Source organism: Sturnus vulgaris, unplaced genomic scaffold, assembly GCF_052056855.1.
Source record: "Sturnus vulgaris isolate bStuVul1 unplaced genomic scaffold, bStuVul1.hap1 Scaffold_84, whole genome shotgun sequence".
In the NCBI taxonomy this organism is placed as follows: Eukaryota; Metazoa; Chordata; class Aves; order Passeriformes; family Sturnidae; genus Sturnus; species Sturnus vulgaris.
In genome coordinates this window covers 1,016,239-1,087,677 of record NW_028276728.1, presented here as the reverse complement: position 1 = coordinate 1,087,677, position 71,439 = coordinate 1,016,239, and the positions used below count along the sequence as shown (strand labels likewise).

Genomic DNA, 71,439 nt, shown 5'->3' with positions numbered 1-71,439 from the left:
GCTGGGCCTTGATGAGGCAAAGACACTGAAAGCCCTGGGGGCTCTGGAGGGCAGCAGGGCTCCTTCAAGCCTCAGCAAAGCCCAGCGAGGGCCCCAGGAAGGTCCAGGGAGCAGCGTCCTTTTCCCATTCCATGGTCTCTGGCAGAACTGCTCACAGCACTGGAGGGGTCTCAGCAGAGCCCAGCCCAGGGAGAGTTGACTGCTGTGAAATCTTGTGAGCAGGGGCTGTCACTGCTGTGAATTGCCAACAGTGATTCCACTGGCCTTGCCCAGAGGGGCGACTGCAGGTGCAGATTGCTCTGCTGCAGATATTTCTGTTTGGGCACAGTCACGCTTTTGTTGCTGGTTTTGTGGTTGCAGACACTGATATTTTTAGGGAAATCCCACCAGCACTTGAAGGACAGCTGGGGGATTCCCACCCCAGCGCCCACCAGTGCAGCGGTTCCTGCCTGGCACAGCCCCCCTGTCGCTGGGCAGGTGTGGTGTAAATGTGCTGGGCACAGGAGTCAAACCCTTCCCCTGGCCGTGCTCCTGCCCACACAGCCCAGGGTGCTGTTGGCTTGCTTTGCTGCTGCCTCATGTGCTCACCTCCCATGTGCTGCCTTTTCACCCTGGAGCTCGGTCAGCTCAGCCAAGAGCCTCATGAGATGGGTGCTTTACTCGTGGCTTCTTGGAAACACCATTCCTGCCCTTGGAAGAGGCTGCCCTGCAGGGCCTATCAGATTTCCTGGGCTCCTTCACCCTTCAGAGCTGCTGCCCCTGCTGCCACCTGGTTCAGCACCCCGAGCTCATCAAAGTCTTCTCCTCTGGAGCCCCAGCTCTGTGCTTTGCTGCTGGCCTCAGTCCCTGCCCCTCGGTGCCTGGACCCCACAATTTCCTGGCTGTGGCAGCCCAGGCTGGCACTGATGAGCACATTCCTGACCAGCTCTTCCTTGCGGGCCAGGCCCAGATCCCCGTGAGCATCCCCCTATTCCCCTACCAGGCAGCTCTGCTGAGCCATCATTCCAAGATCCCCACGCTGTTGGACCCCTTTGCTTTGCCTGGCCATGAATGCCAGGGCAGTTGCCATTCCCCATGGGAACCTGCTCACTGGCCTGGACACCCCTCCAGGTTGCCCCCAGAGCTCTTCTGCCAACTCCCCCTGATGATCAAGGAGTTTCTAAACTGCCAAGACAGTGTCCTCGCTTTCTGACCCCTCCACTGCTCACTCACACAAGTCAACCTTTGCCCATCTTGTTGAGGATCTCCAAATATCCCAGGTGCTCTTCACACCTCCCATCCTCATCCTCCATGGCATTCCCCCTGGCAGAGCTTCTCCCCTCCCACTGCATTCCACCAGCACTCAGGCACAGCCTTCCAAATAATTTAGGGATGTTTCTGGCTCAGAAAAAAAATGATGTAGGCATTTTCTGATCTCAAAACAAGCAATTTTGAGTTGTTAGGGGCTCAGAAGCTCCTATTCAGGAGCATTTGGGCTAAGAAACTGCAAGTTTGGGAGCTTTGGGACTCAGAAACAGTGATTTAGGGAAAACACTGATTTAGAGATATTTGGGGGCTCTGAACAAGCCCAAACTTTAGGCAGCACTGGGGGTGAAAAACTCTAATCTAGAGAGCATTTGGCTCAAAACCACTAATTTGGGGAACTTTTGGCCTCAGAAAGTCCCATCTCGGCAGCTTTTCAGCTCAAAATTCCAATTTAGGGAGCTCTTGGCCCCAGAAACACATGTTTAAGGAACTGCAGCACTCGAAAAGGGATGTCAGGAAGCTTTGGGGGTCAGGAAAAGCAACTTGGGCAGCTTCAGGGCTCAGAAACACCAATTTAATGAGCTTTGGGGCTCAGGAAAACCAATGTCCAGGGACTCTGGGCTCAAAAGCAGCAATTTAGGATACTTGGGGGCTCAGCAATACCACTTCAAAGTGCTTTTAGCCTCAAAAACACCATTTGGGGAACTTCACAGCTGAGAATGCAGAAGTTTCAGGAGCACTGGGGCTCTTAAACACCGATTTAGGGACACACAAGCCTAAGAAACCCTGATTTGGGGAGATCAAGCCTGAGAAAAAATCATGTCAGGAACTTTGACAATCAGGGAGTGATTAGGGGATATTTTCAGATCAGAAAGAGCGATTTAGAGATATTTCGGGCTCCAAAAAAAAACCAATTTAAGCAGATTTCGGGCTCTGTAGTCCCCATTTAGAGAGCTTTGGAGCTCCAAGCCAGCGATTCAGGGAGATTTGGGGTTCAGAAAGGTCAGTTTCTGGAGCAGAAGGAGCCACCCGTGGGGAAACACAGGAGCCAGGGGCTGGAGCTTACCTGGACAAGGCTGGGAAGAAGCAGCTCCGCGCTGGGCTGTGAGCACCGGGGGGGCTCGTCCCGGTTATATCTCACCTGCCTGTTCCCATTCCCACCCCCACGGGCTCCTCCCGCCTCCCCCCAGCACCTCCTTTCTTGGTTTTACACTGATTTCCCGTAAATGCCTGTGAAATTGAAAGTGAAAATGCTCTGACCAGGGAGCAGCTCCTCGGGCTGGGTGGGGAATGGGCACAGCCAGCGGCCACTCCCTGCTCCTGGAGACATCCCAGGGGCACCGGGAATGCCCTGGGAGGGACTGGGAGCACTGGGAGCGAATTCCACGCTCTGATGGCAAACCTGGCACATGGCTTGAGTTAGGGGCATCAGTGCTCTGAAACACTGATTTCAAGAACTTCATGGCTTAGAAGCCCCAATTTCAGCCACTTTGGGGCCATAACGTTGATTTCAGGAGCTTTGGAACCAAGAAAGAGCAATGTTATGGGCTTTGGGGTTCCAGAGTGCTGATTTTGGGAGGTTTTTGGCTCAGAGGAAAGAAAGAAAGAAAGAGAGAAAGAGAGAAAGAAAGAAAGAAAGAAAGAAAGAAAGAAAGAAAGAAAGAAAGAAAGAAAGAAAGAGAGAGAAAGAGAGCTCAGAGTCTCAAAGAAAGCAATTTAGACATATTTTGAACTCAGAAACACCAATTTGTAGAGATTTCTTCTTCAGAATCACCCATTTTAGGATATTTTGATTTCTGAAACACCAATTTAGGGAGCTGAGAAACTCTCATATAGGGAGGATAAGGCATCCTTGAGCACCTGGTTCCTTGAGCTGTAAATGAGAGGGTTGAGGACTGGAGGCACCACTGAGTACAGAACTGACACCACCAGATCCTCAGCACAGCCGTGAAGATCTGCACATAGGAAAAAACAATGAACACAAAACAACTGAAATGTAAAAGAGCACTTATCACAATGAGCCCAAGTTCCCTGAGGTAGGATTTGGAGCAGGAGAGCTTGAGGATGTGTGGGATTTCACAGAAGAACTGGCCCAGGGCATTGCCATGGCACAGGGGCAGGGAAAATGTATTGGCCGTGTGCAGCAGAGCAGTGAGAAAGCCACTGGCCCAGGCAGCTGCTGCCATGTGGGCACAAGCTCTGCTGCCCAGGAGGGTCCCGTAGTGCAGGGGTTTGCAGATGGACACGTAGCGGTCGTAGCTCATGATGGTCAGGAGGAAATACTCTGCTCCAAAAAAGAAGAAAAACAGAAACACCTGAGCAGCACATCCTGCAAAGGTGATGATTCTGGTGTCCCAGAGGGAATTGTGCATGGCTTTGGGGACAGTGGTGCAGATGGAGCCCAGGTCAGTGAGGGCCAGGTTGAGCAGGAAGAAGAACATGGGGGTGTGCAGGTGGTGGCCGCAGGCTACGGCGCTGATGATGAGGCCGTTGGCCAGGAGGGCAGCCAGGGAGATGGCCAGGAAGAGGCAGAAGTGCAGGAGCTGCAGCTGCCGCGTGTCTGCCAATGGCAGCAGGAGGAAGTGGCTGATGGAGCTGCTGTTGGACATTTGCTGTGTCTTGGTATTGGATTTCATCGTGGAGAAGGAGACAGTGAAGTGTTAGAGGAGATACCTGCAACCAAAATCAAAGGCATTTCCCATACATCCTCCCCTGTAACACACACACACTCACACACACAGAGCCTTTTGTGATTCAGAATTCTGTGCTTTTCTGTTTAAGTTCCCCCCCATATGTCTCATGGTAGTTTTGGATATCAGAAACCTTCAGCATTTCTGCTACCCCTAAGGCCAAGGGAGCCAGTCCTGTGAGACAAAGTGTTGAGTGGAGAGGAAAGGAAGATGGTCTGTCAATCTGACCTGTTCAGAGTTTCTCTGGGCTTTAAGTTTTCTCAGGTAAGGGATGATCACCCTCCCACCTTTCCCTTAAAAAACACCAGGTAGTGCTGAGAGCAGATGGACCCACCACAGTCCACCACCACAACACAGAACTCATGTGGCTCATTTCACCACCCCAACAGAATTTTCACTGTCAGAACACCTCTTCATTTCCTCGTGGGTCTTTTAGATCACACAAAGACGTTCTTGAACAGGTTGACATCCTGGATAAGAGCTCCCAGCTTGGGAGGAAATCTCAGGGAGACTTCCAAGTGTCCCAGTGATGGCATTGGAGTAAGGCAGATCCAGCTCCTTCCCTGGCTGCACTGACAGCACTGCCCACAGCCGGGCACTGGGGACAGCGTCACCCTGAGCCAACTGTGCCCCCTCCCACTGCTGGGTAGCTGCTCCCAGCTCTGTGCTCTGAAAAGGGAACTGGGGCGTCAGAGCTTGCCTTGGGCCCTCCAGAACTGCTCCTGCTCCAGGCCCAGGGCCAATCCCAAAGATGGGGCAGCCAAAAAGCTGTGCCCATTTCTGTTCATTGCTGCTCTGATGAGGATGGATCTTCAGCCACTTGAAGGTTAGTGATGAGTTTTACTACTCCAGAGTCTTCAATTTTTCTATGGCTAATTAGACAGATATCAGAAGTGCATGCAAAGTGAATATACTATATTGAAAACAATGCAGCGAGAATTGTTTTATCAAGTTTGGGGTTTTTTTCCTGTTCATAGAAAGCTATCAGCAATCTCCAGTTGATATTGATCCCCAGCACCTCCTAATGCAGTCTGAATAGAGATGAAAATCAAGACCCTTTATGGCTGACAATCAATAACACTCTGTCCCTACCCCCACCCCACCATTTCCTCCATCCAACCCCTGGCACTCAGAGCAGCCTTGTGCAAATCTGAGCTTCCTGCACCCCAGGCTGTGCCTGCAGCTTTCAGCTCCTTGGCACCAACTTCCACCTGCTTTCCTTGCAGAAGGAGCTGCCCCAGACTCAGAGGGATGTTCATTTATTGTCAGCAAACAAACCAAGGGAAGGCACAGCTCCATAACAAACAAAAGTCATTCCTGTGCTGGATATTTCATCCACTTTCCACAGCAGACAGTCTCAGAGCAATGGAAAACAAGTTCTGTGCCCAGCACAGATCCCAAGATGTCCCAAACCCTCCCTGCCCCGATTCTGCCCAGATTTGCTCTTTGCACACTCGAGTCACACGCTGAAGTCCCGAGCTCCCTGCATGGCCAGAGGGAGGAAAAGAGAGAAAGTGGCTGAAGAGCTCTCTTGTGCACAGCTACAGCTGCACTAATGCCAATCTTCTGGGCTCACAGGAACTTGATCCCACAGCCTGTGCAGCATCTGTTCCCTGGGCAGAAATCTGGCTGGATGGGCAGGCCCAAGGAGTGCTGGGCAATGGAGCCACATCCAGGGCTGTGCCCAGGGCTCAGGGTTGGGGCCAGGGCAGTGAAATCTCTTTGTTGCTGATGTGGACGAGGCCATGGAGGGCACCCTCAGTCAGTGTCCAGGTGAGGCCAAGCTGGGTGGGAGTGTGGCTGTGCTGCAGGGCAGGAAGCTCTGCAGAGGGATCTGGACAGGCTGGAGCCATGGGCCCAGGACAATTGGATGAGGTTCAGCAAGGCCAAGGGCTGGGACCTGCCCTGGGCTCACAACCACCCCAAATCCCTGGCTGTGCCCTGCCCCTGATCCCCACTGCCTCATCAGGTTTGTGTCCTTTGGGGTCAGGAACTGGTAAGACTTAAGAGGAAAGCAAAAGATTCTCTTCTTTGCTAAAATAAAAATGTAAAATCACAGAATTAATAAACATTGCAACTTCTCCCTCAACAATGTGAGACACCCCAGCAGCATCTGACACATCCACCAACCAGAAGAGATTTCTGGACAAAATCAATTTTAGGCAAAGATGATGCTATAATAGATATAAACACAATCAAGGTGTTGTACCAGCCTGCTCTGCCTGGAGTGCAGTTAAAACAGCTTGAAGAATGCTCTATTTGAAAAGCTTTCAGTGATGGCTGGGGAAAGGGAGTTCATGCTGCTTTTGGTGTTGAGGAAATGCTGAAAGCAGCCTGACTCATTTTAACTCCTCCTGTCCTTGCTGGCATGAGGAGCCCCTCAGCCTTCCCTGCTCCAGGCTGGACAAGCCCAGCTCCCTCAGCCTCTCCTCACAGCCAAAGGGCTCCAGCCCCACCTTGGAGGCCCTTCCCTCACCCTGCTCCAGCTGCCAGACATCTTTCCTGCCCTGGGCAACCCAAACCAGGCCCCAGTGACCTGGATAATCCACGGCCTTGATGTCCTGGTCACACAGCCCTGGCCCCTTGTCCCCGTGTCAGGCTCTGGGGTTGATTTGTGGAACATCCTTGGGGGAGGCTGTGGCTCCAGGTGGAGCAGGGGGATCCCGGGGGACAGGGGACCCTGCTGGGCATGAACAGCATTGGACTTGTCTGGGGAAACTGTGAGGGGGGGCTGGGGCAGAGTGACCAACGCAGTGACCTCACACAGCCCTGCTGGGATGTCACACAGCCCCTCCTGTGATGTCACAGCCTGCTCTGTGATGTCAGACCTCTGCCCTGTGGTGTCACAGGCAGCTCTGTGATGTCACACAGAGACAGTGTAATGTCTCAGCCTGCTCCATGATGTCACAGCCTGTTCTCTTATGTCACACAGCTGGCCTGTGATGTCAAAACCCACCCTACGATGTCACAGCCTGCTCTGTGATATCACAGAGACAGCCTATGATGTTGTAGCTGTTTGATGACCTCACATAACTCACTCTGTGATGTCATAGCCCACTCTGTGATTTCATAGCCCACTCTGTGATGTCATAGCCCACTCTGTGACCTCATGTTCCCAGATGATAAATTGCCCACCCCAGCTGAGCTAACACAATCCTTGTTCTCCAAAACCCCTGGCCTCTGGGAACTGCACAATGCTCGTTGTGGAAGAAGCAGAACTGGAAGTTCCCCAGCCTCAGTGTCCTGCCAGCTCAGCCAGGCTGAACTGGAACATTGGGGTCCACGACCACCAGGGACCACCAGAGAAACCCCCAGGACAGAAGAATCCATGGGTAAAGGAGAGGGGAAATACGTTAATGATTTTGGGGAAATGATTATCATATGTGTGTTTAGTCCAGGACAGTCAATGAATATGTATGAAAAATACAAAATATAAACAGAAACTTTCCTGTACTCAGCATGCACGGCTTTGGGAGGAGCTGTCACCCCGAGCATCCAGCCAAATAAAGAATGCTGCTTCTTAATGCTACAGTGGTGTTAAGGTGTTTTTTTGTTACTGAATTTTTGATAACGTTCCTACTCCTGCTGTTCACAGAGAAGGGCTGGTGGGAGATGTGGTGGTCAGTGGCTCCTTGGGGTACAGTGATTATAAAATAATTCTGTGAAAGAAAGAGGGGCATCAATAAAAACTTCTACCCTGGAATTAGGGAGAGCAGACTTGGGCCTATTGAGGATGCAGATTTGGAGAATACCAAATCAGGTATTGAATTTCTTAAGGGGAACCATCCTTAATAACAAAGGGGTCCAGGAAGTATGGACACACTTGAAGAAAGAAATCTTGAAGGAGCAGGAACAGCCTGTCCCAAAAGTGAGTTAGTGAGGAAAATGCCTGGCTTGGCTGGGCATGGGGCTTGTTGCAGGAACTCAGGGGAAAAACAAGGGTGAATCAACTTCGGAAAGAAGGGCAGAAAAGTCAGGAAATGTTTAAGGATGTCGCTCAATCATGCAGAAAGAAAATTAGAGAGGCAAAAAGTCAATTAGGACTTAAACTTGCTGCTTCTGTGAAGGATAAAAAAATTATTTTGCCAATAGATTTATGGCAATAGGAGGGGTAAGGACAATCTCCATTCCTTATTACTAACTCCTTAACATATTTTCAACAATAAGCCAGGTTGTCCTCAGGACAAGTGTTCTCCTGAGCTGGTAGATGGGGACAGGGAGCAGAACAGACCCCTGGAATCCAGGGGGAAGCAGCTGGGGACCTGCTGAGCCACTCAGATGCTCACAGGTGTCTCTGGAACCAGATGGGATCCATCCCAGGGGGATGAGGAGCTGCTGGATGAGCTGCCCAAGGTGCTCTCCATCATTTCTCATCAGTGCTGGCTCAGCAGGGAGGTGCCAGAGGACTGGAGGTGCCAATGTGAGCCCATCCCCAAGAAGGGCTGGAAGGAGGATGTGGGGAACTGCAGGCCTGTCAGCCTGACCTGGGTGCCTGGTGAGGTGATGGAACAGATCACCTTGAGTGCCATCACAGGGCACCTACAGGATGGCTGAGGGATCAGAGCCAGCCAGCGTGGATTTCAATATCTGCATTGATGATCTGGATGAGGGCATGGAGTGCAGCTTCATGAAATGTGCAGATGACACCAAGCTGGGTGTGAGTGAGGATGTGCTGGAGGGCAGGAGGGCTCTGCAGAGGGACCTGGACAGGCTGGATCCGGGGCTCAAATCCAACAAGGTGAGGTTTAACAAGACCAAGTGCTGGATCCTGCACTTTGGCCACAACAACCCCTGCAGTGCTCCAGGCTGGGCACAGAGTGGCTGGACAGCAGCCAGGCAGAAAGGGACCTGGGGGCACTGATGGACAGCAGGCTGGACATGAGCCAGCAGTGTGCCCAGGTGGCCAAGAAGGCCAATGGCAGCTGGCCTGGATCAGGAATGGTGTGGCCAGCAGGAGCAGGGCAGTGATTCTTCCCCTGTGCTCAGCACTGGTTTGGCTGCACCTCGAGTGCTGTGTCCAGTTCTGGGCCCCCAATTTAGGAAGGACATGGGGGGGTCTGGAGTGAGTCGAGAGAAGGGCAACAAGGCTGGTGAGGGGTGTGGAACACAAGTCCTGTGAGGAGTGGCTGAGGGACCTGGAGTTGTTTATCCTGGAGAAGAGGAGGCTCAGGGAGACAAGGAGGTGTCAGGGCACAGGTTGGACTTGATGACCTCCAAGGTCTTTTCCAGCCTGGCTGATTCTGTGATTCCCTGAAACCACCCCTGCAGAAATATCAGGATTAGCCCAGGGGCTCCTCTTCAGCAGGTCCAGCAGCCCAGGTCCCTCAGCTTCTCCACACAGCCCCAAAGCCCATCCTGTCAGTCCTGCAGAGCCTCTCCAGCCCCTCCTCATTGCCCACAACAGGGAGCCCCACACCCAGACACAGCAGCCCAGATGTGCCCCCCTGGCCTGTGGTGCCTCTGGCAAGGGAACAGCACGAGGCACTGCAGGACCCTGCAGACAATTCCTGCAGCACTTGGAGGATGATCCTGCTCCCCAAGGGATGTTCCCATGGTGCCAGCTCAGGAACTGAAATGGGGAGTGGGGCCAGAGAGGAAAGGGCAAACAAGGATGGACTTTTTGCAGGGGAGAGGACAGGGGTGGGAAGCAGGAAAAAAATTGTACCAGGAAGAGGAGAGAAACCGAAAATGGTCAAAGGAAGTGGTCAGGGTTATTTTGGGGTGGCTGCCAGGTAGCCCTGTCTCTGAACAACATCTGCAGTGGGACAGGAAACTCACAGCTCATGGGAACAAACTTTCTGGCTGACTTCAGAGGCCACAACAAACCTGAGTGGTTTCCCTGCCATCCCCCAGGCCTTGCTGGCCCCAGGGGCTGATGGCATTTGTGCTCATTCAGCTCCATGTCCCCACAGCAGCACCATGGGGGTGCTGAGCCTGCTGTGTGCAATGCAAACAGGGGCTCCTGAGCCAGTGCTGCCGTGTGTGTGCCTGCAAGGATGGGGCTCCTGTGTGAGCTGGGGGAGAGGCCAGGGCTGCAGAGGGGGGATGTTGTTGGCAGGTGCATGAGGACGCTCTGGGACGCTGCCCTGGGGTGTCCAGCACAGTGGGGATGGATCAGCCCCTGCTCTGCTGCTCCTTGCCAGGGTGTCCCCCTTGCAGGGAGCTTGCAGAGCACCAGCCATGCTGTTTGCCCCCAGCCTGCTCACGGCCAGCCTGGGGCTGCTCCCGGGGCTTTTCTGTGCTCAGCATTGGCCTGGCCAAGGGTTCTGGAGAGAGCCTGGCCAAGGAGCCTGGAGCCCCCAGGCCCTGCCCTGAGGTGTCAGCGCTGCCCCAGCAGTGCCCATGGCCTGTCCCTGCTACAGCCCCAGCACTGCCACCCCCAGGGCTGTGCCCGGCCCCCAGAGCACTCAGGCCCTGCAGCAACACGAGGGCCAGGAGGGCAGTGGGGCAGTGGCACGGGAGCAGCATTGGCAACACCAAGTGCTGCTGCTGCTGGGCACAGCTGCTGTGCCAGCACTGATCTGCCCCAGCAGCAACACACAGACATTGCTGCTGCAGCTCCAGAGAACAGAACAAAAGGGGAATTTCTGGTAAAAACTCTGTGGTGAGATCCTTTATTTTGTTTAAAGCTATTGAGGGCACAGCTCCTCATTGACACAGTCTGTGTGTCACAGAAAAGGTGAACAGAAACAAAAATAGAAAACCATACAAAATGACATTTCTTAATGGGCAATATTAAAAAAACTAAAACAAAGGAAATAAAAGAACAAACCAACATCCAAAGCAACTACAATCAAAGACGACTTTTATTACAAATGATTTGCAGCAATTGGCCAGCAGTTTACTTTTTCTGAAATCGTCCAGTGATCAGTGTCCACACTGCAGCCTTGAGCTCGTGGTTCCTCAGGCTGTAGATGAGAGGGTTCAGGGCTGGAGGCACCACTGAGTACAGAACTGACAGAGTCAGCTCCAGGGATGTGGAGGAGATGGAGGGGGGCTTCAGGTAGGCAAATGTAGTAGTGCTGAGGAACAGGGAGACCACAGCCAGGTGAGGGAGGCAGGTGGAAAAGGCTTTGTGCTGTCCCTGCTCAGAGGGGATCCTCAGCACAGCCCTGAAGATCTGCACATAGGAGAAAACAATGAACACAAAACAGCCAAGTGCTAAGCAGGCACTAACAGCAAGGAGGCCAAGTTCCCTGAGATAGGATTTGGAGCAGGAGAGCTTGAGGATGTGTGGGATTTCACAGAAGAACTGGCCCAGGGCATTGCCATGGCACAGGGGCAGGGAAAATGTATTGGCCGTGTGCAGCAGGGAATAGAGAAAGCCACTGGCCCAGGCAGCTGCTGCCATGTGGGCACAAGCTCTGCTGCCCAGGAGGGTCCCGTAGTGCAGGGGTTTGCAGATGGACACGTAGCGGTCGTAGCACATGATGGTCAGGAGGAAATACTCAGTTCCAAAAAAGAAGAAAAACAGAAATACCTGAGCAGCACATCCTGCAAAGGTGATGATTCTGGTGTCCCAGAGGGAATTGTGCATGGCTTTGGGGACAGTGGTGCAGATGGAGCCCAGGTCAGTGAGGGCCAGGTTGAGCAGGAAGAAGAACATGGGGGTGTGCAGGTGGTGGCCGCAGGCTACGGCGCTGATGATGAGGCCGTTGGCCAGGAGGGCAGCCAGGGAGATGGCCAGGAAGAGGCAGAAGTGCAGGAGCTGCAGCTGCCGCGTGTCTGCCAATGGCAGCAGGAGGAAGTGGCTGATGGAGCTGCTGTTGGACATTTCTTCACTCTGGGCATGGTGGACTGTTGAAAGAAAACATGGACAAGCTTGGACAGGTTTCCATTTGTGAATCCCATGGTATTTTCTTAAATATTGACTGAAAATTCTCTTGGATGCAATTTCACTTTCCTTTTTCTTTTTTGTTTTGACTTCAGCTTTTTGCTGCTGAGTTAATGCCTCATCTTCAGCATTTTCTCAGACTGAACACTGGGAAGCCCAGAGAGAAAACAGGGCTCCCTGTGCCCCACTGCATTCAGACCTGCTGGTCACACACAGGTGCCCGTTGCCCATTACACCTGCCACTATTTCAGGGTGATCTCAGTTAAAACATTTTTGAAAATAAAGTGGACTTTTTGGTGACTCATGTTTAAAAATGGTTTTCTTCAAACCCTTCTCTCTTTCATTGTGCAGATGGACAGGAAGGTATACAAATGTTTGCTCTGGCTCTCTGCTGCCTGCAGTTGTGCCTACTGGGAGCTCTTTCTCTCTATCCAAGCCTTGTCCCTGCCAGTGCTCCCAGATCCCAGCCCAGCCCTGGGGGCTCAGCTCTGCCCTGAACACCCCTCCCAGCACAGGCCACTGCCCAGGGCCATCTCCCTGCCAGCAGGGCCTTAAGGGCAGCTCACACAAACTGAGATGCTGCAAGCCAAGGTGCTGCTGCTGCTGTCTGTAGGCACAGGAGGGTGAGGAGGCACTTTGTGAGGGAGATGGGAGGCAGATGTGCTGATGGCCAGTGGGACAGTGCAGGAGTGTCAGTGACACAGACACACCTGACAGCCCCTTTGCCTTGCCTTGAGGAGAAAGCTGAGAGCAGCCCTGGCCATGCAGCACCATCTCCACAGCAGGAGGAATCTGCCCTGATGGGGGTGGCTCCTTGCACCTCCACCTTCTCCCCACAGTCCATGGGGAGCTGCCAGGCAGGCTGAGAGCTGTCCCTGGCAGGTGGCACATGGCCTGGGCTGGCCAAGAGCCCTGAGGGCTGCAGGAGCTGCTGTGCAGGACAGCCCTGGGCAGCCCTGGCTGCAGCCCCAGCTTCAGCCCCTGCAGCCGTCCCTGGCAGCAGGAGCCGTCCTGCCCTGTCCCTCTGCCGGTGCCCAGGGCAGCCCCGCTCTGCAGCACATCCTCATCTTCCTCCTCCTCCTCCTCTTCCTCCTCCTCCTCCTCCTCCTCTGTCTCAGAGAAACTGGGAGAGTCCTCCTGACACATCCCCCAGGCTGTGGGCTGTGCTGGCTCCAGGAGATCCCTCCAGGAGCACAGGGGACATTGCCCTGCACTCACACACTCACCATGTCCAGGGCTGTGAAGATGTTTCCCCGAGTGCAGTCTCAGCTCAATGTCTTCCCAGTCCCGATTGCCTTTGGCCTGTCTGTGCCTGGCTCCTGTCCCCTCAGTGTCTGCAGGCAGTGCCCTCAGCCCTGCTGGGCTGGGAGAGGAGCTGCTCCTCAGCAGAAATGTCTTTTTGAAACTTGTCTTGGTTTACCTCAGGAGCTGCCTCTGTGCCAAGAGCCCAGCCCAGCTCAGCAGCACAGACACAGCACAAGGACTTTAATTAATCTCTTGGGGCTTTGGTTCTGTTTACTTCATAATCATTCCCTGAGAGAGTGTTCCAAAAACTTCTCAAGAACTCAAACATGAATTAAAATGCTGAAGTTTCTTCAAGTTTTAATGGGTCCCACTGAGGGACACCATTGAGAAAGTGTCCCCAGGTTCCAGTTAGAGCAGGAAATTGGAGGCAGAGATGACAGGTGGGGACAAAGAGAAGACAAGTCTTGTTGCCCTGGGGCACAGCAGGGTCTGTGCCACCAAGGGCTGGGAGGTGACACCTTGTCCTGAGCCACTGGGGCCTCCTGGCACAGCCCCAGCAAGGCTGGCCACTGTCACCCCTTGTCCTGCCCTCAGCACCCCCCCACATCCCAGTGGCCTCAGGGATCTGCTGGGACAAGTCCCTGGAGAGCCTTGGTCAGGAATGGCCCTGGGGGGCTCCTTCATGCTCCCAGGGACTGCAGGTTTTTCAGAGCACTTTGGGTTTTCCTTTTGCCTTGGAGTCTCTGAGTGCTTTGTGCAATCATGGCCTCCAATTATCTGCTTTAATTAGTCCCTTGAGAGACTTTGTCAGTTATGATACTCAATGGGGCTCATTAATGCTTCAAGGTACTCAGTTTTTTTAAGGTACTTGGAGTTTCCCTTTTTACAGGAACTCCTTTAGTAGTTTATGCAATCATGGTCCCAATTATCTGCTTTAACAAGTCCCTTGAGAGCTTTGTACTGACACTCAGTGGGGCTCATTAATGCTTCAAGGAACTTCAATTTCTTGAGGTACTTTCCTTTTTCCTTTCTTTTCTCAGTCTCTGAGAGGTTTTTGGGCAATCCTGGCCTGCAGTTCTTTCCTCCAAGCAATCCATGAGGAGCCTGTGGTGTGGATGGACATCAGTGGGACCCATTAATGCTTCGAGACACTTTGGCTTTTTCTTCTGACTTGGACTCCTGGAAAGGTTTGTGCAATCTCCTTTCAGGTCCGGAGGTTCAAGGGCTCAGCACCAAATGCACCACGGGGCTGACTGGGATCAAGCAAGTCCTGACAAACCATGGCTCTGCCTTGATTTCCCTCTGGTCAAGAACATATCCAGCAATTGCTTAGATTATTTTGACTACTTTGATCTTTCCATTTTCATCACAATTTTGATGACTAATCCTTGGTAAAACTAGAGGTGTTTCTGGCAAACAAAGATTCTGGCTGCCTATCAAGATACAATTTACAGACATCAGTAGTACTTGAATGACATGGTTCTTCATTCTTTTTTCTCAGTCTCATTTGGGTTAGGAACAATAATTCTGTTGTCCATGGAGCTGATGCCTTTTTAATTCCACACTAACGTCCCCAAGGTCCTTTGCTGTTCAGCTCTACTGCACTGTCTGTGGCTGACAAGGCTTGGTGGGGTCCTTTCCCCTCGGGCTGGAGAGGTGCCAGGTCCCAGTCCCTGAGGGCCCCCAGGCTCCTGGATGGAATTCATGTGCAAGTCCCTCAGTGCCACATCAGCCTCCACATGGAGCCCCATGGATCATTTTCCAGAGAGCTGTTGGGGCAAAGAGGGAGATTTGGTCTGGCAGGATCTGTAAAACAATATCCCATAACATCCACTTGTTCTAGCACAGAGCACTTGGCTGCAGGGACACATTCCCATTGCTTCTGCCCAGGTTTCAGGAGTCAAACAGTGTTGTCTTTCCCCAGAGCTGTTCCTTCAGCTGGCCTGGGAGGGCCATTGGGCCTCTGCACCCACACTCTGGCTCCATTATTAGGACTGCTGCATCCAAACCCTCTGTCTCTACAAACAGAGGTGGATTTGAGGTGGAGCTCCTTCTTTCACAATTGTTAAAACTGCAATATCAGTAACTGTGCCACCCCGCCATGGGGCTGAATAATCCAATCTTGTTCACTATTACTTCACCGAATTACTTAAATTTCTCCTAGATAATCTGCATCAGTTCTTCCTTCCATGACATGAACGCTTTGGAAGGCCAAGCTCCAGCGAGCACTTATCAAACCAAAGTGTCCTGGAGGAATCTGAATTCCTGTTCCTGTATTCTTAAGTCTCATTTGCTTCTGATTTATCCTAATTAATTCCAATGCATGAAGGCCCAGCCCTGCAGCCTCTGGGGGGGCCCTGCCAGGGGCCATCACACCCAGAACCATTTCCCAGGCAGTCACAGGCTCACTGTCCATGGCTGTATTTGCAAATTGGGTGCAGCCATGCACAGCGAGAGGGTTTCCATTGTTAAGGGCATGGAGCACATCTGTGAGATGGGTTCTCCACTGGGACAGCTTCCCAATCTCCTCATATCTTCAACTACTCTTTTAACAATCCCTTCATCTCTTCAACCAATCCTGCAGCTTGTGGATGATCTGGTATATGAAAAACCCTTATGTCTTATTCACTGCATTTTTCACAGGAACACACAAAGCATTCCACATCACAGTATCAGCAAACCCCATAAAAATAGCCAATTTCATCCCTTCCTCCTTCATTCCTTGTATACAATTCACAAAGTTTACCACTGATGTTTGGGTCTTGGCTAGTCCTTTTCTGTAGGGTATTTAGTGTCACAGTGAGCAGCCAAAGCTGACATATTAACATTGTCAGCATTATTTTACATTATCAATTTTTAATGATATCTAAAAAAGAAAAAAGATTATGTTATATTTTTATATAAGCATTACTATGAATAATAATATTATATTTCACTTGAACAAATGAACCTGAGCTCAAGATTTAAACCCTCCTCTGTCACTCCATGTGGGAAAAAAAACCAAAACCAATTCTTCCTTCTGTTGGTGCTATTTCCAACGTGCTGTCAACAAAATCCATCCCTGTCTTCCCAAACGCAAAAAAGTTCTTTTCCTTTTCTGAGATGCAATTTTTGGATGCTTTGATAGTGCTGAATAAACCAACTGAGAGCACTTCTAGTGTGGGAACGTCTGGTTTCATTCTCCTCTTGGGCTCCTCCCAAAGCCTGGCCAGGGCTCAAGGAGGACCCAAGGGAGCTGACTTTGACCATACAGCCCCAAACAAGGCCAGATGTCAGATTTCATGGCCTTGTCCCCTTTCTAAATGCAAAAAGGTCAATCCATGTTTGCTAAGGAGTGGATACATCTATCACAATGCTACTGATCCTGCATATTTCAGGAATGAGTGGATACAAAGATAACCTTTGCTTGGAAGGTTCATTGAGACGTCACCTTTGGCTCAGGGCCTGTTGTTCAGGCCTCACTCGGGCCTTGGCACTTCAGGACTGGGTTTAGTGCTGAACTTGACACTGCTGGGTGAATGGCTGGACTGGATGAGCTCAGAGGTCTTTCCCTACAGAAAGGATTCTATCTGCTGCATTCAGCTAGGTCCATGTTAGCAGCATTACTTAGGTCCAAAAGTCCCCTCTTGGTCAGCTCTTGTGGCCTAAGGCTTCAGCTCCTTTAGCTCCTGGTGCTGAGCTGCTCATGCTGAACGAGATGGCTCAGGGAGAAGAACACAGTTCATCCAATTCCTTCTGGGACACTGAGAGGGGAGGCTGTGGAAACAGGAGCATTGTTTGCTGTGCTCTCCTCCCTGCCCTTCACACCTTTCAGCACTTTGAAGCAGCCAAGAGCTTTCTCCAAGGGTGCAGTGAAGCAGCTGTTCCTGCTCCCAGCTCTGGCTCTTCCCACTCTCTGACCTTGACTGGTTTTGTCCCTCTTGCTGTGCCCTCTGTTCCCCCTGTGCTCGGTGGCTGCTGCCCAGGACTGTGGCACTGGCACAGATCAGGGGCTCCAGCCCCTCCTTTCTGTGCCCTTGGAGCTGCCTGCTCACAGCAGCCTTTTCCATCTGGAAGCTCCACATGGACAGGGAGTCCCCACCTCTGTTCCCTGCACAACCTCCAGGAGCCCAGGGCTGCCATCTCCAGTCCCTGCTGGCCCTGGGGGCTCCCAGGTGGCCCAGGCTGCTGTGACACCACTGCACTCGGGAGGGAAGAGTGGCAGGGGCTGTGCTGAAAGTCAGGTCCATGTGCTGCTGCTGCTGCTGCTGCGGTTGCTGCTGTGGGGGTCATTTGTCCAGCCCTGCCCCAGAGTCAGGGATCAGATCCAGGCCCTGCTGCTGCTCCCTCGGGATCAGCCACAATTTGGGTGTTGCTGTCAGTGCCAGCAGAGGCCGTGGCTGGAGCAGCTGGTGCTGACACTGCCCCAAGCCCCGGGGCCAGAGGGGCTGGGAGGGAGCTGCCCCTTGTTCTCCCTCTGCCCCACACAGAGCTGGGCCGGGCACAAGTGGGGCAGCACAGCAAACAGGGAGCCTGTCAGTCCCTTCCAGCCATGCCTGCTCAGAGTTTGGGCCTTGGAGCTCCAGGTGGACAAAGGCAGCTGCTCCTGGTCCCTCTGTGTGTCCCCGTGCTCTGCAGTGCTGCTCCACCAGTCTGTGCCCAGCAATGGGGAAAAGCCTCAGCCCTGCAGGGCCAGGAGCTGCCGGGCTCTGCCTGAGCAGCTCAGCCAGCGGGAAGGAGATGCTCCACATGGGAACCAGGAGCAAAGGACACTCCTTTTTATGGCATATTTTCTGTTTTATTGAAAAGAAAAAGGAAAAAGAAAAAACCTCTATAAAATGTGAAAGATAAAAGCAAAATCCAAGTGTGCTGTGAAAAATCTTCTGTACCTTTAAGAGGTAACTGATCTTTTGCAACAGAAAACTCAGTTATTCACTTTGCAAATGAGTCAATGGCATTGATGCATCTTACTGGCCTCTGTAACCTTTTTTGAAAAAGATTTTGGGATTTGTTTCCAATATTGATATTTTAAATCGCAGTGAAATTGGTGTGAAGCAAGAAGAAATTGCTTTGTGCCCTGCCAGCTCCTGGCAGGACTGGCAATCTCAACTCTGTCACCGCCCAAAACTTTTAGAAGATGCCCTTCCTTCTCACCCTGTGAATGAGCTGCACATTCCCAATGAAACTGTCAGAGGCTTCTTAAAGACGCAAAGTCCCACTTACGGCTTTTGGCTTGGTTTGGAAGTGCAGAAGGGCAATTCTCCATCCATCAGCTCCAGACTGCACTGCCTTAGGAGCACGGCCCCCTCGCCAGGTTTTGCCCACTCGTGGCACTTCTAGAGGAGGAAGAAAGTGCAATTGCACAAATCTAACGAAAAAGGAATGGCAAGTGGGACAGACTAAACATCTTGTGGAGATCCAGGCGTTCAGCTGGGACTATGGAGAGTTTGGCTTCTTGCCAACTGGATGTGTGTCTCTAACTGCAATCTCTTGGCCTGCAGGAGAGTCTCACTCACCTGCAAAAGCACAAAGCTCAGGTGGAGTGCTCAGAACGGGCTCGTCTGAGACAAAGCTGTCACAGCCATGTGAGGGCAGGGCTGGCCCAGCCATCCCCAGGGCTGAGCCCAGCAGAGCCCTGGCAGAGCCCAGAGCAGCCTCAGCATCTGCAGAGCCCGGCTGCAAGGAGAGAAACCAGAAACCACCCGTCAGCTGAAGGCTCCTGTCCCCCTTGTCCCAACAGCCCGCAGTGCCCAGGCCATGCTGGCCCTGCCCAGAGCTGGGCACAAACCTCCCAGTCACTGCTGCCTCTGGGAGCAGAGCAGGAGGGCAGGACTGTGCCCAGCCTGCAGCCAGCCATGGCACATCCAGCCCCTCAGCAGCTGCCCAGAGCCAAAAAGCAGCTTGGCAGCCGCTGAAGAATTCATTGCATCTGCCCCAGCAATTGGGGAAACCTTTGGTGCCCGGCCAGGCTGTGCCATGCCCACATCTGGCAGCATCCCCCTGGCTGTGGGCTCACCTGCAAATTGGGTGTGGAGTGTGTCTGTGAAGAAGGTGCCAGAATCAAAGTCGATCATCTTCAGCTGGCCACGTCGAGGAAGAGATTCTTGTCATTGAGGGTGTCCTTGGTGTCTCTGGCAGCAGCCCCATCTGGAACAGCTTCTCTAGGGGCTCCTTCTCCTTCCCTGGGGGCCAGACCAGGCTGTCAGTGTTCTTCCCAGGGCCCCAGCCATCAATGAACCAGACAAGCAAACCTAGGGGGGATGGTGGCCACCAGTGCTTGCCACACCAGCTCTCCAGCTCAGCTCCAAGAGCTGTGTGTTCCCTTCTGATGATCCCTGCTCAGAGCTACAGGCACTCTGGTTTGCTTTGCCACTGATTGCCAAGAGATGTGTGCAGCTGTTACCTGCCAGGCCTCTGGATCCAGCTGTGCACGTGGATCTCTCCCATCTTCTAGGGCAGATGAACACCCTGAATCCAAGGGTCGTGGAAAAGGTCTTCTAAGGATGGCCTGTCCAACGGTTGCATGGACAAACACCTCTTAATAACATCTTGGCACTCTGAAGACAGAAACCAGAAATCACCAGTACGTTGCAGAAGTTGCCTCCCCCCCACCCCGTTCCCGTGCCCAGGCCATGATGGGTGTACACAGGGTTGTGCCTAAACTTCCCCATGGATTCTCTGTTTGGCGGAGAGCAGGAGAGCAGGACTTGTGCCACCTCCTCAGCAGCTGCCAGAGCAGGATGCTCACACCCTGCTGCTGTCTCCCAGCACTGCTATTCCCCCCTGCCCAGGGATGAGGATCCACCTTGAGAGAGCCGTCGTGGGAACAAGATCCGTCCCCAGATGATCTCCTGGCCCCTCCTGAACGGCTGCTTCCCCACGACCAGGTGGTACAGCAGGAGGCCCAGGGACCAGATCGTTGCTGCCTCGCCGTGGTAGTGCTGGTGCTGGATCCACTCTGGTGGGCTGTAGGACAGGGTTCCTATGGAATACAGATGGAGTTCAGAAGGAGGATGCTGCTGCTCCCAGAGCCTCGCCCCAGCATCCCTAGGCATGTGGGGGATGCCCCAGTGGCACACGGGGTGACTCGCTGCCCTCTCACCAGCACTTGGGACTTGCGTACAGACTCGGGGCTGGAAAAGAAGCCACTGGTGCTGGAAGAGGGCAGCAGAAGCCTTGAGAAGGCCCAACCATGACACGCAAAAGAAAAATCCACCCAGAGGTGGAGAAAACCCACTCTCCTCCCCGCCTGCACGGCCCTCAGAAAATGTTAGTAAGCCAAGGCAAACAAGGGGAGAGGTGCAGTTCGAGCCCTTCCTCGCCTGCACACCAAACCAGCCAGGGCACGCAGTCAGACCCCCCCCTCTCTGCTACCCCCATGGGGGTTTCTGTCGGCCTGGCTGCCCCAGCTCCAACCCCAGACCAGGGCACAGTGGGTGCTGAAGGCTGTCAGCAGGGCTGGGAGCTGGCCCCCCTCACACCCCCACCCAAATCAACTTGGCTCAAGCATTAATCCCATCCCGGCTCCAATAGGCAGAAACCTCGGTGCTGCAGCCCGGCTGGGCCATAAGGTGCCCAGGAGCATCCCCTGGGAGGGCTCACCTGCAAACTGCGTGTAGGCTGTGTCCTGGAGGAAGGCGCCACAGCCAAAGTCGATCAGTTTCAGCTGTCCGGTGGCCAGGTCGAGCACGATGTTCTCGGGCTTGATGTCCCTGTGCAGGACCCCGCAGCTGCTGCAGTGCCGCACGGCCTCCAGCACCCGGCGGAACAGCCCCCGCGCCTCCTCCTCCGGCAGGAACCTCCGCTCCGCCAGCAAACACGAGAGCTCCTGGCACCGCTCCGGACGCTCCAGCACCAACAAGAAGCTGCTGGGCAGCTCAACCCACTCCAGGAGCTGAATGACAGCAGCACACCCAGAGGACACCTTGTCCAGCAGCGCGATCTCCAGGGGCGCACGGGCGCCGTGGGGCTGCGCCAGGACCACGATGCCGTCAGTGGGGCTGAGGCCGTGCCAGGGCTCTGGGACCCCTCAGCCAGCCCGGGATGCTCCGCATGCCCCGCTCACCCCACGCCCGCTCTCCCTGCAGGGCTCCCGGCGGCTCCCACCCTGCCGGGCCCCAGCTCCTCGCCGCCCGGCACGCCCCGCCTTCGGCCGCCGGCCTCGCTCACTCACCAGCTCTCCCCAGTGCCGGATGCCATCCCGTGGCACGCATTTGATTGCCACCTGTGAGCAAGGGGCAGCAGCGGGCTGAGCTTACCGCCCGCTCCGCTCCGCCGCGCCCCGGCCTCCTCCTCTTCCTCCTCTGCCTCTCTTCCTCCTCCCCCGCCCTCCTCCTCCTCGTCCTCTGCCCGCCGCCGGCCCCGCCACTCACCGGGGCGCCGTCCGCGAGGCGCGTCCCCGAGTAGACGCTGCCGAAGCCGCCGCTGCCCAGCAGCGAACCCAGCCGGTACCGCTCCTGCAAGGCCTCCTGCGCCTTCCCTGCGGGCGACACGCGGCCGTCAGCGCTCGGCCCGGGGCCAGACACGGCCCCCGAGCGCCCCCCGACCGTCCCGGGCCGGGCATCCCCACCCGCCCCGGGCCCCGGCGGCTCAGGGCCGGCGGCCGCGCTGCCGAGCGGCGGAGCTCGGGCCGGGGAAGCCACAGCGGAGGCGGCGGGAGCGGCCGCGCCGCGTGTGTCCTCCGCGGGCCCCGGCAGGAGCCGAGGCCGGGACTGGACCCCGCGTCGGGGCCGGCTCCGGGCTCGGGACAGGCGGAGCCAAAGAGCGGCGATGCCGCCCCCGGCCCAGGCACTGATGCCCGCCCAGCAGCGCCAGCGCCAATACCGCCAGAGCCGGGCGGAGGCGAGAGCGCGGCGGGACGGCCGGGGCCGGGGACGGGGCAGCCCCGCCCGGGGCCGGGAGTGGGGCGGGGGCATGGCCCGGCCTGGCGCGGGGAGAGGGAGGGGCCGGGACAGGGACAGCGAGAGGGGAGGGGGAGACCGGCAAGGGGATACTGGGAGAGGCTGCGGGACACCGCGACAGAGTGTGGGACAGCGGGAGAGTGAGACGAGGAACAAGAGAAGGGACGCAGAGGGTCTGTGGGATCGCTTCTTTCCTGCTGCTGCCGCTGCCGAAGCGCCGCGAGCGTTTGTCCGTGTGTCCGTTCCCCGCGTGTCCGTTCCCCGCGTGTCCGTTCCGCCCCGTGCGCCCCGGGGCAGCACGGGCCGCTCCACACCGGGGCCGAGCCGGAGTCACGGAGCATCTCTTCCTCCTGCACCCACTGAAAACCACCGTCTTGTTTAGCTGCTTCTTCATTAGTGTCTCGGTTTGAAAGACAGGTATGGTCTAAGGAAAGGCAGGAGCCCCTTTTTCTGCGATGCAGAGTGCAATCCCCCTCCCTTTTAATTATTTTAGGTCCAATTCAGACACCTTCAGGCAGGAGATATGGGGATGAGAATAACAGTTCTTTACTGGTATTTAACAAAGCAGAAAAAACAACAACAGCTATAAAAATTGGCAACAGAAACAGTCTAGCTCCGCTCCAGTCCCTTCTGGCCGCAGGCCGTCTCCCTGTGCTGTTACCGGTGCTGTGGGGGCAGGGCAGGTCCCGCGCAGTTGAAGAGGGCTGGGTGATGGCGGCCGCGGCCCAGGGGAGAGAGGGGATGGGGAAAGTTACTCCCCCCTCACGGTGTCGGTCGTGGTGCTCAGCAGAGTGTCCGGAGGTAGTAGGGTGAGCTGGGAGAGCCGCGGAGCGATGTCCAAAGGCAGGGAGCGTGGATCTCAGCGCTGGGATGACAGGGGAAGATGCCAGAGCAGAGCCCAGGTGGTCTTCCCACTCCACGAGCCAAGCGAGAGATCGTCCCCCGCTCCAGACCCCCCTATCCCACCTTTCCTTTTCCGGTTCCCCCCCCCCTCCCCCTCCAGCCACCCCCCTACGAGAGAACATTATCTGTCGTTTTAAGGTGTAGCCACAATTAATTAGCATAACAATGGGAGAAATTCCACAGAAAGAAAAGCGAAGCATTCAACCCCCAACATTATCCACCCCTGAATTTCTCCCATACTAATATGCTATATCAAATTAAACTGTTACATTATATATACATACATGCAGTTAGAGACATAGGCACAGTACTATAGGTATTTCACCCTAAAACAAGGTCTCCTTGGGGTATGCATCTGGTCTCTCCATTCTTTTGCATCACCCACCAGGTGCAACCTGGTCCTTGAGCGAATACAACTCCATGGATGGGATTGTCTTTGCTGGAGGCAGGATTCACCCAAACAGTTTTTCCTAGCATACCTCTCATGTGTACCACTGGAACCTTATCTCCATTCGATATTCCCAAGGGCTCAGATTGGGCAGGGCCTGCTCGGTTAGTGGAACCTCGGGTGTTCACTAACCAGGTGGCCTTTGGTAGATTAATCTCCCAGTTCTTGAAAGTTCCCCCACCCAGTGCCTTCAAGGTGGTTTTAAGCAGGCCATTGCACCGTTCAACTTTCCCTGCAGCTGGTGCATGGTAGGGGATATGGTACACCCACTCAATGCCGTGTTCTCTAGCCCAGGTGTTTATAAGGCTGTTCTTGAAATGAGTCCCATTGTCTGACTCAATTCTCTCAGGGGTACCATGCCTCCAAAGAACTTGTTTTTCCAGGCCCAGGATGGTGTTCCGAGCAGTGGCATGAGGCACAGGGTAGGTCTCCAACCATCCAGTGGTGGCTTCCACCATGGTCAGTACATAGCGCTTGCCCTGGCGGGTTTGAGGCAGTGTGATGTAGTCAATCTGCCAGGCCTCTCCATACTTATATTTGGACCATCGCCCCCCATACCAGAGGGGCTTCACCCGCTTGGCTTGCTTGATGGCAGCGCATGTCTCACAGTCATGGATAACTTGAGAAATACTGTCCATGGTTAGATCCACCCCTCGGTCTCGTGCCCACTTATATGTGGCATCTCTGCCCTGATGACCTGAGGCATCATGGGCCCATCGAGCCAGGAACAACTCTCCCTTGTGCTGCCAGTCTAAATCTATCTGCGACACCTCTATCTGTGCAGCCTGATCTACCTGCTCATTGTGTCGGTGTTCCTCATTAGCCCGACTCTTGGGGACATGGGCATCTACGTGACGGACTTTCACAGGCAACTTCTCTACCCGGGTGGCAATGTCTTTCCATTCATTGGCAGCCCAGATTGGTTTTCCCCTACGTTGCCAGTTAGCCTTTTTCCACCTTTCCAGCCATCCCCACAGAGCATTGGCTACCATCCATGAATCAGTGTAAAGGTAGAGTTTTGGCCACTTCTCTCTTTCAGCAATGTCCAGGGCCAGCTGAACAGCTTTGAGTTCAGCAAGTTGACTCGATCCACCTTCTCCTTCGGTAGCTTGTGCAACCTGTTGTGTGGGGCTCCATACGGCTGCTTTCCACTTCCGGTTCATCCCCACGATGCGGCAGGAACCATCAGTGAAAAGAGCATAGCATGTTTCATCTGCTGGCAGTTGGTTATATGGTGGGGCTTCTTCGGCCCGGGTCACCTGTTCCTGTTCCTCTTCGTCGGCAAGGCCAAAGTCTTCCCCTTCTGGCCAGTTGGTAATAATCTCCAAAATCCCAGGGCGATTCGGGTTTCCAATACGGGCACGTTGTGTGATGAGGGCAATCCATTTACTCCATGTGGCGTCAGTGGCATGGTGGGTTGAGGGAACCTTTCCTTTAAACATCCAGCTCAGCACTGGCAGTCGGGGTGCCAGGAGGAGTTGTGTTTCTGTGCCAACCACCTCTGAGGCTGCTTGGACCCCTTCATAGGCGGCCAAGATCTCCCTCTCTGTCGGAGTGTAGTTGGCCTCGGACCCTCTGTAGCTTCGGCTCCAGAACCCCAGTGGTCGGCCTCGCGTCTCACCAGGCACCTTCTGCCAAAGGCTCCAGGACAGACCATGGTTCCCGGCTGCAGAGTAGAGCACGTTCTTCACATCTGGTCCCGTCCTGACTGGGCCAAGGGCTACAGCATGAGCAATCTCCTGCTTGATCTGGGCAAAGGCTTGCTGCTGCTCAGGGCCCCAGTGGAAATCGTTCTTCTTGCGGGTGACCAGGTAAAGAGGGCTCACAATCTGGCTGTACTCAGGAATGTGCATTCTCCAAAAGCCTATGGCACCTAGGAAGGCTTGTGTTTCCTTCTTGCTGGTTGGTGGAGACATTGCAGTGATCTTATTGATGACCTCACTGGGGATCTGGCGCCGTCCATCTTGCCACTTTACTCCCAGGAACTGGATCTCTTGGGCAGGCCCTTTGACTTTGCTCTTTTTAATGGCGAAGCCGGCTCCCAGCAGAATCTCAATGATCTTTTCTCCTTTCTGAAATACTTCCATTGCCGTATCCCCCCACACAATGATGTCATCAATGTACTGCAGATGTTCTGGAGCTCCACCCTTCTCCAGTGTAGCCTGGATCAGCCCATGACAGATGGTGGGGCTGTGTTTCCACCCCTGGGGCAGTCGGTTCCACATGTATTGCACACCCCTCCAGGTGAAAGCGAACTGAGGCCTGCACTCTGCTGCCAGAGGAATGGAGAAGAATGCATTGGCGATGTCAATGGTGGCGTACCACTTTGCTGCCTTGGACTCCAGCTCGTACTGCAGTTCCAGCATGTCCGGCACGGCAGCGCTCAGCGGTGGAGTCACCTCATTCAGTGCACGATAGTCCACTGTCAATCTCCATTCTCCTTCCGATTTACGCACAGGCCAGATGGGGCTGTTGAAGGGTGAGTGGGTTTTGCTGACCACCCCTTGGCTCTCCAGCTCACGGATCATCTTGTGGATGGGGATCACGGCATCTCGATTCGTCCGGTACTGCCGGCGGTGCACTGTTGAGGTAGCAATTGGCACCTGTTGCTCTTTCACCCTGAGGAGTCCCACTGCAGATGGGTTTTCTGATAGCCCAGGCAGGGTGTTCAACTGCTTAATGCCCTCTGCTGCCACAGCAGCTATTCCAAAAGCCCACCTGAGTCCCTTTGGGTCTTTGTAATAGCCATTCCTGAGGAAGTCTATGCCTAGGATACATGGTGCCTCTGGGCCAATCACAATTGGATGTTTCTGCCACTCTTTCCCAGTCAGGCTCACCTCAGCCTCCAGCAGAGTCAATTCCTGAGATCCCCCTGTAACCCCAGCAATTGAAACAGGTTCCTTTCCGACATGTCCCGATGGTATTAATGTACATTGTGAACCAGTGTCAACCAATGCTCTGTGTTCCTGTGGCTCTGATGTGCCAGGCCATCGGATCCACACCGTCCAAAAGATCCGGTTTTCCCGTGCCTCTCCCTGGCTAGAGGCAGGGCCCCTCTAGCCCTGGTTATTATTTCTCTCCTGGGCATACATACTGGAGGTTCCTTCAAGGGGATCTGACAGATCATCCTCCCTTCTGTAATACCCTGCACCTCCATGGGAGGCTGAGGCTACCCTCACTTTAGTGGAGTTCCCTCTGTTGGTGTTCCCCTCCCTGATTTGGCGCACCCGTGCTGCCAGGACGGAAGTGGGTTTCCCATCCCACCTTCTCATGTCTTCCCCGTGGTCACGTAGAAAAAACCACAGGTCAGCACGTGGGGTGTACCCTCTCTCCCTAGCTGGGGGGCGTTGGGCTCTACTTTTGGGGTCCATGACTCTCACTGGTGCTGCACTGATCTTCCTCACCTCTTCCCTTATCTCCTTCATCTCCTCCTTAAACTCCTCTCTGAGGTCCTTAGCCACAGCAGAGACATGAGCCTGCACTGGGCCAGCCATCATACTCTGATAATTCCTGAGCCTGTTGGCAACAGAACCCACTGTCACTTGGTTGGTATCAGCATCAATCATTGCAATAAAGGGGGTATATTGAGATGGGCCCAGGTTTGCCAGATTCCACAACATCTGCCCTGTGCACCTGACCTTGTCAGGGTCATTGTCATGCTGTCCATCCCTCCCAAAGAGCACCTCCAGTACTGCCACTTCTCTCAGCTTTTGGATCCCTTCCTCAAGGGTATTCCAACGTGTTCTCTGGTGGTACTCCTGCATTCTTTCCCTGTGGACAAATCTCTCTCTCACACTCATTAAAAGTCGCTCCCAGAGGGAAAGGAGACCTGTCTCCCTTACAAATACCTGGTCCACACCTGAGTCCTGGGTCAAGGCTCCCAAATTCCTTGCCTCAGTACCATCCAGTTGCACACCTGTACCCATAAGGTCCCAGACCCGCAGTAACCAGGTTGTAAAAGCCTCACGGCCCCGCCGTACAATGTCTTTTCGCAGGTTACAGAGACTCTCGTATGACAGGGACTCGGTGATGATCTCAACTTCTGGCTCCCCTGCTGGTTGTGAGGGGCCCCCTTCCTGACCCTTATTATCTAGGTGCCTTGTTTTCATCTTAGACTTCCTAGTTTCCACAGGGGCAACTGCTGCTGGCTGTGAGTGCCCTTGCAGTTCAGCTGGAACCTGGACAGATGTAACATCTGTGGGTCCCACTGCTGCACCATCAGAGTCTCCCTCTTTAAGGCAGGGGGAGGGTTTCTCACCAGCTGGGGAGAGGTACTCCTTCAGCATCTGGCCCATCTCACGTATCTCCTTTGCTAGCACCCCCACCCATTCTGGGTGGTTCCTTTCCGAGGTGGGCTGTGGAGCAGGGTCAAACTCTGGGGTAATATCCCTAGTCTCTGGGACAAGATCAGGCTCTGGGGTAACCTCCCTAGTCTCTGGGACAGGATCAGGCTCTGGGGTAACATCACTATTTCCTCGGGTAGGTATCAGGGTTGTTATCCAAGTCAATCTCCCCTTATCTCTGAATGTTAGATAGAACAGGTTTAACAGGGATATAAGCAACACTAGCCACAATATAATGTCATTAGCATTTAAAGTGGATTGGAACCCCTTGAAGACTGGTGGGGTGAACTTCAAAAACCCTGTGATGGGTTGAGAGAAAATTTCACCTGCTGCCACTTCCTCACAGTAAGTACCATTATTGAAGTAGCCCCAGAAACACACACTTAGAGTGTGATAGCTCTGAATCCATGTGGCCATCTTCCAGAGAAAATTAAAAATCCATGAATTTCTCAACTGATCAACCCACATAATAAACTGGATAATAGCCACAGTAACTTTGGTTATGAAACTCATGTTTAAAAAAGGGCTTGCAAATGGGAGAGATATAGCAGTGACCACATGGAGGCCAATCCAGGGTAAGCTGGACAGCATGGTGAAACCTACCACAAGCTTGGGTAATTTAAGAACTGTTATCCCCTTTTCTACCCCTCTCTCAATGCCCTCAGGCAATGCCCCACGTTCCGGGCGCCAAAATCTGTCTCGGTTTGAAAGACAGGTATGGTCTAAGGAAAGGCAGGAGCCCCTTTTTCTGCGATGCAGAGTGCAATCCCCCTCCCTTTTAATTATTTTAGGTCCAATTCAGACACCTTCAGGCAGGAGATATGGGGATGAGAATAACAGTTCTTTACTGGTATTTAACAAAGCAGAAAAAACAACAACAGCTATAAAAATTGGCAACAGAACAGAACAGTCTAGCTCCGCTCCAGTCCCTTCTGGCCGCAGGCCGTCTCCCTGTGCTGTTACCGGTGCTGTGGGGGCAGGGCAGGTCCCGCGCAGTTGAAGAGGGCTGGGTGATGGCGGCCGCGGCCCAGGGGAGAGAGAGGATGGGGAAAGTTACTCCCCCCTCACGGTGTCGGTCGTGGTGCTCAGCAGAGTGTCCGGAGGTAGTAGGGTGAGCTGGGAGAGCCGCGGAGCGATGTCCAAAGGCAGGGAGCGTGGATCTCAGCGCTGGGATGACAGGGGAAGATGCCAGAGCAGAGCCCAGGTGGTCTTCCCACTCCACGAGCCAAGCGAGAGATCGTCCCCCGCTCCAGACCCCCCTATCCCACCTTTCCTTTTCCGGTTCCCCCCCCCCCTCCCCCTCCAGCCACCCCCCTACGAGAGAACATTATCTGTCGTTTTAAGGTGTAGCCACAATTAATTAGCATAACAATGGGAGAAATTCCACAGAAAGAAAAGCGAAGCATTCAACCCCCAACAATTAGCTTGGAACTGTGATAAATGTGATTCGTGCTAATTAAATTGTCACTGTATTAGCAAAGTTGTAATTAGATCAATAGAAGACTATTGTTACAGAGTGAGGGGGGAGATGGGTGAGACAGGGCAAAGGACATCTTCCAGATGCTGGCAGTCGAAGAAAGATGTTGGAAGGGAATAGTAGAAGGACGTAGTTCTGACAAGCAGCATCTAGAAACAGAAAGTTTTGACCTTGAAATGGGACAAAATGGGCCAAAATGGGATGATTCCAGGCATGGCACTCAAAGTCTTGCTATGGAAAACATCTGCTCAGTCACATAGTGGCCATGCGCTCCCCGCAGGTTACACAGCGGACACTGAGGAAGACGATGAGCCTTCACTGGAAATAAGACCCTCAAAAGGATGAGAGAACCCCTAACCCATTAGTAGAGCATGCACCATACAACATAGTGACATAGATTTTAGGAATAGAAACTAGGAGGAGTTTTCTAGAAACTTCTGTAGCATCTAGTATATAAGTGGGATTGTCAGCCTTGATGCTTTGGTAGGTGAGGAAGGGCGAGTCCCTCCTCGTACCCCTGGTAGGGGGAGGGCCCCCTCCCCTGTCAGTTATGCTTATGCTTTATACAAACCTCAATTATACTAAATTACTTACTCTCAAATTTTACTCGTCATGAAATATATGTATTCAATATTCATTTTAATACTTTGATTGTATTCATTTCCAATTGTTGCCTGACACCCCAAACCAAAACACAAACTAACAGACTGTCAGTTTATGCGGTGCTTTATTCAGGGCCCGGGGACCTGCTGACTCACGTCCAAAGTCAGAATCCCACTGGTTCCCTTTTTTAGAGGGTTTTTATACCCTTTTTTACAAATGGTTTATGTGCAGAAGTACACATTCTTCTAAATAATATAGATACATTCACCTTGTAGATAACATTTTACATCATAGCTCCTTCATGGTTGCTTACCCTAGGACTATAGTGTCCTCCCCCTTAATCTCCCTCTTACGCCACTACCCACCACCAGTACTTTATTTATGATTATACTCTAACCTTATCACTAACAGTTCTGCATGCTCTGCTAACTCTTTTGAACATTGTTTCCTCAGCACAGCACATTCCTAAGTTAGTTTCCCAGGGCCTACTCTGGGAACTGCAGTCTCCAAGCCTTAGCATTACTACTGCTATTATGGTTTATACACTTTATATTCCAATATTCAGGATTTCTAGTCCATACGGTAACACAATCCTTTGATATTTTTTGTATTCATCTCTAATATTTTAATTGTATCCATTTGTAATTGTTACTATTAAAAATTTGCTGCTACATTTAATCTCGTTGCTTGATATATTGGAAAAATAGAATATCATTCCCAACAGAACTTTAATTACCGCAGGCTTGCAACTTTGTCCCTCGAGCTCGCATGCCCCGGGCGCTATCCCGCCCGCTCGCCCCGCGCTGCAGTCTGTTCCTCACAAGCAAGCAAAGCGCTGTCCGCACTTTCCCCTGGAGCAGAGCAAAGTGCCGAAGGAGGAGCCTGCCAGCGCCAGGCAGAGCCAGCCCCGTGGGAGGGCAGAGCAGCACATGAGGAGCGAGACATGCAGCCCTTGCGGGGCAGCGCTGCTCTCCGGCCGCTCGGGGTGGGCAGCGGCTGTTCCTATTTTCTTGTTCAGTTCCGAGTGAAAATTGGAGACTGCCGACAGGAGGATTAAAATAAAAGGATCAAACTGCTATTTTTGCCCAGTTAGGATGCCAGTCTGATATAGCAGCTCAGCTTTCAGCTGCCTGCCTCCTCCCTGCCAAACCAGCCCTTTCAACCTGGAACAAAGGCCCTCTCTGCAAATAAACTGCTGGCTGCTTTATTTGTCCTGCTGTTCATCGACACAGCTAGAAAAGCAAACTAGTTTGGATCCTGAACCTGTCAAAACAGGCGAACTTTGCCATATTAAGTCAAGACACAGAGCCTTGACCCCTGCGCAATATCCTAGGAATCACCTTTGTTGCTGCTGTGTATTGTCACTGCTGAGGGTGAAATACTGTGAGAGCACATGCCCTGTCTCTAGATCCCATAGCCGACCAAAGCACTATGCTCTAAAATCTTGCATTTGCAGGTTTCTGATGTCTCCAGCGTTGCTTTCAAAGCAAAACAGGGAGAAGACAAACTGTGTGTAGCTAATGATAGTGCAGAGTGCATCAAACTTGCGAAATCCTAGGTCTTCGAGGTAAGATCAGTTGATGTAGAACCAGTGCAACACAGAAAAGGGGAGCGTATAAGGAAAGGAATTAATAGTATATGTGAACATCTGGGGCTGTTTCGTTCCATTTTCATTTCACTTCTGGAAAGCTGCTCTGCTTTTCCAAGCATTTTCTCTGCAGCGATGTTTGCTCTTTTAACAAAGTTTTCCTGGAGGACGCGCTCCTGTCACAAGATGTGCCACCAACTGCAGAGTCTCTTAGCTTTCCACACTGTGCGTGCTGCACTGTCCTGCAGCAAAGCAGGACAAAGGTTTTGAGAACTTGAAAACTTGTCCTTTCTTTTGCTGGTGGGCTGGGGAGTTGTGCCGTGGGTAAGGTTTTCACTGTTACTGTTCTGATCGAAGAAAACAGGAGGTGGTACCAGGAATTGTTAGGGAATGCAACCCTGACTGAATGCAGGGAAAGAATCTCCAGAGCCTGCAGGCAGAAGTGGAGAGTTGTGTGATAATCATTCCAACCTCCCAGTGGACATCTTGAAAATGATCTGGAATGTGAAAATGGTCTGACAGAGAGAGTTTGTTTCTGAGTTCGGTGTAGACAATTCCACATCTGGTGCATTGGTGCATAAATCAAGAGTACAATCTGCTCATGATAAGCACCAGAACAAGCTGGACCTCTCAAAGTAGCCACCTAAAAGAATCAGAACAGGAGAAATGTAGGGAATTACTTGGTTAACCTTGCCTATGTTATAGATAATAAAAAGATTTAGCCGAATTGAGTATAATCAGAAATAAGTGATAATTTATTTTGTGGCTGGGATACGGTCCACGACAGCCACAATCACAAAGAGCAACGCCGAGCCTGGGATTGGCACCGGGTAAACCCACTATGATCCAAACTCCACTGCTCCGGATTGCCCAATGTTCACAAAACCACTTTGGTCAGCCCAGTTTATATACAGTTTTTCATAGCCTGGAGCAGAGGTCTTTGTCTCCTTTCCTCGCTTCGCATATTCATGTGGTTTCCTTTCTCTGCCTTTGGCTGGACAAAACCATATTCTGGGAGACCATGAATTCTGATGAAGGCAGCCCTTGGTTTAGGGAAGCTGCTATTGAGATGTATTTTTCCCGATTAATCCTGGGTGCTTGGCGCTCAATGCCTGGGTGTTCTCTGGACTGTCTTTGAAGAGAGCCATCTCCTTGTGCCCACGTCCATTCACTTGTTAATTTGGGCTGTCCTGCTTTTGTTGGCTGTTACAATGTTGTGGTGAAGCAATCTGTGTTTTTTGGGTTTTTTTTCCACTTGTGGTTTTCTTTTTGGTTTCTGAGTTTATTTTATCCATACAAACACTGTTCATTAACTTACAACTTTACACGAATTACATCATATATTGCCCCTGGAAGAAGGGCAATTTTTTCTAATAATTACTAATCCATTCCCTTGGCTTTTGGCTTTCTTAGCAAGGCCATTTCCATCCCAGATTCACCATGAAGTGAGAAGCCTGAACTTGTGGAAGTGCCTGAAAGATGCCGTGTTCCTCTGCAGGGACACTCAGGCTGAAACAGGAGCCTGAGGCCTGTGTGGGGAAGCCTCCTGGGAGCTGGAATTTGTGCCGTGCTGGGAGAGGAGGAGCAGGGGGAGAAGGCTGGGCGCTGTGTGGCAGGAGCAGGAGGTTTGGGCTCAGGACATTCCGCCTGCGCCGCTGCCCCGCAATGGGCGGCCGTGCCCGGGGCTCTGGGCCTGGCCCCGCGTGCGCTGAGCTCCCGACACTGCGGGAGCTGCCCGGGCTGGGCTCAGGATCCCGCTGGGGCTGGGCAGCAGCCTGGGCTCCCACTGGCATCAGCAGCAGCTGGAAATACCTCGGGGCATCTCCATTTCCTGCTGCTGGGAAGAAGGAACAGTGAAGCGAGTCAAGAAGTTCTGGTTTTTCTTTGTCCTGGTGGATTTTTTCATTTTATTTGACGCTCTAGAGGCAATTTGTGTAATGGCCTCTGTCAGCTGATGCTATTTCAGCAGCACCAGCAAAAGAGCTGTGTTTCAGTGCTGCAAATGTGGCCTGTGTGTCTTTAATTCTCCTTGACTTTGTGCTCAGGGACTTGTGAGATCGGCTGCTCATGATGCCTGCAATAAATAGCCTGAGTTCCCTGTGACAAAGCACTCTGGGTAGCACTTTTCGAAAAAGGCATTTGCAATATTAAGGATAAAATTTAAGTGGTAAACAGAAGAGGGGCAAGAGCAGGCATGATCTACAATTCTCAAGGCAAAGGCAACGACAGCCTCCTGCTGTCAGCTCAGGGTGAGTAAAACAGGGCTGAAAGCAGCGCTGGGACCCGACCCTTTCTTTCTCTGCAGGCTGGGTCAGGGCAGCACAGGCGGGCCCTGAGGAATCAGGGCTGGGTGTGGGTGATTGTTGCTGTACTCCAGAATTGCCCTGGACAAAGGCCTTGGAAGCCGAGGCAGGAGCAGGTGGGAAGGGGCCGGCGCTGCTGCTGCTCCTGCCCGGGAGCCCCGGCTGGGCCGGGCCGGCGCCCACTGCGCTGCGGCTGCTGCTGCTGCCAGAGCCGGGCGGGACTCGGGGACAGGGAATGGACACGGGGGGACAGCAAAGGCCTTGGGGGCTGCAGGGATGTTGGTGCTGGGGCAGCGCCAGCACAGAGCTTCAGCCTGCAATGAACCCTGAGGGAAACGCTGGGGAAAGGCTCCATTTCAGCCTTTCTTTACTCATGGCTGTGAAAGGACCGAAAGAAAAGGGGAACAAGCAGGGCCCGACCCCTTCTCCTTTGGGAGGAGCCATGAGGGGCTGTGAGGGGCCATGAGGGGCCATGAGGGGCTGTGAGGAACCATGAGGGGCCATGGGAAGCCAGGCACCTCATGGAACAAAGGGTCCATTGTGACACTGTGGAAGCAAGGAGATTGTTGTTGGCAGTACAGAAGGTCACAGAACCAAAAGTCCATTGTGACATTGTGAGGCCTCAGGGAACCATGGAGACCATTATGACACCTCAGGACCCGTTGGAACCAAGGGGCCATTGTGACACTGCAGGGCCTTGTATAACCAAGGGGTCATTGTAGCACGTCAGGGCCTCATGGAATCAAGGGGATCGTAGTGACACTGTGGGGCTCCAGGAGACCATGGGGACACTCTCAGTCTGTGAAACCAAGGATACCATTGTTACACATTATGACACCAAAGGGCCATTGTGGACTGCAGAACCTTGTGGAACCCATGAGACCATTGTGACATGGCAGGGCCTCACGGAACCAAGTGGCCATTGTGACACTCTGGGGCCTTGTAGAACCAAGGAGACCATTGTGACACTGTGTGGCACCATGGAACCAAGGGGACATTGTGACAGTACAGGGTTCCATGGAACTAAGAATTCATGTAACAAGAGAGAGGCCCAATGGAATCAAGGCACCATTCTGTACTTCAGGGCTTCATGGAACCAAGGTGCCATTTTGACATTGTGGAACCAAAAGAGTACATTGTGACACTGTGAGGCCTCATGGAATCCTGGAGACCATTCTGACACTATGGGTCTCCATGGAAGCAAGGGGACAGTGACACAGCCAGGCCTTGTGGAACCAAGGGGCCATTCTGGCATGTGCAGTCCCATGGAACCAAGGAAACCATTTTGACACTGCAAGGCCTCATGGAAGCAAGGGACCATTGTTCCACAGCACAGCCAAGGAGACCATTGTGATACTGCTGGGCCTCATGGACACAAAGATCTGTTGTGATGCTATGGGGCCTCATGGAACCAAGGGGCAATTGTGATGCTGCAGGGCCCCAAGGATACAAAAACATGGAACAGGTCTGGCTGGCTTGCTCTCCTGGGGACAGCCTAACTGTTCCAGTTGACCTTGCCATGTTGAGGGTTGCTTCTCATTTGCCCCTGAAGCCTCTGAGTTGCATGCTTTTCTTCCTGTGGGAAAGAACTTTCCTTCTCCTCCAGGTGCCCAATGGCCAAAATTGGGATACCTCCTCCAAATTTGATTATATTCTTGGATGGCTCCCATATGAAACCTGTCAGGACAGGCAACTCCGGCTGGCCATGGTATCTTAGGAGCCACCTTGCATCTGCCTTTAAAACAGTGAGAGGCCATGCTTTTGTTCCCATGGAATAAAACATCTTTCATGTCCAGGCGTCCATGGCCTAAATTGGGAATCTGCCTCCAAAACTCCTTATATCTAAGGATAGCTCCAAGACAAAAGCTGCAAGAAATGTCTAAGTTCCTTTGGCTTCCTGAGGCCTAGCTCTCATCTGCCTTTGAAACACTTCCCATGAAGAAGAACTGTAATTCCAATCCAAGGACCCACAGCTGAAATGGAATTCCACCTCCAAAACTTCACAAATATCCAAAAGTTGCTTTCAGAAAAAAGCTGCAAGGACAGACAGGTCTGACTTGCCTTGGCCTCTGGTGAGTGTTTCTCATCTGCCCTCAAAACCCTGGAGTTCTCTGGTTTGATTCCTATGGAAAAGAACCATCCTTCTTGTCCAGGCGCCCATGGCCTCAGCACATGAGCACTGTATAGGGACAAAGAAGCTCTGTGCTCAGGGGAGTGGAGATGAAGGACAGTGGAGGAGACCCCTGGGAGAGATTGAAGGGTGGTTTCAGAGATGGTAGACCCTTTTGACATAATGGAAAACAGCCAGAGAACGAAAGAATTAATGCCAAGAGCAGATGGGGTTGTCCAGAGGGAACCCCAGGAGAAGGAATTTCTCTCCCAGGGCAGGGCTGTGGTGCAACATGTCCCCCAGAAGGAGTCTGGAGCAGCCCAAGGCTTTGTGTGTGCAGGCAGAGGCAGGCAGGAGGCAGAGCTGTCAGCAAAGGAAGGGGCCAGCGAGGTGGGGCAGCCGGGGGATGACGACAGCCTGCAGGGACAGAGGCGCAGGGCATGGACACCGTAGGACAGCCTGGGCTGCAGAGGGCACAGGGATGGGCAGCAGCTGAAAGGCCCTGACACAGCCAACTCCTGCAGCACTTGGGCCATGCAGGCTGGCCCTGGGCCTGAGGCCAGCAGGGGACAAGTGAGCCTTGCTGTGCTGGGGCCTCATTGCCTCCTTGTCCCTGCTCAGCAGCCTGGCAGGGGCCGCCCCATGGTGCTGCCCTTGGCATTGCACATGGCCAGAGCCCAGTGGGCCGGGAAGAGCCCTGAGCAATGAGGGAGGGACAGGATCTGCCTTGCCAGGGGCTGGGGCTCAGTCCTTGGCCCTTTGCATTCCTGAAACACATCCAGGTGTTTCAGGAATCAGCATCAGAGACACCTTTCCCTTGTTTGTCCCCACCTGTCATCACTGCCTCCACTGTTCTGCTCTAACTGGAACCTGGACACACTTTCAGAGTTGTGTCCCTCAATGGGATCCATTAAAACTTCAAGGAACTTGGGAGTTTCAATATAACTTTGAGTTCTTGAGAAGTTTTCCTTCAGCTCCCTCTCAGGGATTGATATCCAGGGACTCAGAACTGTTGGAAAATCCCAGCTCTACAGAGACAGGGAGACTGAGAGGTTTTTTTTTTTAAGATCATCTTCCATTATCAGTCTCATTGAAGCGTGAAGTATAAGAGATGTAGAACTCCATGCCATTCTATTAGAAGCCAAGTTATTTCCTGGTTGCAATACCTTATAAACATTTTTCAGCCTATTAAGCTTTTGCCACACAATGGTGCTAATACTTCTAACACCAATCACCTATTATTTTACCCTACATGGTCTTGCCACAATGCATCTTTCACAGTTCTAATTCTCCAAAATTTTTGGTCCTTCTTCAAGACCATAGTTTGAAACTTGTTTCTATTTCAATCTCTCTCTCAGCAATGTTTTTTTTGTTCCAAGGCCTTTCTGAGTCAGCAAATCTTATCTCAGAGTTTACATACAGATATACAAGACTGCGTCAGCTTTCTGTCAGGCTTTGAGAATCCTTTACAAATCCATTGCTTGCAAATATCAGTCAAAAAACACTGGAATTGCCTCTGCTCTAAGGAGAACTTTAATAAAAGACACCCTTCAAAATAGGAATGGATATTTCTAAGAAGCTCTTTAACATATTTCTCCATAATTGGAGTTGAAAAACTTCCAAATGAACTGCACCAGACCAGAGGGATATCAAGGCAGAGCCATGGCTTGCTAGGAAACCTCTCAAGAATTCAGTCAGAATCAAACTCCAAAGTTTCTGATCCCGTTCATGGGTCCCACTGAGGGACACAACAGAGAAATTGTCCCCAGGTTGCAGTTAGAGCAGGAAATTGGAGGCAGAGGTGACGGGTGGTGTGAGAAATGCAGGCACAGAGAGCTCTCAGGCCATTGTGTGTACAGGCTCAGAGATAGAGATGGATCCAGTGTTTGACCTAGTACATTGGATAAAGCTTGGAGAATTAGAGCATTAAAAGTAAAATAGATAGGAAACAAGAATATAAGTTTGTAGTTTGAGTAGAAATATGTTTTAAGCAAACAGAAATATGTATCATGTAAGCAAAGCAGTATGCTAAGATAGTAAATGATTTTAAAGTTTAGCAATAGAACTCATTATAAAGTTAGAAGCTTAAGATGTATTAATGTGGGTTTGTGAAGTGTTATATGATTGGTTGAAAAATGATGCATTGTGGAAGAGCCATGGGGAGCAAAGCAATTAATGATTGATGTAAAAAGACATTAACAAACCTCATAGAAGTATGTGATTGGCTAAACAACTAACAAATGGCATTGTAACTAATAATTAGGTGATTTCTGATATTATGACATTGGAGCTAACACCTTTAATGTCTCACTTTTCTATGGGACTGGTGCAACCAAGTAACAAACCATCTTTTACAACATCTCTCAGTTGCCCCATCGCTTGTAGGATCAATCTCCCAATAGGGATTATTTGGACATCAGGTCTACCCATTGACATCAATGTAGGGACACCAGGTCTACCCTACTAAAAATCAATAAGAATTTAGGGAAACCAGGTCTACTCATTAAAGTCAATGACGATTTTGAGGAAATTTGGTCCTAAAATAGGGAAAATTGGGTAAATTTGGGGGAAATCTTGGGCTGAATACCAGGAATTTCTGCTCCAGGATTGTGGTGGTGATGCTCTGGAAGACCTGGATTAATTCCTGGAAGCCAATCCCAAATCCCTGATCCCACACCTATAGCCTGTGCTGGAGCTGTGCCTCTGAGTAAGTCTAAAAATCTCTGTTTTCACCCCAAAATCTGGGAATTCTGAGCTAAAATTGGGATTTTTAGCACCAAAACTTTTGGAACATCAGGTCTAGCCACTGAAGGCAATAGAGATTGAAGGACACCAGGTCTACTGGACTGAAATAATTTGGGAATTGCGGGAAATCAGGTCTATCCCTCAATCAAGTTGGATAAGGAAGGGTTGCTGGTTAAACTGGGAGCACTGGCAGCCACTAAGGGGGCCTTTGGGGTTACTGGGAGCACTGGAAAAAAAGTAGGAAGACTGGGAGGGATTATTAGAGATAAATGGAGCCCCACTTAAGTCAATAGGAATTTAGGGACATCAAGTCTACCCATGAAAGTCAAAGGGGATTTAGGGACACCCAGTCTACCCGATCAAAGCAATGAGGGATTTTGGGACACCAGTTCTGGGGTGCCCCAGGGGTTTTGGATGATCCAGGTGTCCAAGAGGAACCCAGTAATTTTTGGGGCACCTAGGTGATTTTTGGTGGTACCCAGGTGTACCCAGGTGATTTCTGGGGATATCCAGGTGATGTTTGGAGCACCCAAATATCCCAACTCACCTGGATGGGCCGGGAGAAGATGACGGCCACCCATTGCATCCTCCCGGTCGACAAGGACACAGATGACCCTCGGCAGCAGAGTCCTGTCAGGGGGCACCCCAACATTCAGGGGGTACCCCAAAACTCCAGGTGAGGGCCCCAGGGGTGGGAGGGAGCCCTGAGTGACCTCGGGAGAGGATGCAGCACAGGTACACCCCGGCACTTTGGTCTGTGGGTTTGGTGAAGACGGTGTTCTGCACCAGCTCCAGCTCTGGGGGTGGCAAAGGGGACACCCCAAAATCTCAGGGAGGCAGCAGGGTCACCCAAAATGATGCATGGAAAAACTCTATAACCCACCAAGTAAGTTATAGGTGTGTATTTTATTCAGCACTGAGGTGCATGGGGCATAGCTCCTCCAAAAACCTGCACACCTTTGGCAACCTGCACCTCTCTTTTTATTCTCTACAAACTAAGATTGCACAATACACCTAATACACATCCAATTCCTAACCCCGCCTGTCTCAGCTTTGTATTAAAATTAGCTCCACGCCTCTTTGCAACTGCAAACTGTTCCTTGTTGGTTGCTCTGGTGGTCATCTGGGGGTCCTTGGGAGGAAGCAGTCTTCCCCTCAGTTGAACTTTTCACCTTGCCTTGTTGTGCATGCGTATTAGTCTTTAGTCGCTTTCCAGGCCTTGATACCAGTCTTTGCTGGCTCAGGGGTCTAAGGAATCCCCCTTATCTGGAAGGGGCCTTGCTCTTCCACCCTGTTTGTGCAGTCTTGGCCCTCTATCTTATCTTGCAGCCTTGCTCTGTGCTCCTGTTCTTGCAAAGACAGCCAATGTTAAACACTCATGGACTCGTGTCAGTCTCCTTCTAATCACAGCATCCTCCTATTTTTACCCTTCACTCGAATTTTAATTTTAATGCTCCCTATTTCAGTGTCATAATGGCTCCTTGGTTCTCTGGGTCCCACAGCTTCATCCTTGACCCTTGGTTCCACGGGAGTCCTGAGTTTCACAATGGTCCCCTCGATTCCATGAGGCCCCACAGTGTCAAGACTGACCCATTGTTCCATGAGGTTCTGCAGTGTCACCATGGTCACTGTCAGAGGCTGGATGAGATCAATGTCCCCAGAGGCCTCGGGATGAGCTGTCAATCTGTCACACAGTGGGGTGGTGCTGACCCAGGCTCTCATTGCCTGAGCAATTGCAAGTCCCAACTGGGGGGACGCCCATGAAAGCCCGGGGGATTAAAACACAGAGCAGCCCATGGTCCATACCCTGCCTTCTCCTGGGGTCTGTGTCTCACCCACACTGGAACCCTAGGAGTTGGTAGCCATGTGTGTGTCTTTCTATAGAGCTTCTGACTCTCTGTCTCTCTCTCTTTCCTCTCCTTCTAATGCTCTTTATATGGAACAGTTTTGGGTACCTCAACAACTTAAGTGTTTAGAGGTTTCTGAGGTTAAAAGGGCAAAGTTCATGAAGTTACTGGCATGATAAGTGTTTTGTGTTGAATTGGATGTTATATAAAATCCGTTTCCAAAGTTCCTTGATTTTCTGTACTTTGCCAGTAAAAATTTGTGTCATTTTGACCTCCTGAGAATATCTGGCTGGGGTTTCTCCAGTGCATGAAACTCAAGTAAAGGAACCTTTGGTCACCCCCAGCATTTCAGTGTTCTGGGATGTTACAGCCCCACAGGCTCAGCATGGCCTCTTGTTTCCATCAGGCCCTGCTGTGTCACACTGGCCCTTGGTTCCATGAGCATCTGGAGTGTCACACAGCCTGATGACATTTGTCCTTGCTGCCTCTCCCATCCCAGTGCCCCAGGAACAGCCCCGAGCCACCTGTGAGGGACAGGCCCTGCTGGCCCAGGCCTGGGCTCAGGCCTTGGCCTTTCTGCTTCCTCCACCCAGCCCAGGCCTTGCTCAGCATTGCAGTTCCCTGCTCACAGCCTCGGGCTCCTGCAATCCTGCCCTCAAGGATCTGCTCTCACCACTCCCTGGGGAGCCTTTGGCACTCCCTGCCCTCAGTGGGGCCAGTGATGCTCCAAGGGACTTGGAGTTTTGCTTCTGACTCCTTGAGCAGCTTCTTCAACCTTCTCTCAGTACCTGGGGGTCCTGGACTCAGCCCCAAATCCACCGTTGGGGATCATTAAAATACAGAAAACCCTCAGGAGCTCTTTGTCTTCTTTCCAATGTCTTCAAGTCTTCAGGGCTTGTGCAGCTCATTGGAGTCAGTTTGGAGTTTACTTGAGGAGGAAGATTTCAGTGTGCAGCTCATTACTTTTTCTTTTTATTATTGACCATGATTTTATTTTTCAGTTCAGAGAAATGCTGATAGAAGCATTCCCCAAGTGATCTTGATCCTGAATTTCTCCTAAGCAGGTCTGCATACACAGAAGAATGAGCCCCTTGCAGTCTGACCCTGTTTGGACAAGCTGCTCCCCAAGCCCAGCCTCACCGTGTCTGACATGGCCCAGCTGGGACTGACATCCCTGGCCCTGCACCAGAAGCCCTTCCCCCTGAACTCTGCAGCTGGCTGTCCCTGCCCACTGCACCATGTCCCACGTGCTCTCCTCAGGGCTCTGCCTGCATCCAAGCCCAGGAGAAGTTTTCCTGTTGGTGAGGAAAGAAGGGAAAAGCCTGAGCAGGTTTCCTAAACGACAAACCCCCACTGTAGAAGCACATGCTGAGTACAGGCTGCCTGCAATGATGACACCTTTCTACTAGGGACAGTGTGAGCAGAAATGATGTCTGGAAGCAGAATTCTCAGTCTTCCAGCTGAATTCTCTGTCCTTGTCCTTTCCCTGCATCTCTGTTGCAGATGGAAGCTGCTGGTGCCTTTCTCAGCTGTGACCTGTCTTTTGAATGCAGACAGATGTTCCCAGGTGTGTTAAGCAGGTGCTTTGCAATGTTTATGCAAAGCTTTGGTGTGCTCATGGAACCAAGGGGACCCTTGTGACACAGCGGGGGCTGATGGAACCAAGGAGACAATTGTGACAGTTGAGAGCCTCACACAAACAAGGCTCCATTGTGACGCTGAAGGCAATTACGGAATGCACATCACTGTGACACAGCCGGGCCACATGGAACCAATGGTCCCTTATGACAATGCAGGTCCAAGGAGACCATGGTGACACTATGGGACCGCATGGATCCAAGGGGCCACTGTGACACTGAAGAACTTCATGGAAGCCAGGGTGCAGTGTGACACAGCGGTGCCTGATTGGAACAAAGGAACCACTGTTGACAGCCCAGAAACTCCTGGAACCAAGGGGCTGTGGTGACACAGCAGGGCCACATGGAACCAAGGAGACCTGTGACATTTAGGAACCTAATGGAACCAAGAGTCCACTATGACACTGCAGAAACAAGGAGACCATTGGGACGTTGTGGAAGCTCACAGAACCAAGCAGCCCTTGTGACACTCCAGGGCCTCGTTGAAGCAGGGAGACCACTGTGACAGTCCAGAACCTCATGGAACTAAGGCTCTCTTGTGACACAGCAGGCTCCCATGCAACCAATTGTCCATTGTGACAATGCAGATCCCAGGAGACCATGGTTACACTACGGAAGCTCATGGAACCAAGGGTCCATTGTGACAAAGCAAGGCCTTGTGGACCCAAGGAGAGCATTGTGACATCATGGAACCTCGTGGAACCAAGGGTCTATTGTTACAATCCAGAAGCAAGGACACCATTGTGACAGTCCAGAACCTCATGGGACCAAGATTCCGTTGTTCTACAGTGGGGCTTCATGGAACCAAGGAGCCACTGTAGCACAGCAAAGCTGCATGAAACCTATGGTCCATAGTGATACTGCGGATCCAGGGAAACCATGGCGATACCACGGAACCTCACGGAGCCAAGGGTCCAGTGTGACCCAGCAGAACCTCTTGGAATCAAGGCAACCATGTCACACTATGGAACCTCATGGAGCCAAGGGTCCAGTTTGCCATTGCGGGGCCTCACTGGAGCAAAGGACATGGTTGATGGGACAGAAGCTCATGGAAACGATGGGATATTGGGACATTGCAGAGCCTCATGGAACCAAGGAGACCACTGTGACATTGAGGAACCTTATGGAAGCAAGCAGCCACTGTAGAACCAAGGAGAGCACTGTGGTGCCCATTGATCATAGCTATCAAGGGTAGCATTCAAATTGGAAGAATTACATGTTGGAATGCTGAAAGGAAAAAGTGCTTTTCCTCTTTACTTTTTACCCCCTCAAGTCCACTATGAACATATGCCACGGGAACATTCTGCTCAGCAAATATACAAAGGTAATTCATCACAAACAATGCTTTGGCTAGTCTTTCTTGCACATCTGTTATGCCTTGAAATTTTCCAAGATATAACTTTAAAGTCTGATTTGCTCATTCCACAATTGCCTGTCTGGTAGGGGAATGAGCAACCCCAGTGGGATGCTGTATACCCCACAGCTGACAAAATTTTCTCAGCCTTTCACTGACATAGGCTGGACCATTTTCCATCTTTAATTGTTTAGGAACCCCCATGACTGCAAAGCAGTAAGTTAAGTGTCGAGTCACGTGTAAGGCCCTTTCTCCAGTTTGTGCCATGGCCCAAATAAAGTGACTATATGTGTCCACTGTAACATGCACATATTTGAGTTGGCCAAATTCTGATACATGTGTAACATCCATTTGCCATACTTCATTCGGGCCTAAGCCTCGAGGATTAACCCCAACACCGAGACCCGGACCATGATGGCTACAGGTAGGGCATGCTCAGACTATTCCTCTGGCCTCCTCCATCGTGATGTTGAAATACTTGTGTAAGCCACGGGCATTTTGATGAAATGTAGCATGAGCTTCACGGGCCTTGGTGAATTCATTAATTGGCTCTGACACAGAGACCAATTGGTCTGCACTCATATTGCCTTCTCCCAAACCTTGGGTTCATTTGTGGCTTCTAATATGCAAGGCAGAATATGATTTCTTCCTTTGATTGATGCATGCTTGCAGTTGTCTCAACAGCTCAAAAAGCTGAGGGTTCTGTATGTCCTTGATTATGGCATCTTCAATTCTTGCAGCTATTCCAGCCACATACAGAGAGTCAGTTATAACATTTAACCTGTCTCTTGGCCATTTTTTAAAAGACCAAACAACTGCTCTCAGTTCCAAAGTTTGTAAGGAGTCTTCAGTCTCTGCTTGTAAAATGATATGATGCCATTTAGAGCCATCATGCCACGTGGCAGCAGCACGCTGTGATTTTCTTCCTGCATCAGTAAAAACTGTAACCGCTCCTTGGAGAGGCTGTGCACTATATTTTGGAATCTGTAACCAGTTCTGCTGGCTCATCCACTTAAGCACTGAAACTTTAAGTGAGCTGACATTGATGTCCTGTGCCTCACTCAGGAGACTAGTTTGTAACAGTTGAGAATTCTGCAGGTACCACTCCAGCTCTTCTCTTTTAAGAGGCAAGTAGATGGTTCCAGGCTACTTGCCCAACACCTGCACTATTCGAGTTCTTCCTTTAAAAATAAGTTCAGCCAAGTCCTCAACTTTTTGCTGGGTCGTTTTTCATGGTTGTAGGAGTGGAAATAGCCATTCAAGAACTTTGACCTCCTCTTGCTCCCCCTTTTTCTTTTTGTGCTGCTTAAGTGCACCAAGCAACTGTGATGGCCCAATTAGAATGGTAAGATCAATTGGGAGGTCAGGGTCAAGACGATCGACCACTCGCCGTGCAATTATAGTGCTCAACTGCTTAATCATGTTATTCTGCAAGGGCGAGAGCCTTACTGGAGCAGTGGGATCAGTTCCTTTCAACAGTGGTCACAAAACTTCCAACTGTTCATTAGTAATCCCAACCACTGGTCGTAGCCACTGTGAGTCTCCCATGAGTTTTTGTCCATCATTTAAATGTTTTACGTCCATTTTGATAGTTAACTTTTGTGGCCTAATTGTGGCATTATCAATTTTCCATCCCAAATATTTCCACGTAGGAAAATGCTGAACTTTTTCTGGGGCAATTGATAAACCTTGTTGCAGCCACTGTTGTGTCAAGAATTTCTCTTGTTGTGGATTCAAGGGTTGTTTCTGAGCCACTGATATGTCATCCATGTAGTGGTAGATCATGGCATCTGGCCATGCAATTCGAATGGGTTGTAATGCACGAGCCACAAACAGCTGACATAGAGTGGGACTGTTCTTCATTCCTTGCAGTAGAACCACCCATTCAAAGCTCTGTGCAGGTGCTTCTCGATTAATGGATGGAACTGTAAAAGCAAAATGCTGTGTGTCCTCTGGATGTAAGGGAATTGTGAAAAAACAGTCTTTGAGATCCACAATCAGTAGATGCCAATGCTCTGGGATCATTGCTGGATTAGGCAGTCCAGGCTGCAAGGCTCCCATGGTCTGCATCTGTACATTCACTGCTCTTAAGTCATGCAGCAAATGATATGTCCCAGATTTTTTCTTTATCACAAAAATAGGAGTGTTCCATGGACTTGTGGATGATTTAAAATGTCCTTGATTTAATTGCTCGTGAACTAACATCTGAACCTGTTGTAGACTTTCCTTTTCCAGTGGCCACTGGTCGATCCATACCGGCTGATCAGTCAGCCATTTCAGCTGAATCGGGAAAGTCCATCCAATGGCCCCGAGGGAAAAGGTCTCTCTGTTGTTAGGACAAAGCCTAAAGAGGTCAGCACATCTCTTCCAATCAGGGCATTAACCTTTTCTGGCAGTGGCATTATGGTGACATAGATAGAAACAGTTTTGCCATCTATAGTAACTTGGACTATATCTCGGCTTCGCTGTGCAATAGCAGCTCCACCCACTCCTTCTACTCCTCCCATCATTCTTTGTAGTGGACATTGTGGTGGCCAAATCAATTGGCAAATGATAGGCAAGTCCGAGCCGGGGTCTAAAAGGACAGGAAGACGTAGAGTTTGTCGGCCACACTTAATAACTGCATTTACAACAGGACGATTTTCCATTGAAAGTGTCAATAATGCAAGTCCACCTGTAGATCCAAATCCTTTTCCACCTCTTTTCCTTATTAGCTGGAGTCATTGCCACTGTTAACTGCTGCATAGGTATAAACTGTGCGATCCTGCTTCCTTCAGGGATATACATTGGTGTGAAATGTGTTTGAACCATAATGCAGATTTCTCCATTATAATCCACATCAATAAGTCCAGGTAATACAAAAAGTCCCTTCATGCTGCTGGAGGACCGACCCAATAACAATGCTCCATGGGCTTGGCCTCCAATAATCAATGGTCCTTTTAGTCCAGTGGGACCTTTCTGTGGTCTGTTGTCGATCAGGGTGCCGTCTATTGCGGTTGCCAGGGCCAGTCCGAGGCTCCCTGAGGTGGCGGGTTGGAGCCTGGCTGCTGATTGCACTGGCAGGCGCAAGGTGGCGCTGTTGTCACCTGAGCCGCTGTTGGGGTCTGCGAGCCGCCACTTCTCGCTCTCAGTCCATCGTTTTTTGACTTTCGGCGACAAGCTTCCAAGCTGTGGTTATTCATTTGGCACTGTGGGCACCACACCTTTTGTACTTTGCACTCATGCTGCAGGTGTCCTCTGCATCCACGGCGATGACACTTGTCCTTGGACCGTGGGACTCCTTCCTTTTGAGGTGAGTTCAGGCGAAGAGGAGCGAGGGCTGCTGCGAAAGCTTGTTGCTGTGTCTGCACCAAATCTTTCCCTAATTCCTTCACTGCTTCCACTAACAAAGCTTGATGATCTACGGGCACTCTGCTCATTCTGTCTAACATTTCCTCAACTGAAGCATCAGTCGTCAATGTCACTAGTATGTTCCTTGTAAAAGGGTTAGAATTCTCTAACACACACTGTCTCAGCAATGCCCCTTTCATCCATTCCTGAACATCTGCACTATTTATTGCCCCTGTCTCATTTACGGTTTGTCACAACTGCATGAGCAGTCTCCAGTCAATAGCATTGTATTCTCCAGCAAGTCCTCCCTCACTCGGTGTATATACAACTGGGAAGGCTAAAATATCCTCTCCTATATCTGCTACAAACTTATAATCCTGATTCTCCATTGCTGTTCTTTGAATTGCTTTCCAATCTACTTGGGGAATTCGAGCTCCTCCCTTTTTCCTTTTCTCAATCCCTTTCTTGTCTTTCTCACTTCTCATGCTAATCAAACAGTCATTACCATCCCCATGATCTCTGGCTGCCTCCTCGTCTATCTCAGCCTCCTCCCCTGGGGACAATGAATCATTATCCTCATCACTATCCATCAGCGGGGCAGAGGGTCGTGCACGATCGGTCTCTGACTCCGGTTGGCGGCTAACTCGCACCGGACCTCCCGTCGGAGGAATAGGCACGGACTGAACTCCTAACTTCAGTCTGCCTGCATCCGACTCTGCAGCAGCTGTTCCTGCATTTAAGTGAGAGGATGCCACTGCAGCAACCTGCTTCTCAGTTAAATGCCTCTGCAAGCACTTTGTTACTGCCCGCCAAGGTTTCATAAGATTTTTAGCTGGATTAGAGTCATCTATAACCATATCCCACAATACCTGACCAAATTTATTCCACTCATCTACCACAAACAAATCTCCACTGTCCTTAAAAAATCCTGATGCCTTTTCAAAGGCAATCAGACCTGCCAGTTCTTTTTTGAGGTCAATATCCTTTACTCCCCACTTTTCTAAAAAGCGTATAAATAAATGGAAGGCTACCTCATTATCCATTTTATCCACAGCCGGCAACTGTCCCTTACATGTACAGAAATGTGCAGCCTTTGCAGGTTCAGCCCTTCCTCAGACGGTGAACTCCTCCTGTAAGGCAGTTCAAGCACAGATCAGGATTCTTACACCAGCGTCACCCGATCTTCCACTCCCCGGTCGCTGCTACCGGTGCTGCTCTGATCTCCCTTCGCTAACCAGAACAAGGAGTGGGGGTCCCTGTTCCGGGCGCCAAACTGCAGGGTGGGGCGAGTGACGGCGAGGGGAGGCATGCAGACAATCAATATGATTGATAAAGCAAGCTCCGTTTATTCTCTGTTACAATGGCTTTTTATTCACTTAGCCAGCAACAAGTACAGCAGTCACATTTTGATTGGTCGCACACACATTTCTGCCTTGCTGCTTCTCGCCAGGGTTCTTTCTTGTTCTCATGAGAAACTTCTCTCAAGTTGCACAGAGCAGGATGACAAGATTACAGTGTCCTTGTCACATCAGCACACACTGCAACACTTGCAAAATGATGAACAGCCTGTCTTATTCTGATCAACAGGGGGATTGTTTGAACAATGCATCCAAAGACCCATGGCCCTGATCAGAAAGCCATTCCTCAACAGTGGCCTCAGCAGATGAGCCTGTGGGCTACGGCCTCCCCCAGCCCCAGCCTGGCCCAAGCTGATTTTCAGGACAGCTCCAGGACGCTGACTCCATCTCCATCTTCTTCTGGTGCTGAGAGATCCTGCCCAGAGCACCTTTCCTCATGGCACTCTTCAGGGTAGATGTTGGTTTCCGAGGGGGACAGCCCCTGCTCAATGCAGGCTTCCCCTTGGGATCCCTCTTGGCAGCTGCTGGTATCGTTGCTGCATGTTACCAGGCCTGAGCTGTCACCTGCTGCCAGCCCCTGCCCGCTGAGGGCCTGCTCTTCCAGCCTGCTGGCCATGGGGCTGGCTGCTTTGGAGCTGGGCTTCACGTTTTCGTGCTCCATGTGCAGTGCAGAACGTCTGGCACACAGAGATCCCGGGAGCTGCTTCCTCCTGAGTGAGTGGCACTCCTGGCACTGGGCAGTGCAGGGCCCTGGGCCCCTTCTATAGCCCTGCAGGTTGGGGCTGTGCCATGTCACCAGGACAACAGAATGTCCCTCATCACCCAGGAACCCGATAGAACACCCCTGTGTCACAAAGGGCCCAGCCCAGCAGCCCTTCAGCAGCCCAAGGCCCTGGAAGTGGCATGGAGCAGCAGCCAGACTGGAGGGCTTCCAGCCCCTTGTTCTGATCCACTGATTGAAATGATCAGAAATGGCTCTGCCTCAGTTAGGGTGCAAATGAGACCATGTGCCAAAGTCAATAGGATGGGTTTTACTGACGAGCAAATGAGAGGCAGAAACAATGACAGAGAGAGAAAAACCAAAATGGAATAGAGGTGGGGGGAGAGAAAGAGAGTGACAGAGCCAGATGAAGTAGAAAACCTCAGCACTCTGTGGATCCCAATGGAATTCTGCTCCCTGATGGAGACCATCCCCAGATCCCTTGGAGATGGATCCCAGTGGCATAGTGTGGATGCTCTACATCTCTGTCTTCTTGGTGCTCAGGGTGCCCCACAAACACGGAGTTCTGGGGGTCCATACACTCTTGGGCCAGGGGGGAAGGCCCAGGTTCCTCCCCTGGCAGGGACAAGTCTGACACAGGCTCTGGCAGCAGCCTCTGGCTCTGCTGCATCCCTTTGCATCAGGAGCAGTGCTCTGCTGCAAGGCCTCAGCAGTGAGTCTGGGCAGCGCTTTGGGGCTCTGGGATGGATTCTGGCCCCTCCTCAGGTGTCCCTCACGGCCATGTGCCGTGGATGTGGCCTTCCCGGGCTGGGCATTTTCCAGCGGAGCCAGTTTGTGTGAGGGAGGATGGGTGTTGAGTGCCTGTGAGCAGAGGTTCCCCCACAGCCCCAGAACTCTCGTCCTCCCTGGCTGGCTGTGGGCAGTGTGTGCAAAGGTGGCCTCAGCAGATGAGCCTGTGGGCTACGGCCTCCCCCAGCCCCAGCCTGGCCCAAGCTGATTTTCAGCACAGCTGCTGGCTTTGGCTTTCTTGGGATACATTCTCCTGCCTCAGTGCTGTGTCCTTGTCCCTAGAGCAGAGAGAATTGATCAGTGGTGTCACCTTTATGGTACCTCAGGTGCTGTTTGGCAGCTCAAGTCCCAGGCCAAAGCTGCAGTCAGGTGAGGGAGGGGTGGGCTGGGCTGGTCTCAGCCTCTTTATTCAGGAGTGGATTTTTGAGTTCCTTCTGCACCCAAACTATACTGTGACTCTAGAAGGTGTGTGGATGTGTATTTTAACTTGATAACATTAATAGAAATTAGTATTATCATCATTACTTTATTATATTTATTATAATTATAATTATTTCCTCCTAGTTCTATTTCTTCGTATTCCTCCTCCTCCTCTTCTTCTACTTCTTATTCTTCTTATTCTCTATATTATTCTTCTATCGATGCTTAAAATTATTATTTTTACTACTACCACTATTTCTTCATCATAGTATTTCTATAATCCTTCTTCCTATTATTATTAATTTTCTTCTTATTATCACTATTTCTTCTTATGTGCTTCTTCTTGTTCCTCTAGTTGTTCTTCTACTTCTACTTTTTATTTATTCTTATATTGTCGTTTTTATTCTGCCTATCTGCCTTATTGCTGTAAATGCCTTCAACTGCCCTGAGCAGTTCCTTCTTCACCTTTGCTTTCTTTCCTCTTTCCTGATCCACATTTCTTGCTCTTGCCCACCCCTGTTCCCTTCTCTACAAACAGCTCATCCCTGTTTGCCCTTTCTTCTCTGGCCCCACTCCCCATTTCAGTTCCTGAGCTGGCACCATGGGAACGTCCCTTGGGGAGCAGGATCATCCTCCAAGTGCTGCAGGAATTGTCTGCAGGGTCCTGCAGTGCCTCGTGCTGCTCCCTTGCCAGAGGCACCACAGGCCAGGGGGGCACATCTGGGCTGCTGTGTCTGGGTGTGGGGCTCCCTGTTGTGGGCAATGAGGAGGGGCTGGAGAGGCTCTGCAGGACTGACAGGATGGGCTTTGGGGCTGTGTGGAGAAGCTGAGGGACCTGGGCTGCTGGACCTGCTGAAGAGGAGGCCCAGGGCTCATCCTGCACCTGCTCCAGGGGTGGTTTCAGGGAATCACAGAATCAGCCAGGCTGGAAAAGACCTTGGAGATCATCAAGTCCAACCTGTTCCCTGACACCACCTTGTCTCCCTGAGCCTCCTCTTCTCCAGGATAAACATCCCCAGCTCCCTCAGCTGCTCTTCACAGGACTTGTGTTCCAGACCCCTCACCAGCCTTGTTGCCCTTCTCTGGACTCACTCCAGCCTCTCCATGTCCTTCCTAAATTGGGGGTCCAGAACTGGACACAGCACTCGAGGTGCTGCCAAACCAGTGCTGAGCACAGGGGAAGAATCACTGCCCTGCTCCTGCTGGCCACACCATTCCTGATCCAGGCCAGGAGCCATTGGCCTTCTTGGCCACCTGGGCACACTGCTGGCTCATGTCCAGCCTGCTGTCCATCAGTGTCCCCAGGTCCCTTTCTGCCTGGCTGCTGTCCAGCCACTCTGTCCCCAGCCTGGAGCACTGCAGGGGTTGTTGTGGCCAAAGTGCAGGACCCAGCACTTGGTCTTGTTAAACCTCACCTTGTTGGATTTGGGCCCTGGATCCAGCCTGTCCAGGTCCCTCTGCAGAGCCCTCCTGCCCTCCAGCACATCCTCACTCACACCCAGCTTGGTGCCATCTGCACATTTCCTGAAGCTGCACTCCATGCCCTCATCCAGATCATCAATGCAGATATTGAAATCCACGCTGGCTGGCTCTGATCCCTCAGCCATCCTGGAGGTGCCCTGTGCTGGCACTCAAGGTGATCTGTTCCATCACCTCACCAGGCACCCAGGTCAGGCTGACAGGCCTGCAGTTCCCCACATCCTCCTTCCAGCCCTTCTTGGGGATGGGCTCACATTGGCACCTCCAGTCCTCTGGCACCTCCCTGCTGAGCCAGCACTGATGAGAAATGATGGAGAGCACCTTGGGCAGCTCATCCAGCAGCTCCCTCATCCCCCTGGGATGGATCCCATCTGGTCCCAGAGACACCTGTGAGCATCTGAGTGGCTCAGCAGGTCCCCAGCTGCTTCCCCCTGGATTTCAGGGGTCTGTTCTGCTCCCTGTCCCCATCTACCAGCTCAGGAGAACACTTGTCCTGAGGACAACCTGGCTTATTGTTGAAAACTGAGGCAAAGAAGGGGTTGAATACTTCAGCCTTTTCCTCATCTTTGGTAACCACATCCCCCCCAAAAAAGGAATGGAGATTTTCTGTGGTTCTCCTTTTGCCATTAATGCATTTATAAAATCATTTTTGTTATCCTTCACAGAAGCAGCCAGGTTAACTCCTCATTTGAGCTTTCACCTCTGATTTTCTTTCTGCATGACCTAACAACTTCTCTAAATGTTTCCTGAGTTGACTGCCCCTCTGTCCAAAGATAATGCACCTTATTTTCTCCATGACATCCTGGTAAAAGCTCCCTGCCTAGCCAGGCCAGTTATTTTCCTCTCTAGCTCTCTTTCCTGTGTGAGGAAAGTGAGGGACAGGCTGCTTCTGCTCCTTCAAGATTCCTTTCTTGAAGTGTCTCCATTCTTCCTGGAATCCTTTAAGAGCTGTTCCCCTTAAAAAAACCCAATTCAATTATTCCCAAATCTGCATTCTGAATAGGCCAAAGTCTGCTCTCTGTAGGTCCAGTGTAGATGTTTTGTTGATGACCCTCCTTCTTTCACAGAATATTAAAAATCTGCATTATTTCATGGTCACTGTACCCCAAACAGCTTCTGAGCACGACATCTCCCTCCTGCCCTTCTCTGTTTGTGAACAGCAGGAGACAGAGCTTGCCTTGCCAGTGAGAAGAGAAGGAATTTTGGTTTTAATCAAGGCCATATTATTTTTATTTTTCAGTTCAGAGAAGGGCTGACTGAAGCATTCCTTAAGTGATCTTGGTGCTGAATGTCTCCTTAGGAGGTCTGGGCTTGCAGAAGAATGAGCCCCTTGTAGGCCAACCCTGTTTGGACAAGCTGCTCCTCACCCCCAGCCTCACCATGTCTGACATTGCCTAGCTGGGACTGCCATCCTAAAACTTAAAAACCCCTCTATAAATTTATTAGTAATATTGTAATTTAATTAAGTCATAAAAGTATAATTATGCTTTTACTTTTGTAATACTATTATTACCTTTTTATATCTAATTTTTCTATTTATATGAAAAAATCTATGCATTTTTAACAATCAGAAAAATTAATGGTCATTCATTCTAAGTAACACAATTCACTTCATTAATTAATTGGTCACTATTGGCCATTGATTTCTCCCTGTTTATGAAAATTAGTCCTATTTTAATCCCTTTCTCATCTTTTTAATCATTTTCACAGACAGGATAAAACAGGGCCACTTTGGGGCCCATGAAGATATGTTCTGGGTTATATTTCAGGAAGTTTTGGGTCCGGGGAGGGAATTTAGAGAGAACTTGAGGGTCTGGAGGACACTTCAGGAAGCCGGGTGGTCACTTAAGGATTCTGACAGAAACTTCGGAGTCCGGGGGAGCTCTTGGGGGTCCAGGGGGGCACTTGGGGGTCAGGGAGGGGAATCTGGGGCCATTTGGGGTCCGGGCGGGCACTTGGGGGGCTCTAATGGGGCTCTCCGGGGCGCGGGGGATGATGGGAGTTGTAGGCACAGGTATAACACGGTTCAATAGGGCCGCGGAGCATCATGGGAGTTGTAGGTGCAGCTACAATGTCTCTCGGTGGGGCGCGGTGCATGATGGGAGATGAAGTCACAGCTGCAATAGCACTCTATGGGAACCGCAGAGCATGATGGGAGCTGTAGTCCTGGAAGTGAATGTTTGGGGGTGCGGGAAAGGCACCTGGGGGACACTTTTGCGTCCCAGTCGCAACTTGAGGTGCTCAGGAGGGAACGTGAACGGTTTGGGAGCACTTGGGGGGAGCTTGGGAAGCTCTAACTGGGCTCTTTAGGGCGCAGGGAAGGGCAGGAGTTTTAGGCACAGACCTGTGTTCTGAGGGACTCTGGGGGACCCAGGGAATGACAGAAGTTGAACTCCCAGAAGTGACTGTAACAGGAATCTGTGGGGTTGGGAGCTTCCATAGGATCTGGGGATGCTTTTGGGGTGGTCCCGAATGGGCGCTGAGGGGGACCTTAGGAATCCTGGAGGCTCTGGGGGACACTTACGGGACATGTCGGGGGCAGATACCGGGGTGCTGGGGAGCGCGGTGCATGATGGGTGTTTTACTCCTGGCTCCAATGGGGCTCAACTGGTGTGTGGGGCATGATGGGAGTTATAGGCAAAAAGAAAAGATGGCGTCGAGTCTAGGCACCGCCCATGATGTCACGATCTCTGGAGCTGATTGGCTGCGGGCGATGATGGGCGGGAGCCTCGACAAATGGGAGGTGGCGTAGGCAGGAACAGACCATTCAAGCCTTCCCAGTACAGCCCAGTTCATCCCCAGTACAGCCCAGTAGAATCCCAGTGCACCATCAGGCCCTTCCTGTACAGCCCAGTTCATCCCTAACACAGCCCAGTCCATTCCCACTGCCCCTCGAGGCCCTACCAGTACGCTCCAGTCTGTCCCAGTACACCTTAGTTCATGCCCAGTCCCTTCCAGTTCCCCCCAGTGTCATCCACAGTATGTGCCAGTGTCTGCCAGACTTCCCCACAGTGTTCCCAGTGTCCCTAGTTTGTCCAAGTATTACTCACATTATCCCCAGTTTGCCCCAGTATGGCCCAGTATCACTCCCAGTACATCCTGGAATGTCCTCAGTGTGTCTCTGTGTACCCCCAACATCCACCCTCACAGCTGGCCCAGGGCAGCTCTGCAGTGGTTTTGGTGGAACCTTGGGCTGGCACACACCTGAGGAGTGTGTCTGTTTGCAGTGGGGAACATTAGGAGTTTTAGATTGCTTTAAAAAAACCAAAAATACAGAACTCCTCTTTGCCAGACCTTCTGAGGAGAGACCCTGGATCAACATCAATCACAGAATGCTGCAATCACCTCTGCTCTAAAGAGAACAGTAATAAAATACGCCCTTGAAAATAGGAATGGATATTTTTAAGAAGCTCTTTCAAATATTTCTCCATATCTGGTGTTGAAAACCTTCCCAATGAACTGCACTGGACCAGAGGGAAATCATTGCAGAACCATTGTTTGTCAGGACTTGCTTGATCCCAGTGAGCCCCGTGGTGCATTTGGTGCTGCCAAGGAGCTCCAAATAATATTTTGGAAAGATTGGCTCTCTCTGCAGTGCTGCCCTTGCCAGGAGCCCGGCCCAGCTCAGCAGCACAGACACAGCACAAGGACTTTAATGACCCTCTCGGGGTTGGGGCTGAGGCCCTGAACATCAGTCCCTGAGAGGGAGCTGAAGAAACCTCTCAAGAATTCCAAGTCAGATTCAAACTCCAAAGTTTCTCTTACTTTTAGTGAGTCCTGCTTATAAATATGAAGGAGAAAGTCTCCCAAGGGATGAATTAGAGCAGAAAATTGATGACAATGATGTCAGGTAGGCAAAAATAGGGTAAAGGAGGAAAATAAACGTCTCAAGAATTCAAAGTCAGATTCAGAGTCCAATGTTTCCTGAAGTTCTAAAGGGTCCCCCTGAGGGACATGACTGAGAAGGTGTCCCCAGGTGCGGGTTTACTGTATTTACATTATATTTCTAAAAGGTGGGTTTATTTTTTTTATGACATGTTTTTAAAGTGTGGGCTTATTATTTTTATGTTACAATTTTTGGTGGGGATTTTTTCTTTTCTGAATGAAACAGAGAGACAGGACTTCTGAGTTGCTTTAGAAAGTGTGATTTATTTTTTTAATTTTCTATCCAGGCAGAAAGGGTAAGTTTGGCCTGGTGGTGCACTGGGATTCTCCTGGGCTGTACTGGGGATGAACTGGGCTGTACTGGGAGGGCTTGAATGGTCTGTTCCTGCCTACGCCACCTCCCATTTGTCGAGGCTCCCGCCCATCATCGCCCGTAGCCAATCAGCTCCAGAGATCGTGGCATCATGGGCGGTGCCTAGACTCGACGCCATCTTTTCTTTTTGCCTATAACTCCCATCATGCCCCACACACCAGTGGAGCCCCATTGGAGCCGGGAGTAAAACACCCATCATGCACCGCGCTCCCCAGCACCCCGGTATCTGCCCCCGACATGTCCCGTAAGTGTCCCCCAGAGCCTCCAGGATTCCTAAGGTCCCCCTCAGCGCCCATTCGGGACCACCCCAAAAGCATCCCCAGATCCTATGGAAGCTCCCAACCCCACAGATTCCTGTTACAGTCACTTCTGGGAGTTCAACTTCTGTCATTCCCTGGGTCCCCCAGACTCCCTCAGAACACAGGTCTGTGCCTAAAACTCCTGCCCTTCCCTGCGCCCTAAAGAGCCCGGTTAGAGCTTCCCAAGCTCCCCCCAAGTGCTCCCAAACCGTTCACGTTCCCTCCTGAGCACCTCAAGTTGCGACTGGGACGCAAAAGTGTCCCCCAGGTGCCTTTCCCGCACCCCCAAACATTCACTTCCAGGACTACAGCTCCCATCATGCTCTGCGGTTCCCATAGAGTGCTATTGCAGCTGTGACTTCATCTCCCATCATGCACCGCGCCCCACCGAGAGACATTGTAGCTGCACCTACAACTCCCATGATGCTCCGCGGCCCTATTGAACCGTGTTATACCTGTGCCTACAACTCCCATCATCCCCCGCGCCCCGGAGAGCCCCATTAGAGCCCCCCAAGTGCCCGCCCGGACCCCAAATGGCCCCAGATTCCCCTCCCTGACCCCCAAGTGCCCCCCTGGACCCCCAAGAGCTCCCCCGGACTCCGAAGTTTCTGTCAGAATCCTTAAGTGACCACCCAGCTTACTGAAGTGTCCTCCAGACCCTCAAGTTCTCTCTAAATTCCCTCCCCGGACCCAAAACTTCCTGAAATATAACCCAGAACATATCTTCATGGACCCCAAAGTGGCCCTGTTTTATCCTGTCTGTGAAAATGATTAAAAAGATGAGAAAGGGATTAAAATAGGACTAATTTTCATAAACAGGGAGAAATCAATGGGCAATAGTGACCAATTAATTAATGAAGTGAATTGTGTTACTTAGAATGAATGACCATTAATTTTTCTGGTTGCTAACAATGTGTAGATTTCTTCATATAAATATAAAAATTAGGTATAAATAATGATAGTATAATAAAAATAAAAGCATTATAATATTTTTATTTTGTAATTAAATTACAATATTACTAATAAATTTATAGAGGGGTTTTTATGTTTTAGGATGGCAGTCCCAGCTAGGCAATGTCAGACATGGTGAGGCTGGGGGTGAGGAGCAGCTTGTCCAAACAGGGTTGGCCTGCAAGGGGCTCATTCTTCTGCAAGCCCAGACCTCCTAAGGAGACATTCAGCACCAAGATCACTTAAGGAATGTTTCAGTCAGCCCTTCTCTGAACTGAAAAATAAAAATAATATGGCCTTGATCAAAATCAAAATTCCTTCTCTTCTCACTGGCAAGGAAAGCTCTGTCTCCTGCTGTTCACAAACAGAGAAGGGCTGGAGGGAGATGTGGTGCTCAGAAGCTGTTTGGGGTACAGTGACCATGAAATAATGCAGTTTTTTAATATTCTGTGTAAGAAGGTGGGTCATCAACAAAACATCTACACTGGACCTACAGAGAGCAGACTTTGGCCTATTCAGAATGCTGATTTGGGAATAATTGAACTGATTTTTTTAAGGGGAACAGCTCTTAAAGGATTCCAGGAAGAATGGAGACACTTCAAGAAAGGAATCTTGAAGGAGCAGAAGCAGCCTGTCCCTCACTTTCCTCACAGAGGAAAGTGAGCTAGAGAGGAAAATAACTGGCCTGGCTAGGCAGGGAGCTTTTACCAGGAAGTCATGGAGAAAATAAGGTGCATTATCTTTGGACAGAAGGGCAAGCAACTCAGGAAACATTTAGAGAAGTCGTTAGGTCATGCAGAAAGAAAATCAGAGGTGAAAGCTCAAATGAGGAGTTAACCTGGCTGCTTCTGTGAAGGATAACAAAAATGATTTTATAAATGCATTAATGGCAAAAGGAGAACCACAGAAAATCTCCATTCCTTTTTGGGGGGGGATGTGTTTACCAAAGATGAGGAAAAGGCTGAAGTACTCAACCCCTTCTTTGCCTCAGTTTTCAACAATAAGCCAGGTTGTCCTCAGGACAAGTGTTCTCCTGAGCTGGTAGATGGGGACAGGGAGCAGAACAGACCCCTGGAATCCAGGGGGAAGCAGCTGGGGACCTGCTGAGCCACTCAGATGATCACAGGGGTCTCTGGGACCAGATGAGATCCATCCCAGGGGATGAGGAGCTGCTGGATGAGCTGCCCAAGGTGCTCTCCATCATTTCTCATCAGTGCTGGCTCAGCAGGGAGGTGCCAGAGGACTGGAGGTGCCAATGTGAGCCCATCCCCAAGAAGGGCTGGAAGGAGGATGTGGGGAACTGCAGGCCTGTCAGCCTGACCTGGGTGCCTGGTGAGGTGATGGAACAGATCACCTTGAGTGCCAGCACAGGGCACCTCCAGGATGGCTGAGGGATCAGAGCCAGCCAGCGTGGATTTCAATATCTGCATTGATGATCTGGATGAGGGCATGGAGTGCAGCTTCATGAAATGTGCAGATGGCACCAAGCTGGGTGTGAGTGAGGATGTGCTGGAGGGTAGGAGGGCTCTGCAGAGGGACCTGGACAGGCTGGATCCAGGGCCCAAATCCAACAAGGTGAGGTTTAACAAGACCAAGTGCTGGATCCTGCACTTTGGCCAAAACAACCCCTGCAGTGCTCCAGGCTGGGCACAGAGTGGCTGGACAGCAGCCAGGCAGAAAGGGACCTGGGGGCACTGATGGACAGCAGGCTGGACATGAGCCAGCAGTGTGCCCAGGTGGCCAAGAAGGCCAATGGCAGCTGGCCTGGATCAGGAATGGTGTGGCCAGCAGGAGCAGGGCAGTGATTCTTCCCCTGTGCTCAGCACTGGTTTGGCAGCACCTCGAGTGCTGTGTCCAGTTTTGGGCCCCCAAATTAGGAAGGACATGGAGAGGCTGGAAAGGAAGCAAAGATGAAGAGGAACTGGTCAGGGCATTTTAAGGCATATATAACCATAAGGCATATAGGCAGAATAAGAACATAAGAATATAAGAATAAATATGAAGTACAAGTAAAAGTAGAAGTAGAAGTACAAGTACAGTTAGAAGAACAAGAAGAAGCACATAAGAAGAAATAATTATAATAAGAAGAAAATGAATAATAATAGGAAGAATGATAATAGAAATACTAATATGAAGAAATAGTGGTAGTAGTAAAAATAATAATAATTTTAAGCATAGATATAAGAAGAATAATATAGACACTAAGAAGAAGAAGAAGTTGAAGAAGAAGAGAAGGAAGAGGAAGACGAAAAAATAGAAGTAGTAGAAAATAATTATAATAAAAATAACAAATTTATGATTATAATAATAATTTTTATTAATGTTATCAAGTTAAAATGCACATCCACATCTTCTAGAGTCACAGTATAGTCTGGCTTCAGAAGGAACTCAAAAATCCACTCCTGAATAAAGAGGCTGAGACCAGCCCAGCCCACCCCTCCTTCACCTGACTGCAGCTTTGGCCTGGGACTTGAGCTGCCAAACAGCACCTGAGGTACCATCAAGGTGACACCACTGATCAATTCTCTCTGCTCTAGGGACAAGGACACAGCACTGAGGCAGGAGAATGTATCCCAAGAAAGCCAAAGCCAGCAGCTGTGCTGAAAATCAGCTTGGGCCAGGCTGGGGCTGGGGGAGGCCGTAGCCCACAGGCTCATCTGCTGAGGCCACCTTTGCACACACTGCCCACAGCCAGCCAGGGAGGACGAGAGTTCTGGGGCTGTGGGGGAACCTCTGCCCACAGGCACTGAACACCCATCCTCCCTCACACAAACTGGCTCCGCTGGAAAATGCCCAGCCCGGGAAGGCCACATCCACGGCACATGGCCGTGAGGGACACCTGAGGAGGGGCCAGAATCCATCCCAGAGCCCCAAAGCGCTGCCCAGACTCACTGCTGAGGCCTTGCAGCAGAGCACTGCTCCTGATGCAAAGGGATGCAGCAGAGCCAGAGGCTGCTGCCAGAGCCTGTGTCAGACTTGTCCCTGCCAGGGGAGGAACCTGGGCCTTCCCCCCTGGCCCAAGAGTGTATGGACCCCCAGAACTCCGTGTTTGTGGGGCACCCTGAGCACCAAGAAGACAGAGATGTAGAGCATCCACACTATGCCACTGGGATCCATCTCCAAGGGATCTGGGGATGGTCTCCATCAGGGAGCAGAATTCCATTGGGATCCACAGAGTGCTGAGGTTTTCTACTTCATCTGGCTCTGTCACTCTCTTTCTCTCCTCCCACCTCTATTCCATTTTGGTTTTTCTCTCTCTGTCATTGTCTCTGCCTCTCATTTGCTCTTCAATAAAACCCATCCTATTGACTTTGGCACATGGTCTCATTTGCACCCTAACTGAGGCAGAGCCATTTCTGATCATTTCAATCAGTGGATCAGAAGAAGGGGCTGGAAGCCCTCCAGTCTGGCTGCTGCTCCATGCCACTTCCAGGGCCTTGGGCTGCTGAAGGGCTGCTGGGCTGGGCCCTTTGTGACACAGGGGTGTTCTATCGGGTTCCTGGGTGATGAGGGACATTCTGTTGTCCTGGTGACATGGCACAGCCCCAACCTGCAGGGCTATAGAAGGGGCCCAGGGCCCTGCACTGCCCAGTGCCAGGAGTGCCACTCACTCAGGAGGAAGCAGCTCCCGGGATCTCTGTGTGCCACACAGTTGCAGATGGAGAAGGAAAAGGAGAACCCCAGCTCCAAAGCAGCCAGCCCCATGGCCAGCAGGCTGGAAGAGCAGGCCCTCAGCGGGCAGGGGCTGGCAGCAGGTGACAGCTCAGGCCTGGTAACATGCAGCAACGATACCAGCAGCTGCCAAGAGGGATCCCAAGGGGAAAGCTGCATTGGGCAGGTGCTTCTCCCAGAAGAAACCAGCACTTACCAGCAAGAGTCCCAAGGACAAGCCTGCATTGGGCAGCAGCTCTCCCCTGCACAAGTCTGCAGCGACCATGAGGTCTCCAACTGGGATGAATGTGTCCAGGAAGAGGTGTCCCACAGCCATGTCAGCAGCTACCAAGAACTGTCAGACTGGCAAGAATGCATCAAGCAAGAGCTTTCCCATACGGAAGACTCCGTTGAGCAGGAGGTGTCCAGAGGAAGTGGTTATGGAACCTGTTCCAGCAGCAAATCAGGCTGTAGTCCCACCCTTGATCCTTCGGGAGCTGGCAGACACGAAAACACACATTTTGGGGTTGAAAATCTTCTGAAACATCTAAAAAAGGTAGTAATAGGAAAAGGAGTGACTGACATTGTACAATCAACAGTGAGCAAATGTGAAATCTCCTGTAAAAACAACCCTGACATGAGGAAAACAGATGTATTAGGAGTGACAAAGGTGGGGGATCTTCCTGGAGATTACTGGCAAATAGGTTTTGCAGAGTTACCACACAAAGAGGGATACTGGTACCTACTGGTATTAGTTGACACCTTCAATGGATGGCCAGAGGCTTACCCCTGTCGCAATAACAAATGCCAGGAAGTGGTGAAAATTTTGTTCAATCACAGAATTCCAAGGTTTGGGATTTCCTTGGGGATGTCATCAGATAGGGAACCACACTTCATTGCAGCAGTAGTTAAAGAGGTTAGCTGGATTTGGGGAATGACTTGGGATCTGCATACACCTTACTGACCCCAAGCGAGTAGTGAAGTTGAATGTGTTAATGGGACTCTCAAAACACAAATTAGCAAACTTTGTCAGGAAACATCCATGACATTGGTTCAAGCCTTGCCTAAAGCTTTACTGAGAATCCAGATACAACCGAGACAGAGGGATAACATCAGTCCCTATGAAATATTGTATGGCAGACCTTATCAAATTCCACTTATTGCAGGTGAAATTCACGTGAAGGGGAGACTTGATTTACAGAGGTATCTGATGGCTTAGGTTCCACTTTGCAGAAGCTCCAGAATTACATCGTGCTATCCAGAGCCATAGGACTGGACACACCTGCACATCCCTTCCAGCCTGGGAACTGGGTCTATATTAAGTAATGGGACAGTGATCCTCTACAAGCCAAGTGGAGAGGACCATCCCAAGTGCTGCTGACCACCCTCGCTGCAGTCAAAGTTGCTGGCAAAGGACCCTGGATTCACTACTCCAGAGTTAAGAAAGCTTCTGCCCCTGAAACAACTGTAAAAACAGAAACTGATGCAGACAAAAATATTCTTTAAATGATTCCTCTTCTGTGCACAAAGAACTATTCATGATAATAATTACTTTTCTTTGCCTGACTGTGCCTGACTGTAAAAGACACTATTACAGTTAGATATTTATTACTGTTCATTATTGTTTATTATTATTATTGCTAGTGTTAATTCATTCTTGTTAGATACTTATCTATTATTAGATATTTATTGGTAGATATATACTGTTATTAGATGCTTATCCATTGTTAGATATGTATTTACTATTAGATATTTATCTGTTCTTAGTTACTTGCTATTGTTAGATAAATTGTTAGATCTATTGTTAGATCTGTTATTAAATACCTATTATTAGTAGATATTTAGAATAGAGACTTGACAAGGTAAAGGCCTTGTCAAGCCTCTGAAGGGGGAAATGATGCCTTGGAGTTTAGCTTTTCTATTTTTCACATTCTCTGCTGTTTAATGTGTAACTCTGAAACTTCATCTTAGGTGTTAGTAGGTTCTCTTCACAGGTAGTTAGAAAAACAATCCCTTCCCAGCTAGAAAATCAAGCTCACACATTACCCCAAAGAAGCACAAACAACGTGGAAGGGAAGGGGGCAATGCAGAGGGCTGAGACTTCATAACCCTGGGCTGTGGTTGGACAATTGACCCCAATGTGCAGACGAACCAAAACTTATCAAAGTGTAAAACTCATGACCAGGATCCGCCTTGGATTTGACTTGGGTGGAGCCCCGGCCAGGCTCTTGCACTGCCCAAAGTGTATCCTTTCAATAAAACCCGATTTGATTCCTTTTGCTCTGCCTGGTCTCTGTTCCAGCTCAGCCTTCCCAGGCATCATCAGTAGCAAGTTAACCTCACGAGGAACAGGATAAATCCTTGTATGCTAAGGCACCTGCTTGTGACTTCATCTTACTGCTGGCAACCAGGAATCAGGATACTTGAATATTGACAGTGACTCTGGTCCCAATAATTCAGCGTTTCAGATCACCACTATCACTAACAGTAGTGCCCTTGCTAGACAGTGCCCTGGGGCAGTTTCTAGCCTGAGTCATTTTCACCTGCAGCTGGATGAAATACAGCTTAACTTCAAACAAGACAGAGGCTGATTTACAGCAGCCAGAAGTGTAGCTATATATTTCAAATATCTTTTCAACACTAAATAATAAATAATAAAATAAATAAATAAATAAATAAAATAACTAAATGCCTTTCTTTTTCCAGGCTTCCTTGAATGTGCAGAGTCTACAAAAATTCAGATCATACAAATTGCAGTACCAGAGAAAATTGTTCCAGCTGCCTCCTCATCCATTCATTCAACTTAGTCATCCAAAACACGCCAGGAAGACTGTACAGGTGCCATAAGTATCTTTATTTTTCAAGGCTGTATCCTGCCTGGTCATTGACAGAGATTTTGTGACAGTTGCTTGCACTGTTCATAAATATAGAAACCAGTAGTTTCTGGTTTCTCTTCTGGTCCTTTGTGAGAGTATGTGTGCATCACTGCCCCTGGAAGAATGGCTATCTCCCAGTGCATCTCAGTTTCTCTCCTGTAAGTCATTACAAGGATATCTCTTCAGGGAATTATGTGGACACCTGGAAATAAAAAAGAAAAGAAAAGAAAAAAAAAGAGTATATACTCTGGTACATGTTGTAGCTACAATCTGCTTCAACTTTGTGCTACAATGAGCTAGCTAGATTAGAAACTGAAAAAATGATAGGGAAAAATGAGAGAGATAATTTATACAAGCCAGAAACAGTGTAGAAGTAAACCTAGAAAAAAAGAAGACAGTTTTGAGGAAAAGCAAAGAAGAAAAATACCTGTTATGAGTGAGACACAGACTCAGACTGACAGGGATAATGAATCATTTATTCAAAGAAATGAGCTGGTTTTATACACTTTTTCAAGGCACAGTATTTCCTTATATGGCAATTCCCACTCCATGACCTATCTCATGTTGCCATGTCAGCAACTCGCTTTCTTAATGTCCTTCTATGGGGTGACCACATGTAATTCACCCGTCTGTCAGCTTCTGGCACACTCCTCTGCCATAGGGCTCTGCCTGTGACACCTCCTGCCCAGGTCAGGCAGAGACAAGCTGCCCTGTGCTGCCCTGTGCTGCCCTGTGCTGCTCTGTGCTGCTCTGTGCTGCTCTGTGCTCCTCTGTGCTGCTCTGTGCTGCCCTGTGCTGCTCTGTGCTCCTCTGTGCTGCTCTGTGCTGCCCTGTGCTGCTCTGTGCTGCTCTGTGCTGCTCTGTGCTCCTCTTTGCTGCCCTGTGCTGCCCTGTGCTGCCCTGTGCTGCTCTGTGCTCCTCTGTGCTGCCCTGTGCTGCTCTGTGCTGCTCTGTGCTGCCCTGTGCTGCTCTGTGCTGCCCTGTGCTGCTCTGTGCTGCCCTGTGCTCCTCTTTGCTGCCCTGTGCTGCCCTGTGCTGCCCTGTGCTGCTCTGTGCTGCCCTGTGCTGCCCTGTGCTGCCCTGTGCTGCCCTGTGCTCCTCTGTGCTCCTCTGTGCTCCTCTGTGCTGCCCTGTGCTGCTCTGTGCTGCTCTGTGCTGCTCTGTGCTGCTCTGTGCTGCTCTGCGCTCCTCTGTGCTGCCCTGTGCTCCTCTGTGCTCCTCTGTGCTGCCCTGTGCTGTCCTGTGCTGCTCTGTGCTGCCCTGTGCTGCTCTGTGCTGCCATGTGCTCCTCTGTGCTGCCCTGTGCTCCTCTGTGCTGCCCTGTGCTGCCCTGTGCTCCTCTGTGCTGCTCTGTGCTGCCCTGTGCTGCTCTGTGCTCCTCTGTGCTCCTCTGTGCTGCCCTGTGCTGCCCTGTGCTCCTCTGTGCTGCCCTGTGCTGCCCTGTGCTGCCATGTGCTGCCATGTGCTTCTGCAGGTGCATTCCACAGCCCATAGCTCAACTCCATCCCATCCCATCCCTTCCCAGAAATACAGGTTAGAAAGAAGGGACAGACAAGATTTGTATATCTGTCACTTTAGTAGCTGAATTTGCCATAAACTTCTGTTGAGATCTGATTAGCTCTGCAGGGAGCAATATAAGTGGGAAAGCATTAGATGTAACTGAACTTGTGATAAATCTTCCTGCAGCCAAGCATTAGTCAGTCATATACTGATCTAACAACAAGTCATGATTACAGATTAATCCTGACTGGTACTTTCCGAATTATGGATAAAATTGATCGTTTAGTGTTGACTTCTACAATTGCCCAAGGTAACAGGATGGGGTTCTAGAGTAGGACCCACAGCTGGTCTGTGGGCTAGAGAGGGTTAATCAATGAGGTTTGTTTTGAGAAGTATTCTCTGACCAAGGCTATTGGCCTGGAGACCAAGAAGAGAAGAAGGAGAAGAAGATAAGCAAGAAGAAACCTGAGCTGGGAGAAGTATTTTTAGAAAAGTTTTGTGGAAAACAGAAGCATAGATGGCTTTACACCAATCAACTTTGTGTTGATCTATTGTAACCAATGGATAAAGTGTAAACTTTGTAGAGTGTATAAAAGACAGCCTGCTGTTGTAAGAAATGGGATATTGGCCTTCTGAGACGTAGTGTGTTTATTTGTATGTTGTGCCTGCCTCCATAGCAACAGGGTTCTCCTTAACTAAAGGAATTACTCAATTTGAGGCTGAAGACATAGAACTGCACACTTCTGACACAATTGGGATCATTAATATTGTCACAGAAGTGTATGTGAACAGCTTCTACACCAGGTACTAGTCACATCCCATATAGTAAATTTCTTAGCAGCTTATTTAACATTTTAAAATCGAAGATACTAAGTTTTAAAACCAGCTGACTTTCTGATTTTCAGTTTGGAAGAATCCTTTTTGCCCTACTTTTCCAGATGTGATAGGCATTGCTCAAAGGCTTCATTCCTCTGGTGCCTGAAAGTAGAAATGCAGTATAAGAACATCTCTGGTGTTCTTCATGATGTTGAGTGTGATGAATAAGAGAAAGTAATAATTTATATGCGTGGTTGTTATTACACCTTAAAAAATGTGCAGCTGGTCAATAGAGAGAAGATTGTTTCTTTTCCTATGGTATCTAGACTCCATCTCTGTGATTCATTGTGGTTAGGATCTGTCATTTTTCATGGGTAAGCAAAACAGAAAATTAGGAAGCCTGTTTTCTTGAAAATGGAGATTTAATTGCCCAATTATCTCTCACATAAAATATTTGTTGGAATCAAAATTCAGTTTTCTTATAAAGCTATTGATTTTCATTTCTTTGAACTAAAAATTGTGCACTTTTTGAAAAATATAGGATGAATTAATTCTTCTTGATTGACTTCACATGCTTCTAAGCTTTAACTGAATTGACTTTGTACTGTAAACAGACACTGTTCTTGAACAGCTCTTGTGCATATGTGTTTGATTTCCACAAGGGTCACATGCAGTTTCTATGCTAAGATCATAAGGACATTTAGCATTAAACTTCTTAGGAGAAAGAAACCCGGTCCTGACATTTGTTTGGTGGAATCATAGAAGGTGGTACTTGCTTAGTACTTGTGTAGCTAGTGATATATCTTAAACGGTTTCTAACGAAGATCATTACAGATATTTCTGTAATTACAGCTATTTCTTTTGCCAAAGCTTAGTGTGTTTTCTTTGTCATCATCGTGATTCTTAAGTAATTTTCATCATGTATCAATATATATAATGCCAAATCACATATCCCTAGTGAGTATCCAGCCTGGCCTTGAACACTTCCAGGGATGGGGCATCCACAACTTCTCTGGACTACCTGTTTTAGTGCCTCAGAGTTAAGTATTTCTTCCTAATTCCTAATATGTAAATTAAACCTACTGTCTTTTAGTCTGAATCCATTCCCCTTTGTCCTGTCACTACCCTTGTAAAAAGTCTCTCTCCGTCTTTCTTGAAGGCTCCCTTTATGTTCTGGAAGGCCCCAGTGAGCTCATCCCAATGCGTCTTCTGGCGGCTGAACAGACCCAATTCTCTCAGCCTGTCCTTGTAGGAGAGGAGCTTCATCTTTCTGCTCATTGTGGTGGCCTCCTCTGGACTCACTCCAACAGCTCCATGTTATTGCTGTGCTGGAGCCCCAGAGCTGGCTGCAGCACTTGAGGTACACTCTCACTTCCTTAGAAAGGATGAGTTGCAATGAGGTGGACCTCTGACTTAATTTGTAAAATGTAGTGATTTCTGGGGCAAAGAGGTGATGAAATCCATCTTCATTTAATAATCCCATTCGTTTCAGAAGAAAAAGCAGCAACATAGAAAAGAAGTGGTTAGGGGATTTGCTGATAGATGGAGTAGGTAATTCTCTTTTGCAACTCTGTTTTAGATCAAGAAAGAGATGCTAGTGAGTTTTTGGAGAAAGAGACTAGAAGTGATGACTCCAAAGTGTAAAAGACGAGTGAGAAAGAGGAATGTGATCTGGTGTGGGCACTAAAAGTGCAGACAAGAACCTTGAACAGTCTGTCAGTTAGAGTTCAGCAGCACTTGTTTATTGTTATATAAATGCTATAAAAATATCTTACCAACGAATTCCTGCAAAAGTACAGGTGGCCTGTAAACCTGATTCGTATTGCAAGAACCTCTTGTATGATCCTAGAAAAGAGCTTAGTAGAGCTTGGTGCACATCACTGGCCAGGTTGAGGGAGAGGACGTCCAGCCACAGTGGTGCAGTAACTATCTGGTAGAAATAAAGCTTCCTAAGCTGGAAGGAGACACGAGGGCCTGAGGTCACCCAGCTGGATGATCCATCACCTGGAGGAGGGATATCTGGCTCACACAGTCATGCCATCTTCATCCAGGATGTGCCACATCTCCATAACCCCAATAGGCTGACTGATTTCTTTCCTCCTGCTTGGCAATTGGGAGACAACTGGCATGCACACAATGAATCTGACCCATGGGATCCAGACCAGTTGAGAAAACAGCTGAACTCTTCTTTCAGGTCACTTTGTCAGCAGAATTAGTCTGGCTTTAGAAAATTAAGTCCTAATTTAAAACTTTGCAAGTGCAAATTGAACTGCACCCGCTGCTGTGATGAATGTAGGTGGGTTTTTTCCATACAGGCATAAAAATGAGTGTTTCTCTCTAATGGTCAGTGTACAGGATATCACAACGTTTATTTAATTTCCAAGTGTGGTGGCTTTCCTGCTGTCACCTAAGGTAGTCTCCATTTTCTGCATAAACATTGTTTAATAACAGAATAACAGGCTATCACCACAGATTCTGTACTTTTGTGTTCATCAGCTAAGTGTTTTTTAAGATGTGCATGACAACAACTGTGCTGCTACAAATGTGAGCACATAGAGAGCAAAAGGCAAATATTTAAGGTATACATTGATCTTAAAATCTCTTTGGTGAATACAAACAAAGCAAAAAGACCTTGAGCCTCCCTTGTATTGAGGTGATCTGGATGTTATATCCTTTGGACATTTCTCACTGTATGGTGAAATGACCCTGTATATCAAAGAAAATACTTATTTTCAGACATATTTTCATAGTTTTGAAAGATGGAAAAAAACCCTGAAGTGCTGAGAATTATAACATTAGCCTAACTTTTGAGCAAAATGATTTCTTTTATTCTAGTGTGAAGTAACCAAGATTCTGATTTTGTGTGATGATTTACACTCAGCTGTAATGTGGCTCGTTACAAAATTGCTGTAACAAGAGTTGCAAATATCTATCAAGGAGAAGAGAGTAATTAGAAATAAAAGCCTGTGTAGGAAAACCCAATGCTATAAATAAGAATGTATGCTATAAATAAATAATGTATAAATATATAGATCCTAGAATGCCAATAAGCAGCACCTGGACAAGCTCTCCTGAATGTTCCACCAAGTTCAGGGGCCCAATTAAATGGTGGAAGATGATATTGTATTTCTGGGAAGCCAACTGTTCTCAGCATTACTCAAGGGAACCCATTGAGGTGTGAAGGTATTATGAACATTTCTCCAGCAGTGGGCTTCTAAAATTTCTCCTTTAGTAACCAAGGGTAATCTTCCCTTCAAAGAAAAACTCCTGATTTCAGACATTTCTTTTAGCAATAAGATAAATGATAATTATGTTGGTTTTGTCTAACTTTATACTTCTGATAAACCAGTGGTTTATTCTATAGGTTTTTGAGCAGTATTTTAAGGAATGTTTTAATAGGATACAAGTCTGTAATTTTTCTCATATATTTGAGGAATTTTGGAATTATTTTAGGTAATCTAGGTTTTCTTTTTTTCAATGAAGAAAGCAAATAGTAAGAGAGAACAGATATGCTCATGTGAATTCTCTAGACACTCCCAGAAAACAGCTATCATAGGGAGGATTGGACTTGTCATCTGGAGCAAGTTGTCTTGCTATGTATTCCTATCTATAGATACAGCATAAAGAAATGATAATGATTTAGATTAGGCATGTAACTTTTAGACAGCTAAAGCTGAGCCTGACTTCTAATTGTTGCTTTAAAAGAGTCATTCTCGTTGTTCAGAACCCTTGATTTCCTTCAATTGCATGTGATAGAAATCTATTGAAATCAACCTCTTTTCATGTTCTTGTTTCAGCTGCTGAGGAGCTGTTATTTGTCAATCCCTTTCACTAGCAGTGCCAGTATAAAGTCTTTGATGCCTATATTGATGCTGTCAGATGGTAGCTGGCAGGCTCATTGCTTTGGGGATGCTAAAACTTCATGTGGGAACAATAGGAAGCAGGGCATTTTCAGGGCAGAGAACTCCACCAAGGGCTCCTATATGTGTGCAGAGATGATCTGTTGCTGTGGAAATAGTGAAAGTCCTTGAAATACAGTGTCATTTCCTTCTTTTGAAGTCCTTCCTGAGCATCCTCTTTTGGCATTTGGATCGTGGGACAGAGGATCTTTTGTTATGTAGCACTGTGGCATATTTTTAAAGAAATCGGACCTTTTTGAACATAAGAATTAACACCTCTAGACATGATTATTGGTCCAGTAAGGACAAAAATTGAAGGCCTGGATTTTTTACTGGAGAGAACTCATTCCCAGGGGATCTGGGGAGACCAATTCTTGACAGATTCATGAGGAAATATATCACAAGGGAAATGTTTGTTCCTTTTGCATAGGCTTCAAGCCCCACAAGCCATCTGTTGATAAACTGCCTTCTGAGGAATGCTCTTCATCTCCTGCAGCCCATGTATATTCCCTTTCCAAAGGGCTGATCACATTGGGGCCCCTGTGGAAAGCATAGGACAGTGTGGGAAATGCCTGAGTAGGTAATAAGCTTGTTTCCCTTTTGCTTGGAATCGTGGATCAAAGGCTTCTGGAATTTTCACAGGTAGGAATAATTTGCTAGTACAGAGATCCATCTAATTAAATTAAGTAGCTGCTTCCCAGGGTGCACATACTGTGCACACACTCTTACAGATGTACCCCTGAATCCAGTATGCAGGCATGGATTTTTGCCCTTTCCTGTTTTCTCTTAAGTTTTGAGGCTGAAATTTTATATGGGGAGGGGGTTGTCTTTCTTGTTTGGAGATGCTAAACACTTTAATGGACTTCTGTGTTTTGTAGACTCCTTTTTGAAACATTGTGGGAAAAAACCTACTGCATATTGTTGAAATTGCACTTTCAAAACTGTTTTTGTTCTATGCACATGCAGTTCACAAGCATAAAATAGAAACAAGTTTAACAAATATGACTTTATATATCAGCTGTGAACATTACTGTGTTTAAATGCTCTTGGTGACTTAAAACACAGATATAAGGGATTTCCAAATCCATCAGACTCCTTTCAAAATCCTTGCTGTTATAGTTGTATAACTAAAAGTAGTGCCTACATCTTTGATATGGATTTAAAATATCTATAGTGTTTACTTAGAGGTTATTAATGCACTTATCCTTAAGCTTCTGATTTTTCTAGCTCTCACCAGGTCAGATGGGCTTTCATTCCCTCCATGGAGCAAGACTGTTCAGGTCAGGTGTTTTGGGTGATCTGGTTTTGTGTGTTGTACACAAGGTAAAGGTATAGACAAGGTATTCATGTGCCTCTCAGAGAGTGGTCAACAACAGGGAAAAAGCAGAGGAAGAGATGAAAAGAATGTATGCTGATCTCAGCCTGCCACCATCACCTCATTTGAAATTGTTGCCATGAGGGACATCTTTAGTAGGTTTCTGGGGACAAATTTCTGCTTAAATGGATTCCTTAGGTGCCTTAATTAAAAAATCTTAAGAAAAAGAGATAAATGCATGGAGATCTATTACTCGATGTCAAATATGCTGGATAAACAATGATGTGATGTACTCAAAACTAATCTTAGAATTGGTAGCTGAGACAGCTCAAGCATCCAACAGTAGTGCTCAGTGCAGGTAAAACACGGCAATGTCTGGTGCTGGTGATTTTTAAGGTCGTTTGTAAAGTTGTGTACATTTGCTTGTACAACAGTTGTCATAGGTGACTTTTAGCTAAAGAGTTCATATCATCCTGTTGGTCATCATCAAAGAGGGAGTTGAATTCAGAGGGGCAGCTTTTCAAAG

At 49.9% G+C, this 71,439-nt stretch overlaps 1 long non-coding RNA gene and 1 pseudogene across 1 annotated transcript in view; both read right to left on the bottom strand.

Annotated features, from left to right (window-relative positions):
* The window catches only part of LOC148217431 (uncharacterized), a 10,156-nt gene extending 7,701 nt beyond the window's left edge, over positions 1-2,455 (bottom strand). The window contains exon 1 of the long non-coding RNA XR_015801061.1: positions 2,312-2,455. This is a non-coding gene — a long non-coding RNA (uncharacterized LOC148217431). The remainder of the gene's footprint in view (positions 1-2,311) is intronic.
* Positions 2,456-19,392: 16,937 nt separating this feature from the next.
* On the bottom strand, positions 19,393-55,724 carry LOC148217430 (serine/threonine-protein kinase pim-1-like; annotated as a pseudogene).
* Between the last annotated feature and the right edge of the window lie 15,715 nt (positions 55,725-71,439).